A 72,089-nucleotide genomic window follows, 5' to 3' on the forward strand; every position below is an offset into this window, starting at 1 on the left:
AACGAACGAAGAAAAAGGAGGCTGCTCGCAAGTATGAGGATATCTTCTGTAGATCTTGAGAATTTGTAACCTCTTTGGGTTAGGTGGGTCTCGAAGCGGAAATGTTTATCGTAGTTTATTTCATAGTTTTCAACATTCTGTCTAAAGTGTGTTTGGTCAACTTGAACTCCTCATCCTGCACAACGTTTATGGAACGCCCAATGTCCTGCAGATGGCGGTTTATTGTTAATGGATATTTTTAGTGTGTTTTATGGTAATAACAGCTTAGAGCGTCCATCATAAAAAATGATTTGTTTGATTCTTTCGGTTTTGACTCACAGAAGAATTTTGTTGGCGAATTCATCAGTTTTTACTTCTTCAAAATCTATTTGGTTACTGAAACCCCCCACATGCCAATATTTTTTTTTTTATTTTCAATTTTTTAGGGATTGAAGAGGGATTTTTTTTTATTTTTTAAACTTTAAATGTTTTCATTTTTCCCTACGAAAATTTAATTTTTTTCGCATTGATTTTTTTTTATTTAGCATTCTTTAGGTTTCTCTCACCTGATATATTTACAGTATTATAGTTGAAAATTGACATTCTTTTCATACAGCCTTCGGCTTTCGGAGTATCGATAGTATATTTCTTGACTAATAACATGCGGGCTTGCTATTCAAAGAAAAACAAAACCCATGTGACATCACCAGTATAAATACCGACCGCCATGCTTGAATCACTCATATTTTTCTTGGCGCACGTTGTGCGGGCTTCAATATATACTTCGAAATTTTTTGATTAAATTGGAGTTTTGACGAAGTCTTAACTTTACGTTTGTATACACAGTTATTTATTTTGTATGTTATTGTTTCTCAGACGTGGTCTGGGCTTTCACGTGGTTCACGTGAATTTCATGATTTGTTGTGAAATATACATACATGTCCGCGCCAGAAAATTCTGACGTACTCTCGATAATGACAGAGTCGGACGATGAATCTATTGATGGGTTTATTAGCGAGGATATTAGAAAGGCAGAGAAAAAAAACTCGCTTCTAAACTAAGAACAATAGAAACTAGGGCATCTGCAGGTTCTGCAGTGCAAAATGCACCAAATGATGATGAACAAGGGCCTTCAACATCGACGGCGAAGCCGTCTTCGGCAAGTAAAAAAGGTAGCAAACGTAAAAGGCCAGGCAGTCATGTCACAAAAGCGAAGAAAAATAAACAAGTTGAAATTTCTGGTAATGATATTACTAGTGCAATGTTAAACATGGACACTGAGAGTGTTGACAAATTCAAGGAAACGATGGGTATAAATGATATTATTTGGTGCATTTATAACCTTCAACAAGATAAAATGAATCAATGAGAACAAGAGTCCAGTGTGGACCTTGATGTCAATAATGATGAGCATGAAGGCTCAAGTCTGAACGAGGGAAATGAGCTTGATTTTTTCATGGATGTCAAAGAATCTGAGAAACAAGGTCAAGGTGAAGAGTTAGATAATAACTGGGATATTCCAGATTGGTTTACAACAGATAAAAAAGGGAAGAACATTGATGATAAGCTAGCCAACATGGTTAACACTCTATGCATTAAAGAGGGCGATACAGAAAAAAAATAATAGAGAACTAGAGCCGAGCTTGTTGCAAAGCAACGAGTAGGTCATCCGTCCGGTTTTGGCCAGATGTGCCGGAAATCCGTGAACAATAGAAAGCAATGAGCTAAGTGGTCTCCAGTGACTTTATAATTTCAATTTTGCATTAAAACCTTCAAAATAAGCTATTTTTGGCTAGTTCCGGTTTGACCGGAAGTGACGTCCACGAACGGAAAGTTAAAATTTAAGCTTCCAGTAACATAAGTTGCCCATAAACCTGTCAAGAACAGCAAAAATATGCAATTTTTGACTACTTCCGGTTTGACCGGAAGTGACGTCGTCGGACGTATTTTGACGACTTCATTAGATAAAGCTTGAAATTTTGAACAACTTTGCTTCTTTGACGTATTACAAATTCTCAATACTTTTTGAGATATTAAGGAAAAACTGTTGGCCCCTTTTGGCCCTTTATTAAAGGGGCCAGCCCCTTATTGTTGATATGTTTCGAAAGATCGTGACATTCTCTACAACTTTTGTTCTATATATCTTTACAAATTGTTAACATGTAAGAAGATATTGCAGAAAAAGTGTTAAAAATTTCTGAGTCCCAGGTAGAACTTTTTTCGAGCCATAGCGAGCGCCAACGTGCGGCGCTTCCGGATAAAGAGAATGGTGTGTGACAAAAGAGCACACCTTGCTCTATCATCGCTGAAAATCTCATGTTTCTGTCTTGGGGCATTTTCAAAAAAATGATGGACAATGAGACCCCCTGAAAATCACTAAATCGCGGAAATCTCAAAACCGGAAGTGACGTCATCAAAACAAAAAAATTACTTTCAGGTTTGCTTGATGTTCTATCAGTCCTGAAAGTTTCATGAAAATCTATCCAGCCGTTTTCGAGAAATCGCGTGCACAAAATCTGTAAGAAACAAAAACCAATAATAATAATAACTAGAGCCGAGCTCGTTGCAAAGCAACGAGTAGGTCTTCCGTCCGGTTTTGGCCAGATGTGCCGGAAACGTGAACAAAAGAAAGCAATGAGCTAAGTAGTCTCCAGTGACTTTATAATTTCAATTTTGCATTAAAACCTTCAAAATAAGCTATTTTTGGCTACTTCCGGTTTGACCGGAAGTGACGTCGACGGACGGAAAATTTATGATTTAAGCTTCCAGTGACATATGTTACCCAAAAACCTGTCAAGAACAACAAAAATATGCAATTTTTGACTACTTCCGGTTTGACCGGAAGTGACGTCGCCGGACGTATTTTGACGACCCCATTAGATAAAGCTTGACATTTTGAACAACTTTGCTTCTTTGACGTATTACAAATTCTCAATACTTTTTGAGATATAAAGGAAAAACTTTCGGCCCCTTTTAGCCCTTTATTCTAGGGGCAAGCCCCTTATCATTGATATCTTTTGAAAAGACCGTGACATTCCCACAACTTTTGTTCTATATGTCTTTACAAATATTAACATGTAAAAAGATATTGCAAAAAATGTGTCAAAAATTTCTAAATTCCCGATAGGTCTTTTTTCGAGCCATAGCGAGCGCCGACGTGCGGCACTTCCGGAGAAAAAGAGTGGTGTGTGACAAAAGAGCACACGTTGCTCTATCATCGCTGAAAATCTCATGTTTCTGTCTTAAGGCATTTTTGAGAAAAATGATGGACAATGAAGCCCCCTGAAAATCACTAAAATCGCGGAAATCTCAAAACCGGAAGTGACGTCTTCAAAACAAAAAATTATATATCAGGTTTGTTTGATGTTCTATCAGTCCTGAAAGTTTCATGAAAATCGAACGAGCCGTTTCCGAGAAATCGTGTACACAAAATCGGTAAGAAAAAAAAACAACAATGATAATAATAATAATAACTAGAGCAAAGCTCGTTGCAAAGCAACGAGTAGGTCTTCCGTCCAGTTTTGACCGGAAGTGACGTCAACATAAGAAAGCAATGAGCTAAGTCATCTCCAATGACTTTATAATTTCAATTTTGCATCAAAAGCCTTCAAAATAAGCTATTTTTGGCTACTTCCGGTTTGACCGGAAGTGACGCCGACGGACGAAAAAATTAATTTTTATGCTCTCAGAAACATATGTTATCCAAAAACTTGTCAAGAACGGCAAAAATACGCATTTTCCAACTACTTCCGGTTTGGCCGGAAGTGACGACGTCGGACGTATTTTGACGACTCCAGTAGATAAAGCTTGACATTTTGAACAACTTTGCTTCTTTGACGTATTACAAATTCTCAATACTTTTTGAGATTTTAAGGAAAAACTTTCGGCCCCGCTCAGCCCTTTATTATAGGGGCCAGCCCCTTATCGTTGATATCCTTTGAAAGATCGTCACATTCTCTACAACTTTTGTTCTATATGTCTTAACAAAATATTTGTAGATGAAAAGATATCGAAAAAAAAGTGTTATAAATCTTAAAATTCTCGATATGCCCTTTTTCGGACCATAGCGAGCATCGACGTGCAGCACTTCCGGTGAAAATGAAATACGTGTGTCACATCTACATATATTGCTCTATCTTTGCTGAAAAACTCAAGTTTCTATCCAAAGCCGTTTTTGAGAAAACTCGCGGACAAACTGACCCCTTGAATATCACTAAATCGCGAAAATCTCAAAACCGGAAGTGACGTCATCAAAACAAAAAATCATATATCAGCTTTGTTTGATGTTCTATCAGTCCTGAAAGTTTCATAAAAATCGAGCGAGTCGTTTCGGAGAAATCGTGTACACAAAATCGGTAAGAAAAAAAACAATAATAATAACTAGAGCATCCGTTGCAAAGCAAGTCTTCCGTCCGGTTTTTACTGGAAATGCCGGCAGTGACGGAACAAAGGAAAGCATTAAGCTTAGTAGTCTCCAGTGACTTTGTAATTTCAATTTTGCATCAATAACTTCAAAATGAGCAATTTTTTGCGACTTCTGGTTTGACAGGAAGATACGACGACGGACGGAAAAATTACTTTTTATGCTCTCAGAGACACATATAACCAAAAAACTTGTTAAGAACGGCAAAAAACATGATTTTCCACTACTTCCTGTTTGGCCGGAAGTCAGACGTATTTTGATTAGATTAAGTTGACATTTTGAACAACTTTGCTTCCGTATTAAAGTCAATCATAAAGGAAAAATCGGCCCCTCTATCCCTTATTTTAGGGGCCAGCCCCGTCATTTCAAAGAGAAAATCTTTTGCTATGTGCACAAAATATGTGGAGGTAAAAAGTTAGAGTAAAAAGTTAAAAATATTTGAAAAATGTGATAGACTATTTTTGGGCCAAAGCGCCGCCCCGTGCGGCACTTGATAAAAATTTTTAAGATAGAAAAAAAAAACAATAATAACTAGAAAGTCTGCTATTGCAAGCAATAGCATATGTCGCCCCGTATTAGACAAGACTTTCATTTTTATCATCACTAAAACAAAAGTCCATAAGCTAAGTTTGAACAACCATTGAGTTATATCAGTCCTTTCCATTGCAAACGGAAGACCTTAATTCGGTACATCCCACTCATTATTTTTAGAATCGGTAGGAGAAGAAAGTAGTGCAGGAAAAATACAAGTTCATCAATTTGCAGACTTGCATAAAAGAAATCTGGCAGATGTACTGAACTGAGCCTCATACTTGTTAATTGGCAGTATCTTTCCTATGATAAAAGCTTGGGAAATGTAATTTATGAAGAAGATCAGCCGAATTATTTTGTGTATTGTAACGCCAGTGAGAACTCTGAAATTTCCCTCTTTCACTTTCATTTTAGAGGTTCTACCGAAAAACGAATCTGACATGCCACCATCAATTCGAGCATTTCTGCATTGCAGAGAGCTGATGTGTGTTATGAGATGATAAATCATGTGTGAACTTTCTCAGTTTAGCGGAATCATGAACATTTTCGGCGAGATGAATGTTTTGTATACAGTGGTGATCAAGGCTTTGCGAACCATCAGGAGCGGATCAAAGAATTTATGAATGAATAAAAACTATGGAAATGACGTACCAATTTTTTAATTTATACTTGCACTATCTAATGAAATGAATAATATACAAGTGATAGATATACAAGAAAACGCGAAATGATAATAAATGCAGCTGACAATCGTTATTTTTTTTTATATAGATAAAATAAAATATTTATAAATTCAAGAGACAAAACAGAAGGAGAATGAATGATGGCAAAATATCACATGACGGGAACTGAATTTTATGAATGAAGATTTTAAAAAGTTACTTGTAAGTTGTATATGTTATATCTGTGTATTCTACTTGGCTGTGTGCTTCAAAAAAAAAGGGGGGGGGGTCGTCTTGAACATAGTAAATAGCCATAACGTTTGAACGGTAAGTACTAGGGCTTTCGTATTTCAAATATGTAATCCTTGTGAAAAGAACTTTTATTGGATACGACGAACTTTGACCCTTTGACCTAGACCTTGGAGAACACATGTGTGCATCTGAATCTTTTTTTCTGTTTCGTTTCTATGGCAACCGTGAGCGACTCATTACAATTATTTTGAAAGTAGAAATCACTTTGACACATTGCAAGGAATAAACATTGAAAGTTTCAAAACGATTGCCTGAGTAGTTATTGAGAAAATCGAAATTAAAGAATTTTAACTTTCACCTGGTTTCCATGGCAATAATCGATTATATGAAAATTTTAAATACGAGTTGCAGAACTACAGATACTAATCATTAAAATAAGAAAAGTTTCATGACGAACGTTTAAGGGACCAGAGAGAACACTCTCGGACAAAATTTGTCGCTTTTTACAGGTTTCCATGGCAACGGTAGACATATTGGAACTGAACGACCTCACTGCACAACTACAACCAGTGATCGTCCTTTAAGGAAAGTTTTCAGGAAGATTGTCCCAGCCATCTCCGAGAAACAGCCTGGATAAAAAAAACATGCGTACAATATCAATATGTCGTCCCCGACTTCGTTCGGGGCGACATAATAACTCCTGAATTTTTCTCATCAATAACTCCTGAATTTTCCCCTTCAATTCGAGCATTTCTGCATTGCAGAGAGCTGATGTGTGTTATGAGATGATAAATCATGTGTGAACTTTCTCAGTTTAGCGGAATCATGAACATTTTCGGCGAGATGAATGTTTTGTATACAGTGGTGATCAAGGCTTTGCGAACCATCAGGAGCGGATCAAAGAATTTATGAATGAATAAAAACTATGGAAATGACGTACCAATTTTTTAATTTATACTTGCACTATCTAATGAAATGAATAATATACAAGTGATAGATATACAAGAAAACGCGAAATGATAATAAATGCAGCTGACAATCGTTATTTTTTTTTTATATAGATAAAATAAAATATTTATAAATTCAAGAGACAAAACAGAAGGAGAATGAATGATGGCAAAATATCACATGACGGGAACTGAATTTTATGAATGAAGATTTTAAAAAGTTACTTGTAAGTTGTATATGTTATATCTGTGTATTCTACTTGGCTGTGTGCTTCAAAAAAAGGGGGGGGTCGTCTTGAACATAGTAAATAGCCATAACGTTTGAACGGTAAGTACTAGGGCTTTCGTATTTCAAATATGTAATCCTTGTGAAAAGAACTTTTATTGGATACGACGAACTTTGACCCTTTGACCTAGACCTTGGAGAACACATGTGTGCATCTGAATCTTTTTTTCTGTTTCGTTTCTATGGCAACCGTGAGCGACTCATTACAATTATTTTGAAAGTAGAAATCACTTTGACACATTGCAAGGAATAAACATTGAAAGTTTCAAAACGATTGCCTGAGTAGTTATTGAGAAAATCGAAATTAAAGAATTTTAACTTTCACCTGGTTTCCATGGCAATAATCGATTATATGAAAATTTTAAATACGAGTTGCAGAACTACAGATACTAATCATTAAAATAAGAAAAGTTTCATGACGAACGTTTAAGGGACCAGAGAGAACACTCTCGGACAAAATTTGTCGCTTTTTACAGGTTTCCATGGCAACGGTAGACATATTGGAACTGAACGACCTCACTGCACAACTACAACCAGTGATCGTCCTTTAAGGAAAGTTTCAGGAAGATTGTCCCAGCCATCTCCGAGAAACAGCCTGGATAAAAAAAACATGCGTACAATATCAATATGTCGTCCCCGACTTCGTTCGGGGCGACATAATAACTCCTGAATTTTTCTCATCAATAACTCCTGAATTTTCCCCTTCAATTCGAGCATTTCTGCATTGCAGAGAGCTGATGTGTGTTATGAGATGATAAATCATGTGTGAACTTTCTCAGTTTAGCGGAATCATGAACATTTTCGGCGAGATGAATGTTTTGTATACAGTGGTGATCAAGGCTTTGCGAACCATCAGGAGCGGATCAAAGAATTTATGAATGAATAAAAACTATGGAAATGACGTACCAATTTTTTAATTTATACTTGCACTATCTAATGAAATGAATAATATACAAGTGATAGATATACAAGAAAACGCGAAATGATAATAAATGCAGCTGACAATCGTTATTTTTTTTTTATATAGATAAAATAAAATATTTATAAATTCAAGAGACAAAACAGAAGGAGAATGAATGATGGCAAAATATCACATGACGGGAACTGAATTTTATGAATGAAGATTTTAAAAAGTTACTTGTAAGTTGTATATGTTATATCTGTGTATTCTACTTGGCTGTGTGCTTCAAAAAAAGGGGGGGGGGGGTCGTCTTGAACATAGTAAATAGCCATAACGTTTGAACGGTAAGTACTAGGGCTTTCGTATTTCAAATATGTAATCCTTGTGAAAAGAACTTTTATTGGATACGACGAACTTTGACCCTTTGACCTAGACCTTGGAGAACACATGTGTGCATCTGAATCTTTTTTTCTGTTTCGTTTCTATGGCAACCGTGAGCGACTCATTACAATTATTTTGAAAGTAGAAATCACTTTGACACATTGCAAGGAATAAACATTGAAAGTTTCAAAACGATTGCCTGAGTAGTTATTGAGAAAATCGAAATTAAAGAATTTTAACTTTCACCTGGTTTCCATGGCAATAATCGATTATATGAAAATTTTAAATACGAGTTGCAGAACTACAGATACTAATCATTAAAATAAGAAAAGTTTCATGACGAACGTTTAAGGGACCAGAGAGAACACTCTCGGACAAAATTTGTCGCTTTTTACAGGTTTCCATGGCAACGGTAGACATATTGGAACTGAACGACCTCACTGCACAACTACAACCAGTGATCGTCCTTTAAGGAAAGTTTCAGGAAGATTGTCCCAGCCATCTCCGAGAAACAGCCTGGATAAAAAAAACATGCGTACAATATCAATATGTCGTCCCCGACTTCGTTCGGGGCGACATAATAACTCCTGAATTTTTCTCATCAATAACTCCTGAATTTTCCCCTTCAATTCGAGCATTTCTGCATTGCAGAGAGCTGATGTGTGTTATGAGATGATAAATCATGTGTGAACTTTCTCAGTTTAGCGGAATCATGAACATTTTCGGCGAGATGAATGTTTTGTATACAGTGGTGATCAAGGCTTTGCGAACCATCAGGAGCGGATCAAAGAATTTATGAATGAATAAAAACTATGGAAATGACGTACCAATTTTTTAATTTATACTTGCACTATCTAATGAAATGAATAATATACAAGTGATAGATATACAAGAAAACGCGAAATGATAATAAATGCAGCTGACAATCGTTATTTTTTTTTATATAGATAAAATAAAATATTTATAAATTCAAGAGACAAAACAGAAGGAGAATGAATGATGGCAAAATATCACAAGACGGGAACTGAATTTTATGAATGAAGATTTTAAAAAGTTACTTGTAAGTTGTATATGTTATATCTGTGTATTCTACTTGGCTGTGTGCTTCAAAAAAAGGGGGGGGGGGGGGTCGTCTTGAACATAGTAAATAGCCATAACGTTTGAACGGTAAGTACTAGGGCTTTCGTATTTCAAATATGTAATCCTTGTGAAAAGAACTTTTATTGGATACGACGAACTTTGACCCTTTGACCTAGACCTTGGAGAACACATGTGTGCATCTGAATCTTTTTTTCTGTTTCGTTTCTATGGCAACCGTGAGCGACTCATTACAATTATTTTGAAAGTAGAAATCACTTTGACACATTGCAAGGAATAAACATTGAAAGTTTCAAAACGATTGCCTGAGTAGTTATTGAGAAAATCGAAATTAAAGAATTTTAACTTTCACCTGGTTTCCATGGCAATAATCGATTATATGAAAATTTTAAATACGAGTTGCAGAACTACAGATACTAATCATTAAAATAAGAAAAGTTTCATGACGAACGTTTAAGGGACCAGAGAGAACACTCTCGGACAAAATTTGTCGCTTTTTACAGGTTTCCATGGCAACGGTAGACATATTGGAACTGAACGACCTCACTGCACAACTACAACCAGTGATCGTCCTTTAAGGAAAGTTTCAGGAAGATTGTCCCAGCCATCTCCGAGAAACAGCCTGGATAAAAAAAACATGCGTACAATATCAATATGTCGTCCCCGACTTCGTTCGGGGCGACATAATAACTCCTGAATTTTTCTCATCAATAACTCCTGAATTTTCCCCTTCAATTCGAGCATTTCTGCATTGCAGAGAGCTGATGTGTGTTATGAGATGATAAATCATGTGTGAACTTTCTCAGTTTAGCGGAATCATGAACATTTTCGGCGAGATGAATGTTTTGTATACAGTGGTGATCAAGGCTTTGCGAACCATCAGGAGCGGATCAAAGAATTTATGAATGAATAAAAACTATGGAAATGACGTACCAATTTTTTAATTTATACTTGCACTATCTAATGAAATGAATAATATACAAGTGATAGATATACAAGAAAACGCGAAATGATAATAAATGCAGCTGACAATCGTTATTTTTTTTTTATATAGATAAAATAAAATATTTATAAATTCAAGAGACAAAACAGAAGGAGAATGAATGATGGCAAAATATCACATGACGGGAACTGAATTTTATGAATGAAGATTTTAAAAAGTTACTTGTAAGTTGTATATGTTATATCTGTGTATTCTACTTGGCTGTGTGCTTCAAAAAAAAGGGGGGGGGGTCGTCTTGAACATAGTAAATAGCCATAACGTTTGAACGGTAAGTACTAGGGCTTTCGTATTTCAAATATGTAATCCTTGTGAAAAGAACTTTTATTGGATACGACGAACTTTGACCCTTTGACCTAGACCTTGGAGAACACATGTGTGCATCTGAATCTTTTTTTCTGTTTCGTTTCTATGGCAACCGTGAGCGACTCATTACAATTATTTTGAAAGTAGAAATCACTTTGACACATTGCAAGGAATAAACATTGAAAGTTTCAAAACGATTGCCTGAGTAGTTATTGAGAAAATCGAAATTAAAGAATTTTAACTTTCACCTGGTTTCCATGGCAATAATCGATTATATGAAAATTTTAAATACGAGTTGCAGAACTACAGATACTAATCATTAAAATAAGAAAAGTTTCATGACGAACGTTTAAGGGACCAGAGAGAACACTCTCGGACAAAATTTGTCGCTTTTTACAGGTTTCCATGGCAACGGTAGACATATTGGAACTGAACGACCTCACTGCACAACTACAACCAGTGATCGTCCTTTAAGGAAAGTTTCAGGAAGATTGTCCCAGCCATCTCCGAGAAACAGCCTGGATAAAAAAAACATGCGTACAATATCAATATGTCGTCCCCGACTTCGTTCGGGGCGACATAATAACTCCTGAATTTTTCTCATCAATAACTCCTGAATTTTCCCCTTCAATTCGAGCATTTCTGCATTGCAGAGAGCTGATGTGTGTTATGAGATGATAAATCATGTGTGAACTTTCTCAGTTTAGCGGAATCATGAACATTTTCGGCGAGATGAATGTTTTGTATACAGTGGTGATCAAGGCTTTGCGAACCATCAGGAGCGGATCAAAGAATTTATGAATGAATAAAAACTATGGAAATGACGTACCAATTTTTTAATTTATACTTGCACTATCTAATGAAATGAATAATATACAAGTGATAGATATACAAGAAAACGCGAAATGATAATAAATGCAGCTGACAATCGTTATTTTTTTTTTATATAGATAAAATAAAATATTTATAAATTCAAGAGACAAAACAGAAGGAGAATGAATGATGGCAAAATATCACATGACGGGAACTGAATTTTATGAATGAAGATTTTAAAAAGTTACTTGTAAGTTGTATATGTTATATCTGTGTATTCTACTTGGCTGTGTGCTTCAAAAAAAGGGGGGGGTCGTCTTGAACATAGTAAATAGCCATAACGTTTGAACGGTAAGTACTAGGGCTTTCGTATTTCAAATATGTAATCCTTGTGAAAAGAACTTTTATTGGATACGACGAACTTTGACCCTTTGACCTAGACCTTGGAGAACACATGTGTGCATCTGAATCTTTTTTTCTGTTTCGTTTCTATGGCAACCGTGAGCGACTCATTACAATTATTTTGAAAGTAGAAATCACTTTGACACATTGCAAGGAATAAACATTGAAAGTTTCAAAACGATTGCCTGAGTAGTTATTGAGAAAATCGAAATTAAAGAATTTTAACTTTCACCTGGTTTCCATGGCAATAATCGATTATATGAAAATTTTAAATACGAGTTGCAGAACTACAGATACTAATCATTAAAATAAGAAAAGTTTCATGACGAACGTTTAAGGGACCAGAGAGAACACTCTCGGACAAAATTTGTCGCTTTTTACAGGTTTCCATGGCAACGGTAGACATATTGGAACTGAACGACCTCACTGCACAACTACAACCAGTGATCGTCCTTTAAGGAAAGTTTCAGGAAGATTGTCCCAGCCATCTCCGAGAAACAGCCTGGATAAAAAAAACATGCGTACAATATCAATATGTCGTCCCCGACTTCGTTCGGGGCGACATAATAACTCCTGAATTTTTCTCATCAATAACTCCTGAATTTTCCCCTTCAATTCGAGCATTTCTGCATTGCAGAGAGCTGATGTGTGTTATGAGATGATAAATCATGTGTGAACTTTCTCAGTTTAGCGGAATCATGAACATTTTCGGCGAGATGAATGTTTTGTATACAGTGGTGATCAAGGCTTTGCGAACCATCAGGAGCGGATCAAAGAATTTATGAATGAATAAAAACTATGGAAATGACGTACCAATTTTTTAATTTATACTTGCACTATCTAATGAAATGAATAATATACAAGTGATAGATATACAAGAAAACGCGAAATGATAATAAATGCAGCTGACAATCGTTATTTTTTTTTATATAGATAAAATAAAATATTTATAAATTCAAGAGACAAAACAGAAGGAGAATGAATGATGGCAAAATATCACATGACGGGAACTGAATTTTATGAATGAAGATTTTAAAAAGTTACTTGTAAGTTGTATATGTTATATCTGTGTATTCTACTTGGCTGTGTGCTTCAAAAAAAGGGGGGGGTCGTCTTGAACATAGTAAATAGCCATAACGTTTGAACGGTAAGTACTAGGGCTTTCGTATTTCAAATATGTAATCCTTGTGAAAAGAACTTTTATTGGATACGACGAACTTTGACCCTTTGACCTAGACCTTGGAGAACACATGTGTGCATCTGAATCTTTTTTTCTGTTTCGTTTCTATGGCAACCGTGAGCGACTCATTACAATTATTTTGAAAGTAGAAATCACTTTGACACATTGCAAGGAATAAACATTGAAAGTTTCAAAACGATTGCCTGAGTAGTTATTGAGAAAATCGAAATTAAAGAATTTTAACTTTCACCTGGTTTCCATGGCAATAATCGATTATATGAAAATTTTAAATACGAGTTGCAGAACTACAGATACTAATCATTAAAATAAGAAAAGTTTCATGACGAACGTTTAAGGGACCAGAGAGAACACTCTCGGACAAAATTTGTCGCTTTTTACAGGTTTCCATGGCAACGGTAGACATATTGGAACTGAACGACCTCACTGCACAACTACAACCAGTGATCGTCCTTTAAGGAAAGTTTCAGGAAGATTGTCCCAGCCATCTCCGAGAAACAGCCTGGATAAAAAAAACATGCGTACAATATCAATATGTCGTCCCCGACTTCGTTCGGGGCGACATAATAACTCCTGAATTTTTCTCATCAATAACTCCTGAATTTTCCCCTTCAATTCGAGCATTTCTGCATTGCAGAGAGCTGATGTGTGTTATGAGATGATAAATCATGTGTGAACTTTCTCAGTTTAGCGGAATCATGAACATTTTCGGCGAGATGAATGTTTTGTATACAGTGGTGATCAAGGCTTTGCGAACCATCAGGAGCGGATCAAAGAATTTATGAATGAATAAAAACTATGGAAATGACGTACCAATTTTTTAATTTATACTTGCACTATCTAATGAAATGAATAATATACAAGTGATAGATATACAAGAAAACGCGAAATGATAATAAATGCAGCTGACAATCGTTATTTTTTTTTTATATAGATAAAATAAAATATTTATAAATTCAAGAGACAAAACAGAAGGAGAATGAATGATGGCAAAATATCACATGACGGGAACTGAATTTTATGAATGAAGATTTTAAAAAGTTACTTGTAAGTTGTATATGTTATATCTGTGTATTCTACTTGGCTGTGTGCTTCAAAAAAAGGGGGGGGGGTCGTCTTGAACATAGTAAATAGCCATAACGTTTGAACGGTAAGTACTAGGGCTTTCGTATTTCAAATATGTAATCCTTGTGAAAAGAACTTTTATTGGATACGACGAACTTTGACCCTTTGACCTAGACCTTGGAGAACACATGTGTGCATCTGAATCTTTTTTTCTGTTTCGTTTCTATGGCAACCGTGAGCGACTCATTACAATTATTTTGAAAGTAGAAATCACTTTGACACATTGCAAGGAATAAACATTGAAAGTTTCAAAACGATTGCCTGAGTAGTTATTGAGAAAATCGAAATTAAAGAATTTTAACTTTCACCTGGTTTCCATGGCAATAATCGATTATATGAAAATTTTAAATACGAGTTGCAGAACTACAGATACTAATCATTAAAATAAGAAAAGTTTCATGACGAACGTTTAAGGGACCAGAGAGAACACTCTCGGACAAAATTTGTCGCTTTTTACAGGTTTCCATGGCAACGGTAGACATATTGGAACTGAACGACCTCACTGCACAACTACAACCAGTGATCGTCCTTTAAGGAAAGTTTCAGGAAGATTGTCCCAGCCATCTCCGAGAAACAGCCTGGATAAAAAAAACATGCGTACAATATCAATATGTCGTCCCCGACTTCGTTCGGGGCGACATAATAACTCCTGAATTTTTCTCATCAATAACTCCTGAATTTTCCCCTTCAATTCGAGCATTTCTGCATTGCAGAGAGCTGATGTGTGTTATGAGATGATAAATCATGTGTGAACTTTCTCAGTTTAGCGGAATCATGAACATTTTCGGCGAGATGAATGTTTTGTATACAGTGGTGATCAAGGCTTTGCGAACCATCAGGAGCGGATCAAAGAATTTATGAATGAATAAAAACTATGGAAATGACGTACCAATTTTTTAATTTATACTTGCACTATCTAATGAAATGAATAATATACAAGTGATAGATATACAAGAAAACGCGAAATGATAATAAATGCAGCTGACAATCGTTATTTTTTTTTTATATAGATAAAATAAAATATTTATAAATTCAAGAGACAAAACAGAAGGAGAATGAATGATGGCAAAATATCACATGACGGGAACTGAATTTTATGAATGAAGATTTTAAAAAGTTACTTGTAAGTTGTATATGTTATATCTGTGTATTCTACTTGGCTGTGTGCTTCAAAAAAAGGGGGGGGGGGGTCGTCTTGAACATAGTAAATAGCCATAACGTTTGAACGGTAAGTACTAGGGCTTTCGTATTTCAAATATGTAATCCTTGTGAAAAGAACTTTTATTGGATACGACGAACTTTGACCCTTTGACCTAGACCTTGGAGAACACATGTGTGCATCTGAATCTTTTTTTCTGTTTCGTTTCTATGGCAACCGTGAGCGACTCATTACAATTATTTTGAAAGTAGAAATCACTTTGACACATTGCAAGGAATAAACATTGAAAGTTTCAAAACGATTGCCTGAGTAGTTATTGAGAAAATCGAAATTAAAGAATTTTAACTTTCACCTGGTTTCCATGGCAATAATCGATTATATGAAAATTTTAAATACGAGTTGCAGAACTACAGATACTAATCATTAAAATAAGAAAAGTTTCATGACGAACGTTTAAGGGACCAGAGAGAACACTCTCGGACAAAATTTGTCGCTTTTTACAGGTTTCCATGGCAACGGTAGACATATTGGAACTGAACGACCTCACTGCACAACTACAACCAGTGATCGTCCTTTAAGGAAAGTTTCAGGAAGATTGTCCCAGCCATCTCCGAGAAACAGCCTGGATAAAAAAAACATGCGTACAATATCAATATGTCGTCCCCGACTTCGTTCGGGGCGACATAATAACTCCTGAATTTTTCTCATCAATAACTCCTGAATTTTCCCCTTCAATTCGAGCATTTCTGCATTGCAGAGAGCTGATGTGTGTTATGAGATGATAAATCATGTGTGAACTTTCTCAGTTTAGCGGAATCATGAACATTTTCGGCGAGATGAATGTTTTGTATACAGTGGTGATCAAGGCTTTGCGAACCATCAGGAGCGGATCAAAGAATTTATGAATGAATAAAAACTATGGAAATGACGTACCAATTTTTTAATTTATACTTGCACTATCTAATGAAATGAATAATATACAAGTGATAGATATACAAGAAAACGCGAAATGATAATAAATGCAGCTGACAATCGTTATTTTTTTTTTATATAGATAAAATAAAATATTTATAAATTCAAGAGACAAAACAGAAGGAGAATGAATGATGGCAAAATATCACATGACGGGAACTGAATTTTATGAATGAAGATTTTAAAAAGTTACTTGTAAGTTGTATATGTTATATCTGTGTATTCTACTTGGCTGTGTGCTTCAAAAAAAAGGGGGGGGGGGGGTCGTCTTGAACATAGTAAATAGCCATAACGTTTGAACGGTAAGTACTAGGGCTTTCGTATTTCAAATATGTAATCCTTGTGAAAAGAACTTTTATTGGATACGACGAACTTTGACCCTTTGACCTAGACCTTGGAGAACACATGTGTGCATCTGAATCTTTTTTTCTGTTTCGTTTCTATGGCAACCGTGAGCGACTCATTACAATTATTTTGAAAGTAGAAATCACTTTGACACATTGCAAGGAATAAACATTGAAAGTTTCAAAACGATTGCCTGAGTAGTTATTGAGAAAATCGAAATTAAAGAATTTTAACTTTCACCTGGTTTCCATGGCAATAATCGATTATATGAAAATTTTAAATACGAGTTGCAGAACTACAGATACTAATCATTAAAATAAGAAAAGTTTCATGACGAACGTTTAAGGGACCAGAGAGAACACTCTCGGACAAAATTTGTCGCTTTTTACAGGTTTCCATGGCAACGGTAGACATATTGGAACTGAACGACCTCACTGCACAACTACAACCAGTGATCGTCCTTTAAGGAAAGTTTCAGGATTAAACAGTCAATTATCCTGTTGTGCAACTCAGTGTATCAATTGTCTCAGAAAAGAAGATTTCTTTTGAGAAAGGTCTTGCCAAATAGGTTCTCGGACTTATGCAATGCCTCACAGCCCGTTACGGAGTTTCCATTTGGATCAGATGTCCAAAAGAAAATTAAAGAGTTATCAGATTTTGACAAGTACAAAAGAGTTGATAAATTTAGAGGTGCTTATAACAACTCGGGCAACAGGGGAAGAAGAAACTTTCCATACAACTATTACTATGGCAGAGGTAGAGGATCAAACAGGCCTTTTTTAGGAACACATATGGTCGATATTCGAGACAGGAAAAAAGAGGAAGACGAGATAAATACTGAGTCAGACAAACACGGTAAGTGTTGGTCAAATTAAACATCATGTAACACAATGGGAAAAGATCATTAAGGATTCATGGGTTCTGAAGACAATCCAGGGCTATGAGATTGAGTTTGATGAGACTCCTTATCAATCAAAAAAGCCATCGCAAATTGCTTTCAATGACCAAGAATCATAAACCAAAAGATTATTAATGAGTTGCTTAGAAAAGGTGCAATAGTAGAAATAAACGAAAATGATGCTTTATTTATTTCTAATATATTTGTTGTTCCTAAGAAAAATGTGAAATTTAGACCTGTGATAAATTTACGAAGTTTAAATGATTTTGTCTCGTATGAAAAATTTAAACAAGAAAATTTAAGTCAAATTTTGAGTATTTTACAGAAAGAAGATTTTTTCTGTAGTGTTGATCTTAAAGATGCTTATTTTAGCGTTCCAGTTGCAAAGGAATTTCAGAAATATTTGAGTTTTAAATGGAACAGAAGGGTTTATTGTTTTGTGGTTTTACCATTCGAATTGTCTTCAGCGCCCAGAATTTTCACAAAGATTTTAAAACCCGTTTATGCTTACTTTAGATCCATTGGTATCAGATGTCCATATTATCTTGATGATTCTTTAATCATGAATAAAAGCATGGCTTATTGTATGAAGAATACTCAATTCATAATAGATACCTTACATTCATTAGGTTTCTATGTTAACTTTGAGAAAACTGTGACAAAACCAACTCAAGTAATCAATTTTTTGGGTTGATAATTGATTCGAAAAAATTCATGGTATTTTTACCAAGGGAGAAAATAGATAGGATAAAAAGTACTGCTCAAAATTTATTGCAGGAAAACTGTATTAGTATTAGAGAAGTGGCAACTTTCATAGGGCTTATTGTACATGCATTTAATGCAGTTTCCATAGGACCCCTTTATTACAGATCTTTAGAAAGGGACAAAGTTAAAGCATTGAATGAAAATGGTTGTATAAAAGTATCTAGTCAAAGTCAGAATGAAGTAGTTTGGTGGATAGAAAATATCGAAATAAAAATGGTTACCGTATATACTCGCCTATAAGTCGGTCCGCCTATAAGTCGGTTGTACTTTTTGAGGTTATTTTACAGGGATTTGCCATTGACCCGCTTATAAGTCGGTGCAATTTTTTGGCAGAATCAGATGACAATTTCTAATAAATGCTTTACTCTGATTTCAATTAATATTTTAAGATACATATATGACGTCGATATTAAACTTTAAATAATAAAAAAAATAAATACTGCCCTGTCAAGATTAAAAATAAAATAAAATTATTAAATACGTGCTTATAAAATACATATATTTTATGTATAATCTTATATTATATAAATGATATAATGTATCCATACTTAGTTCAACGATAGCTATTGAAAATATTTATAGTATACTACGATTCGCCATCCAGTAAAAATACCAATCTTTTTATGAATCGCCTATAAGTCGGACATAGACTTTTGGACTAAAATTCAACTCCCAAAATACCGACTTATAGGCGAGTATATACGGTAACTTATTCGATTACTGCCCATATATTTTTGGATAGAATCTGATGCCTCTTGTGTAGGAATGGGTGCTGTTTTTAGAACAGATTACTTTAGCAGACAGTTGTCAGAAACAGAGAAGAAGTTCCATATAAATTATTTGGAGTTATTGGCCATATTCTTTGCTTTAAAGATCAAACAAATGTTCATGTCGGCATAAAATGCGATAATAAGACAGCCATTTCTTATGTAAATAATATGGGTGGAATGGTTTCAAAAGACATGGATTATTTAGCGAAGGATATTTGGCAGTGGTGTTGTACAAAAAATATATTGATAACTTGTCAGTATCTCCCTGGAAAATTCAATGAGGTAGCAGATAATGTCGACAAAATAGATTAAGAATGATTGGCAGTTTTTGTCATGGCTTTATTGATTAATAGTCAAATTAATCATCAATACAATCAATAGTCAAAATCAATCATCAATCAATCAATAGTCAAATCAATCATCAATACAATGAATACAATGATGTACACAAGGTATCTCTACAATGACGTACATAAAGTATCAATTCAATGATGTACACAAAGTGTGTATTGAATAATTAATACACAATGGGTACAATGATATTCAATGGTAAACAATGATATTCAATCAATGATGTACACAAAGTGTATACATGTATTTACACAATGGGTTCTATGATATTCAATGATATGCAATGTTATGCAATAAGATGCAATGATATTCAATGATATTCAATGATAAATGAATTGCAATGAGCAGGTAGCAATGTATTACAAAGACAATGGTCTACGTCGACTTTATCAATAGTATATGACGTAGAATCAATAGCAATGGCACAATGACGGAAGCTCAATTATTGGCCACTGGCCCTGGAAGATAACAGGATCAGCAGCGAGCTTCTAGCAAAATTCGATTCAGCATTAAAAAACAGCCTGTAAGAAGACATACTTTGCATTTTAATGAGACGTAAAAAAGCCATGACGCTAAAGGGTTCTTTTGGTAGCCAAGGGAATGGAAGTTATGGGTCCTATCGCTGGTAGCCAAGGATGGCCGAAATGGATTCTTCTGCTTCAGGACAAGGGAATGGATGTAATGGATTCTTCTACCTGTAGCAAAAGGAATGGATATAATGGATCCTTCTGCTGGTGGCCAAAGGAATGGATGTAATGGATTCTTCTGCTGGTAGCCAAGAGAATGGATGTTAACTGAAAAAGGAAATCAAAGACAGCAGCAACATTTTGTTGACACAAGAGAACAATTCATCAAAATCTTGTAAATTGGGAGAGGTGGGTGGGATGCTGAGCTTCAATGGATGACGGAAGATGGAAAGGAAGAGCAAATGCACATGCGTAATGGATGTGGCTAAATGAAGTGCATTTGAGTGAGAGTTATCTCCCCTGAACTTTTTATCTCTATTTGTCTCCATAACGGGACTTAACTCATATTGAGTTTAGTCGGATTATGTCGACAAAATAGATTAAGAATGATTGGCAGTTTTTGTCATGGCTTTATTGATTAATAGTCAAATTAATCATCAATACAATCAATAGTCAAAATCAATCATCATTCAATCAATAGTCAAATCAATAATCAATACAATGAATACAATGATGAACACAAGGTATCTCTACAATGATGTACATAAAGTATCAATTCAATGATGTACACAAAGTGTATATTGAATAATTAATACACAATGGGTACAATGATATTCAATGGTAAACAATGATATTCAATCAATGATGTACACAAAGTGTATACAGTGGACCCTCAGATATCCGGACGCCAGATATCCGGATGCTTCAGTATCCGGACGATCTTTCAACGGAACGAAATTTTTAATTGTTATTTTGTCTTATTTAAGTGTTGATTCAGATATCCGGATGCTTCACATATCCGGACACATTGACTGGGAACCAAAGCGTCCGGATAAATGAGGGTCCACTGTACATGTATTTACACAATGGGTACAATGATATTCAATGATGTGCAATGTTATGCAATAATATGCAATGATATTCAATGATATTCTATGATAAATGAATTGCAATGAGCAGGTAGCAATGTATTACAAAGACAATGGTCTACGTCGACTTTATCAATAGTATATGACGTAGAATCAATAGCAATGGCACAATGACGGAAGCTCAATTATTGGCCACTGGCCCTGGAAGATAACAGGATCAGCAGCGAGCTTCTAGCAAAATTCGGCCATATGTCTTCACATGAGAGCTAATAAAGCGCGGCATTTGAAGACATCCGCCACATGCGGCAAATTTTGCCAATGCCATGACAAAACTGCTATTTATTACAATTATGTAAAATTAATTACTGCTTGATATATATGCAGCATAGTGTAGAACTAGGGAAATTTATATGAAGATCAATAATATATGTAATGATCAATAACTTTTCAATAGATCAATAGTTGCAAAGATCAATAATATATGTAATGATCAATAACTGTTCAATAGTTCAATAGAACAATAGTTGCAAAGATCAATAATATATTAATGATCAATAACTAAATGGAAATGGTAGGTAGCTGCTAGCACTGCAAATTTTGACAAATTATTTTGATTATGTCACAGTGAATGGTATAGAGAATAATGGTAGACTGTGCTGTATGGGAAAGGTGAACACCCTCTGGATACAATTTTGATGAGCCCTGTTGAATATTGGGGTAGTGACTATACCCCATCCCTTGTGGCAATGAACCAATATAATGAGCTATTTATCCTAATGCAAGCCTTGTGTGACAACATGGGCCTGAAATAATTTCTTAGCAGTATTTGTGACCCAATAAATTTTAACCTAGGTATTAAACATGATTGAAAAAAAGACATTCAATTTCATGAACTTTTGTAGATGGCAAAGGGACATGGAACCCATACTATTACCCACAATGAATCATTATGACATGTGGGTTGATGTATTATGACATCAGAGTTCGAATATTTGAATGGAGGGACCTTTTTCCAGGTCATTCCTCGTTGACCAAACCATCTGATATGGAGGTTGTATTGTTCCAAGTCCAATTCGCATAATCTAAATTGATAACTGTGTGATTTTTTGGATAATACTATTAAAGATGATGCAACAATCCATACCATGAGAGAAGTGCCTGCAAACTTAGGATAAATTTAAAAACAGTAAAAAGGTGTTGTCAAGTGTCTGACTGACTAAAATTGAATGTAAGTTTGATTTGCATGGACTTACCCTTAAATGTTTTAGTGTCAAAGCTAAGAAATGAAATAAATTTCTGTAGCATTAAAATAATGAAATGACGAGAAGGCTTGACACAAAATTAAGCAAAAAAAAAAAAAACTGAACGTGGAATGGGTGTCTAATTGACAAGTAGCTGTGAAGTATTTTAAATAATGAAAATGGTTCTTGAATGAAGATGTTTCTTGGTTTGACAAAATGTGGAAGATATATATACACATATAATTATGCTTTTGCAATTAATTAACTTAATTATATTTATTTGTCTATCTATTTATTTATCTATATTTATTTATTTTATTTATTTACCTATTTATCTATTTTTTATAATATCTATTTAATCTATTAATTAATTAATTATTTATTTATTTATAATTGTCTATTTATTTATTATTATATTCAAAACATAATTTTTTAAATTATGGGCTAAATCTGCATTGTGAACTCTTCAGCTACATGCCACACTTCCTGATAAAACTTTACTGTTTAAGGAAAATTGAATGACAAATGCCACAGCATTGAACAATACTGCATTTGAAAGGTGGGTTTAAATTGACAATAATCAGCCAAACAAACTCTTTATATGAAAATTATTTCTGCCATTTCATGTGTATCTTGTATATTATTTTTTGTATATATTGTACATATATTGTTGAACCTCATGTGCCATTTATACGGTTTGAGTGAATAACTTGAACTTCAACTTTGCTTGTGGAATTTTTCACTTGAACAAGAAATGTTAAATTAGTGGTTGGGCCTTCGATTTTAACCTGAATTAATTGAAATTTCTATTTCCTGACAAGTTTGTTAGTGTTTAGGTACATGTAGTTTCTAACACACTAAGGAATCCTTGAAACTTATTTATTCGTTTATTTATTTTATGTTAAATACAATGTGTGGCCTACAATTTCAAACTGATTTAATTGGAGTTTTTTTTTATTTCCTGAATTTATTTTTGTTTCTGTCCTGGTTAAATGTATTATAATATATTATTATTTTTGTCTATCTGCAGATGTTATTTACTATTTAGAAAAAATATTTAAATGTATTGTGACATCTGAAAAATGACAAAAGAGCGAAGTTTTGTAAACAAATGCCAAACGATCCCTTTATCCAATTATGGCGTGTGCGTCAGTCCCGTGCATCTAAATCCTCCCTATTTGTTTCCATTTGTATGTGTATCAAATTATTGGTAATCTAAAACAAGGGATTGAAAAGTGGATTAATTAAAGTTTTTATTTCTTGACAAGTTTGTTAGTGTTTAGGTATATGTAGTTTCTAACACACCAAGGAATCCTTGAAACTTATTTATTCGTTTATCTATTTTATGTTATTACCTGCATAATACAATGTGTGGCCTACAATCTTAAACTGATTTAATTGGAATTTTTTTATTTCCTGACAATTTTGATGAAATGTTTAGGTAGTTTCTAAGACTCTAAGGAATCCTTGGAATTTATTTATTTAATTTATTTTGAATAAGAGGTTGGGCTTTGAATCTTAATCTGCATTAATTGGAATTCCTATTTCCTGACAAGTGTATTGAAATGTTGTAGTTTCCCACACTATTTATTTCTTATTTTTTATTATTATTAATTCATTTATTTTATTTCATTTATTATTTTATCTATTTAGTTATTTATTTATTTTTGTTACCTACTGACTGTCAATCCAATGGTGTTTAGACGAAAAAATTTTCCTAAAGTAAGACATCGTCATTGAACACCCAAGGAGCATATACTTACACATGTTGGACACTGAATATTTTGCTCAAGGAAATCATTCCATTTCCCTCGTAACTTTTAAGGATCGTAAAATAACATTTTATGCATTATATTATGCAAATTCATCATTATAAAATACTTTACTTTGCACTATAAACATTTCAATTCATAGTTTCCAAATGAAATTCTATTTAAAACACAAATAGACATCACAATATACACAGACTTCACTGAACATAAATCTTACCAAATCTATGGTATATGAACGTGATCTGTAGATGGTTCCCTTCTCAATCAGTCATAGCTTACCCTCAACTCTAACACTCCCTGTCAGATCTGTGACTCTTTTTTCAAAGATATTTCTCAACCAGTGTAAAACATGGAGGCACAAACAATGGTGGTGATGATCGAGGTGATGTCAATGCAAAAATAAATAAATAAATAAACATTGAATAAATAGCATATATCAAGACAAGCACAAGTGTTACAACAAGACTGACAAGAGATCAGCTGATTGATGCACAAAATAATTCAATCAAAATAAATGGCAAGTAAATATTGACAGTTAAATTAACAAAGTGATAAATGCCACTATGGTTGAATTCGCAGAAAATATCTTTCTTAAGGTTCATTCACAGCCAAGTTCCTCGCTGCACTTAAAACTTTAAACAATTTTACCGACATATGTTTATATGGAAGCCATGATGGATGGAATATTTTGCAGTCCGAACCCGATGATATGTGGCACCGATCTATGTCGTGGCGGATCCAAAAGGCACGTGATCACTGCATGGTGGCTATTGGTAATGTCCAATGTATGTGGGCACCATTTTTACATGTATAACAACGAAAAGTTGGTTTCGATTTCACCAATGGATTAATACAATGAGGTCATGCTCGCAAACAAGAGTTCATCTACTGGTTGCTGCACACATGGTTAATATCGTCGTTGGGAATGTTGATACTTTAGATGCAATGATAATATTTTCACATCGGGTAATATGGATGGGCCCTTAGTCCAGGATCTATTTGCCCTGATTATGTTCATATTTCCGACGTTGGATGGTCAAAGGAACACCAGATGAAGATGAATATTGTTGAGACTAAACTCAATGCTGAGCTTCAATGGATGACGGAAGATGGAAAGGAAGAGCAAATGCACATGCGTAATGGATGTGGCTAAATAAAGTCAGTGCATTTGAGTGAGAGTTATCTCCCCTGAACTTTTTATCTCTATTTGTCTCTATAACGGGACTTAACTCATATTGAGTTAAGTCGGATTATTATTCTAGGGAAACTACTTCATCAGGTGAATGGAGTCTAAAATCAGAAATTTTTGATAGAATTACTAAACACGCAGTACAGTTAAGGCAACACATGAAAAAAATATGGTAATGAAGTCATAATGAGGTCTGACGTCATAACAGTTGCTCCGCCCTGATTGATCCATATAAGGAAATGGTGCTCAAAATAACTTTTTACCGATATTGGCAACAATTTGTAATAAACAACAATATCTTCATGTTTAAATAGAAAATAATTAGTGATTTTCTTGTATATAAAATAGCATGTCTTTAAAATAATTCTCTTTTTAATGTGTCGTTTGTCTGCATTCGGCTTCAGCCAAGCGCTTGCACTCGGTGACACGGAATGTTGTTTACATCTAAAAACGTGGCGACAGCAGCTGAGATTTGCATTGGATTTAAATGCAATAACCACACAATCTTTAAAGAAAATAGGGATAAAATAAGAGACAAGGCATTGCTTCTCCATTTTACAAGAATATGAGGACAATATTTCGGAAAATAGCAGAAAACTGAGACGATTTGAAACAGTTCAAGCTCCGTAGATCAATCACTGCACTGTAATTCCAGACCAGGTATGTATACGCATATGTAGGTACATGTGTAGATCTACAATACGTAGACATGCTTTTGTTAACATAAAAAAACCCGAGTGTGTTCATGTTTATTAAAATGTATTAGCACAGTCAGTGAAAAACTAATTATGCAGTGCCTTGTGTGTAACAACCCCCCCCCCCCCCCCCCCCTCCTATACTATATACTAGTAAGTACGTTGCACACTTTTTAGAATTATTAAAAATTAACTGCACTAAATATATACTGAGTTCCTGTCAATTAGCTCATTTTCTTTGAGACAATATGTGTAATAATGGAGATCATCTGTAACACAAATTTAAATTGAATGAGATGTTTTCATTGTTTCAGTCAATGATTCACTAGTGACTAGGCCTAAACAAAGAATAATGTATTTTGACATACAAATATGCTACACAATTAAAAAAAAATATCCGTAACATTGTGTTGAAAACATAAAAGCCCAACTTCAGATCAATGGCTGTTATTTTCTAGAATTTCTAAATTAATGAAAAAAAACATTCATTTTTTGTTTAGATTACATGTACATTAAAAATATTTGTATAATACTTTTATCATTGTAGCTGTCCAGAGTTTCAGGCGTAAAGAGTGAATAAATAAAAAATGCATCATTTCTCCAAAGGGTATGTATGCTTCTAAAGCATTTCACATTTTCAAAGTTTGCATGTGCTTTACATATTTTTTTTTTTAATTTTGGTAAAGGGGAAACTTAGATATTTTTTTATAGAAAATATTCTATCAATAACTATTGTAAATGTCAGAGGTTTCACTTTCCCAGAGAAGTTTTGTAATTTATTTATTTTTTTTTCATTTATATCAATAACATAAATTCACTACAATATACAATGTAGCATAATTTGTTATGTCAAATGTAATGCCATTTTATCCTACAATGTATATTTAGTAATCTCATAGCATATAACTGCATATATATTGTGTTGTAGGCCTAGCTATTCCCAGATGTTGGAAAATGGATTCATTCAGGCAGCAAGTTAATCCATCATTTAAGGAAAATGGTATGCTCAATATAAGCTATAAACCATACAAAGTTTTGATAATAAAACTAACAGAAGAATTGAAAACATGTGTAGCGGATAGTATATAGGGAACTTATACGGCCTCGCCAGTGAGCTAGCTTTTCTGGTGATGCGGTAGAGTCTCCCTCTATTTCAGGCAAGTTAAGCAACGGCGAGCCTGTTTAACCCTTGGATGGGTGACCGCTTGACGTTACACATGTATGTAAATTCTATGTTAAATCTTTCCATGCATTTTTTTTATTAAATTTTTTAAATACAAATTACTTTCAATAATGGTATTTCCTGATTTTCTCCTATTTTCAGAATTCATTTTATCCACAAGAACATGAGGTGATGGAAATAATTTGCACCTGCCCAGCATTCCTACAGTCTGTCATTGGATTTGAAAAGAAATGTTTATTAAATAAATTTTCTAGATAAATAATAATTTGACTTTTTCATATATTAACTGTACAGGTGTTGAAAAGGCCATTAAGATATGAAAATCTTAACTTTCTTACTATTTTGTAAGGAGGATACTAATGATCATCAAGATCTTATTTCCAGCATGTGCATTGTGTTCATTTATCTTTCAAAAATATTACCAAAAACAGGAGACTAGAGATCCCCCTAATTGTTTCAAAATAGGATAGGGGACCACCATTTGTTCTGAGGGAAGGGGGGGGGGGGGGGGCAGGCGAGTTTTTCCAAGTCAGATTTTTTTTTTTTCATTTTCATGTCAATGAAGGACAGATTAATATTTATTTCCGATCAATAAGATGAAGGACAGATTATTTATTTATTTTCCTCTTCATTGAAAATCCTACATGCAAAAAAAAAAATGTAAAAAAAAAAACTCTGATTCGGGGGAGGGGGAGATCACTGATCTGCAAGTATTTATTTTTAAAATCTGCCAGTCCCTCACCCTCAAAATAAAATAGCTGTCCCCTTAACAAATACAGGAGTATACCCCAATTCTTTCTAATTAGTACCTTAAACTTATAACTTAGTTTATATCCCTTAATTAACCGTAAGCAGTCTGATTGAAAGCGATCGTAGAACATGACCTCGTATGCAGAAAGAAAAAAAAAATATTAACACAAGTGTGTGTACCATAGGCGTCGGAAGCAAAATGAAAGGGGGGGGGGGGGGTTAAGCCAAAAGAAAAACGCAAATTCCAATGCCTACATTATGTATATAATTTGCAAATATTAAGTAGGGAGGCTAAGCCCCCCCCCCCTCCTCCCCGGTTTCGACGCCTATGCGTACAGTAGTGAGAGAGGGGAATAGTTATCTAATTAATTATTAATGAAGGCTATATTTTAATTAACCATTTGTGTTCTACATAAATATATCGGCAATATTTATACCTACTTGTGTGAAATACTACGTGTATATACACATCGTTGAAGAAATGCGGGAGGTTTGAAAGACATTAAATGTATACAACGTATGGAGAACGAATACACAGAAAAGAAAGAAATGTCAAGGATTTTTATGCATACCGTTTGATTTAGTAAAGAAAAAGAGTCAAGTCCTGCCCGCATGTATATTCATTTTAAAATTACGAGGTAAACAAGCTATATCAAGTACTCCAGAGTTATCTCCCATGCTGGGTCAGTGATGCGTTTGAAAACTATAATTAGATTGACTCTTCCAAGATTTCATTTTTTAATCAAAAAGTGCAAGGGCAAGGCGACAATCTAAAAAGTAGGTTTTTATTTTAAATTATTTATTTTATTGTATAGTTTTCAAAAAGTGATGCTCATTACTTTGTAATTCTTTAGTTAATTTATAATTCGTGATGAAATTAGGAAAATATCCTATTTTTCATACATTACTGTCTGTTTTAGCTGAATAACTTAATTATATCGGAAAACTAACTGAATGAGCATCACTTTTGAGAAAGTATAGATATATAGAGACAACATAAAACATTGTGCAGTTTATTTTTTGTTTGTCTTGCCCTTGCACTTTTTGGTTAAATTTGACATTTCATTTTTTGACCTAAAATCGGAGCCCACGTGACCTCAGGGGGTCACATGATGTCAAAAAATACCGATGTGAAAAGCGATGGACATACTCTTCAAGATCACAAATAGCTGTTTTAACTAGAGTGTCTTGCTAAAAAATAAAACTGTTAAACATTATATGTATCGGATTCCGTGAGTTTTTATAGAAAATGTTGCCTTAACTGTACTGCGCAGTTCTTTAGTCCAGATTTAGATCTTTTTGCATCAGAAAACAATTTTAAAATTCGAAGGTATGTTTCTTGGTCTTTTAGTCCAAACGCATGGAAAGTTGATGCCTTTCCTTTTCTATGGACAGAATTGATACCTTATATATTTCCACCTTTTCATCTATTAGGAAGAATTTTCAATAAGATCAAGGATGATAAGGTAGATAGTGCTATTGTGGTTTTTCCTGTATGGCGATCTCAAACTTGGTTTCCCCTTTTACTATCAATGATTGTTTCAATTCCAGTTAGACTGCCAAGACATGCAGATCTTCTGACCGATGGAAACAGAGACCACCCCATGAACAAGAAAATCATCCTAGCCGCCGCAGTTTTCTCTGGAAAACGTTGGAGATAAAGAATTTCCAAAGGACATTAGGCTCATCATCCTGTCCTCATGGAGAGGATCGACCCAAAAGCAATACGACCTTGCATGGCGAAAATTCATTTTTTGGTGTAATAAACGAAATAAAAATGTATATGAAATTTCTGACAAGGATCTGATGTCTTATTTGTTTTCATTATTTAAAGAAGGGAAATCTTACTCTTGTGTTAATACTCATAAAGTAGCTGTAACTCAGACTTTATCTTTCTTGGATCATAAATGGAATAAAAATTCAGCATTACTATCAAAATTTATGAAAGGGTTGTTTAATTTAAGACCAAACTTGCCAAGATATGAATTTACATGGGATGTGAATAAAGTTCTTACATTTTTAAAGTCTCTTTTTCCTTTGAATTCATTAGATATGAAACATCTTACTTGGAAGATATGTACACTTTTAGCTTTAACAACAACAGCTAGGGCACAAACTCTTGTTAATTTGAATATTAAGAATATGAAGCTAAGTCAAGCTAAGTCAAGAGAGAGTTATTTTTTTTATTTAAAGTCAATACTGAAGACTTCTAGACCAGGAAGGTCATTTTCTATCACCCTTGATAGATACAAGGATGAAAAACTTTGTGTTGTGTGTACGCTACAGGAATATATTAAAAGAAGAAGTGACTTTCACAAGTGTGATCAACTTCTTGTATCAATTAAGACATTCGATAAAGTTTCCACAAGCACTATAGCTAGATGGATTAAGTGCGCTATGGAGAGTTTTGGAATAGACATTAAGACTATAAGGCGCATTCAATTCGTCCAGCATCTTCTTCTGCAGCTCTGAAAAGTGGTGTTTCCTTTCTGAAGACTGGAGACTGGTCATCATCAAAGAATTTCAAAAAAATTATTTTAGAGACATTCAGAATAATGATTCCAATACTTATATGAATGGTGTGTTAAACTGTGATTGATGTTTTTTTCCAAATAAATGTTTGATTCAATTTATTGTCAATTCTTTAAACATGCTATTGATACTCTGAAAGCCGAAGGCTGTATGAAAAGAATGGGCCCCTCATCCAAGCATACCCTGGATGTGATGGATGAGGGACATTCTTTGAGTACAGCCTGAGGCTGAAGAGTATCAACTTTCCCACCCATGTGAGAATATATGGAGTAATACATCACTTAATTATTCCCGCCTCTTTATTATTGCATACATTGACAATAAATTTGCTTTAAATTATGAGTGATTCAAGCATGGCGGTCGGTATTTATACTGGTGATGTCACATGGGTTTTTATTTCTTTGAATAGCAAGCCCGCATGTTATTAGTCAAGAAATATGCTATTGATACTCTTCAGCCTCAGGCTGTACTCAAAGAATGTCCCTCATCCATCACATCCAGGGTATGCTTGGATGAGGGGCCCATTTTTCTAATCATGTTCATAATTATAGTATTTATAATATAATTCATTTTTCGGGGCTCTTTTTAATCTCTTATTTGTTTTACCTTGAGACAGTTGAATTCCCAACCTTGTATTTCTTATAGTAGATTTAGAATGTCTAGCATCCGGAAACTGCTTTAGGGAAGGTCACATATTCTTTAACAGTTTACAAGACAAAACATTCCTTATAATGGTTTTAAAACCTGTCTGACCCTGAAGTTTAGATCATTAAAATTGTTGCCTATTTTTAAAATATTTATACGGCCATTTCGATTTGTAAGATTCGGTTCAATGCACTTCATGCAAGGTGTAAACTATAAGAGGGGAGTAAGGGATTTATTGAAATAAAGCATTTTTTGAAATTGAGGTGAGATTTTGGAGAATTAATCGTGCACACTTAAAAGGTGTGCAATAAATATTTTTTTTTTCAGTATTTGCAATGTAGCTCTCCGGTCTAGCAATATATATATTTCTTTCAGAGGGCTACAGTTTTGCAGCTAATTGATAGTTAGCTTGTGATACTCAGGCCTAAAAACCATATGTGTCTTGGACGGAAACTTTGTAGCTCAGTTTTTAAAATGTTTAATATACGTATTAAATAAAAAAATAGTTATTTTTTAACATGTTCAACCGTCTAACACATTAAAGAAATAAAATAGAATTTTTAGATTTTCATCAAGATATGACAATCACATGATGTTAATCATTTGATCAAACTCAATATAGCTAAGAGCATTACAGTAGATTTGAATACATATTGACTTCATTGTGTCATATCCAAATGAAATTCTAAAAGAATTTTTATGCATGTATTTTACTCTTTTATACTTGTTACAAAGAAATGTAGGCACTATTTATACTGTGCAATGGAAATATAGGATATTTTAAATTTTTCTTGGGAACCATGCAGATTTCACGTACCAGTAGGGTAATCCCAATTCAATACTCACAGAATGCTTGTTTACTTATTGTTCTATAATATCTTTATTTATTTTTTATACCTATTATAAGTTAATCATTATACATGATTATAATTTTACATGATATAAAAGATGCATTCATGAATGTATTATAATTTGATTCAATTTCTACATCAGCATGATCAGTGTTGCTGTATTTTCTTTTCCTACAATTGGCGCAGTCCTACATGTACATAGAGCAGTGGTTGAAGTCTACCTCTACAGTCAAGAAGTAAAGATTTTATTGATCCTTATGTCGCGGGTTTGGTCCTTCATATGAGACCATATAACCGGAGGTCCTGTGTCAGAGTAGGTGGTGAAAAAGATTCCTCCCTGCTTAACGACCCAAGTGCCATGTATTGGACAAAATGTGTAGCTCTTCACTGGCAAGTGATGGCGTCTCCATATAAATGAAACATTATTGAGAGGGACCTTAAATAATTAACAATCAATCAATCCTAAAGTTAGCCTTGACCTAAAGTCTTAATATGTGATGTTTATTAATGATTGCGAGAATGCACATTTCTCAAGATATACATGGTATATGATTATGCATTATTTTTCGCAATGTATATAAATTATATGCAAGCATACCATCTGGTCATGTACAATAATTGCGTATTCTATTAATTATTATACCCCCTCAAAGTTGGGGGTTGTTTTAAGAAATCACCTTGTTAGTCTGTGCGAACATGTTAAGTTCATATCTTTCTTATGGAGGAGCATTAGATCTTCTTCTTCATATATAGACTGCTCATGATTTACCACTGTGTTATGACCTTGAGTGCTTGACCCAATGTCATTAGGGCAAGTTGAAGAGCACTTAACGACGTTCGATCCTGATATTTAAAGTCTTAAACTTTTTTCGCCAAGTATATTTTTAGTTTCTGAATACATAGCTTAATTAAGAACATTAAAAGTTGGGGTATATGATGTAAATTTTCAGATATAACTAAAAAAGTGTAAATTTTACGTTAAAATTGACTCAATTTTTCCCCGGAGTTTCAAAAATAAATTTACTATATTTGTCACACTTTGTTGATAGAATTCATAAGAATTATTTAATGGATATTTTAGAACCAGTTTAACACATTTCACTGCAAAATATAGCTTTGTGTGCAACCAGGATGGGAAAATAGGTATCCAAGATTAACAGTACTGTTATAGTTCAAAATGGAAAAAAAAAACTTATTTTCGTCTAAAAAACCTTCCGCCACAAAATAAAGTACCTAGCTTAATTCTACTTGAAGGAAATTTAATCGTTTTTTTTTTTTCATTGAATATAGTTAAAGCTACACTATAGAATTAAGATTTAATGTTAGAACTTAAAACTGATGCAGAATTTTATAAATAAAGGACCTGATCAAAATATGCTCAAAATCTCAGGATCGAACGTCCTTAAGAAAAAGTTCTTAATATCCTTGTTCGGACTATATCTATCTCATGCAAAAACTTGAACCTACGACTTCACACAAAGGTTTCTTTAGACCCGAGGGTATGACATGACCTTCACCCCATGTCATTAATGAATGTTTCAAGGTCACTGAAAGAAAAAGTTCATATTTCATTTCCAATCCATATCTTTCTTATTGATAAACTGAATGAGTCTCCATTTAACTCAAAGATTACTTAATATGATTTAGTATTTGTCAGGATTTGTGCAAGATCAGGGTGACTGAATGGAAATATTCACAATTTGTGTACGGTCAATATCATTAGTAACGATCCTAGAATTAGGTTACAAACATCTTAGTTTCAATTATTAACAATTTAAAATGACCAATAATCAGAAAAAAATAAACGGATGAACATTAATACTAGTATAATAAGTGACTTGGCACCTTCTCTGAAAGAAACTAACGAGCTGCAGAAGATGCAGTTTAGCTGCAGACGATACTTAAATCAAAATATCAGAATGATGAATTTGTGCATTTGTGACAGATGACAGGACTTCAAACTTTCACATCAAATAACCGACAGCCTCCTGATGGCCGAAAACAACTGTTTTATACAGTATACTGCGGTTAAACATAATTGAAATTAATTCTTCTTATATTTTTTATCTGTAACTGGGGGGATCTGGAATAGTACGGCTGGGCAAAAATATGATATAATTATTGGTATATTGCAATAAAATGACAAAAATTTCGTATTGAAGTACATTTTTGTGTTATCGATGTATCGGCAAAATGTTTAAAATAAGAAATTTTAACATAAAATATAAAAAAAAAATATAAAAAGAGTTGTTAAAAGGCCAAACAGTAAGAAAGATACTATTTTATTGGTGTATTTCAGAGCATACATTTAATAAAATCAACAAACATTTTTGTCTTTGCTAAAGCTTCATAGTTATGTATGTTCTGCATAGAAATTGAAATTAATTTCATAAGAAAATGCCATTTTAAGAACGGTGAGAAGATTGCAATACATAATGCAAAACAGTTAAAAATATAGCAATGTATTGTAAACCTATAGGGTTTAGCACAGACATGTTGTTTGAACATTTTAAACTTAGACAATACTGATATCATAATCATTTTTAGTTTTTAGCAGTTAAAATAAAATGATATAACGGTTTATTAAATTAGAATGTTTATAATAAGGGACACAGATTCGGTGACTTTATAATTGGAAAAAGGACTTTAATTTTGTAAACAATTATTATCTTGTCAAAACAAATTGGATTTTGTTGTTGTTCAAATGCACTATAATTTGGTAGATCATTTTGTAATGAAATTGATCCGAATAGACCAATCAAGCCCATCGATAGTAAGTAATAAAATTTGAACGGAAATACAAGGGTATTATTAAGAGTTTTGACTAAGAGCAATAAAATTGGGAACTTTGAAGTAAATAAGTAAAAGAGCTTAAGGCTAGAACTCCTGTAGTGCAGAGATGGGGACTGAGCCCATTAATATTAGTAACATGTATTTACCTACATTTGAGGGTGATGCCATGTTGGGGTTCATAGGTCAACGGACAGACCTACGGACAAAGCGTAGGTGGTTGGTGATGGTAAATTATCCAATAAAATGCATTTTTACATCCGGGACCATGGATACTCACTGAGCACAAAATACCCTATTTTAGTCAGAAAAGAGTATTCCCGTTTTTATTCCCGTTCTTACTCCCGCTTTTATTCCCGATTTTATTCTCAAATTATTACACCTCTTTGGCATTTTATTATTTTGGGAATCATTCTTTTGGACTTTTGTTTATTTATTTATTTGGAGTTCGGTCTGAAAAGTACTTACCACAAACAAAAAATGGATGCGCGGGTTGATATATATTTTTTGACAGATTTTGATTTGTATTGTTATAAATAATAAATACCTGAAATATAAAGACATCGTAGGTTTTCCTTGGTGCTTAGATTTGAGATTTTATTTTGTATTCTATATAATTCCATACAAATGTTTGCACAATTTTTTTTTAATTTTATGACATAATCTTATAAAATTCTCCTATTCTGCTTGGTAAACATTATTTAGGTTGTCAATTTAAAAGTAAATATATGAGAAAGTATGCTGATTTCTGAAAAAAAAGTTTGTTTGTGTTATTTATCCTTAAACTCTTTATATTTTGGACGGACCCTTTGGACAGTTATATAAAAAGTGTATTGGTCTCTTCTGCTTCTGATCATATTTCAGGAACGAATATTTGTAAAACTATACGATCCTGGAAAAATTGTAAATTGGATTTATTTAATAAACTTTGAAAACGAAGAGAAGTTTTCGTCATTGGCTTACAGTATCTCAATTCGAAATCTCTGGCCAATACCCATCTCTATGGATTAGGCAGTATGGGGTTAAATATGCAAAAAAAGAAAAAAAATGAGGTTTGTCATTTCCATAAATAAAGGTCATGACTCTCCCCATGTAACATTCATTAAATAACAAAATTTAAAGCTTTTTACACGAATTCAAAATAATGATTTTATTTGCTTGGATTTCCCTACAAAATACATGTAAATGGCATACACAGCAGTAAATGAAACTTAATTATACTGTAAATCTTTAAAGTCAATTTAATATTTACATGTATATAAATGAATTTTTATAATATGTGAGAATATGAATATTATTTTTCACAATACACAAAAAAGGTGATGATTAAAATCAAAAGGATATTAATTGTCGAAAATATTGTCTCTTGTATCAAAATAATGAGTAAACGTCGTTTTTTTATTTTTATATAATGTGAAATCAAACAATTTCGTGAAAGTTTAATTTTCGTTGTTTTCGAGGTTTGAAGAGACCCACGAATTTTACAACCCCCACGAAATGTAAAATGTGACATACAAAACTCCAAGAACATTTGACCCACGAAAGTATGTGATTTAACAGTATATATTTTGAACACAAATCAGTGTGAAATGAACTACTGTACAATGGTTTCATTCAAGTACTCAGTAAAATAGAGAGCACGTCTCACTTAGAGAGTATAATTGTGAACTTAATTCACACTTGTGCATTTTATTAAACAGATAATTGATAACAAGAATTTTAGATACAGGAAGAATATATTACAACGACAATTGACAACATAATAAGTGATACAAGAAAAATTAGGATTTTTATAACATAATTTACATTTTATTAAAATGAATTTTAGAAAAATTTCTTTTCAACATGATATAAATGATAAGACACTTAGTATTGGAGACTTAATAACACGGTCCGAATTTATCAGGATCAGTATTATCCTGGAACCGCCGAATGTACGGTTAAACACCAAGCCAGTCTGGTTGTCTCCTCTTGTTCTTCCTTAAGAACCAGGCTTCACTGACAATGACCGTAAAAATCCCAAACGGAAATGAATTGTGTTGTTGAACTTCAGAGTGAAGATTTTAAAAGCTGTTACCATACATACGAAGTAACTTATGTTTATTCGTACGTATAGATAAAACGTGAATTTTTTTTTCTTTAATTGAGCAATTTTATTATCTCAAAAATGCTGTGAGTAAAATTATATTATGGTGATTAATTTGGTGATTACGGAATCAACATCATTCCCCGAACAAGCAGATAATAGACAGTATTTGCTCTTTGAGTAATAATCCCGGCTAAAATTGAACTAAATATAATATCAAATATATATATATATATTTAATTTTATTCAATATTTGACGATTATGAATAGACGTTTCTTCAATTCAAATGATATTAACAAATTGAAATATTATACATTTATTGACTCGAAGGCAACATGTATTTTGTCGTTTCCAAGAACCAAACTGTCTGCCTCAGGCCTTTGGCAGACTGTTTGGTTCGAGGGTCGACAAAAAGCATTTTGCCTGAAAACAGTCAATATGTTTTGTTATACCTTTTATATTATTTTTTTCTTGACATAAATAAACATTGTACTGTCTTCTTTGATTAAACCACAAAGTTCTTCACTTTTGAAAACCAACGAATGAAAATGTGATTAAGCTCCGGCTATTCTGTGACGTAAGCAGGCAAACGTCTCATCGAAAAGTCAAAAATCTCCTCAACGGTCCAACATTAATTTGATTATGCCCGCTCAGAAAACAGAATTATTAGAATTTTTTTGTAAAGATTAATATAGGTACAAATATTGAAAGGTATAACAAAATTGATATAGTTTTTCATAAATTTTACGATACTTTATGTTTTTTTCATATGATTTAAATACATTTAAATCATACAATGCAATTTGTTTTTCCTATTCATTACTTACTTGAACAATCACTTTATGACAACGATTCTGCAGGATTAACGCACAATTAAACTTGATACACGAAAGATCATTCAAGCACACGATTCTACGTGTTAAACGATCCTATACAAGTCATGGTGCTTGTTCCAGATTTAAGACTGTTATTATTTTACCTCCTGAGAAATAGAACTAAATAGTCTTAAAATGAAATAATCATTGTTTATTTTAGATAACAAATGAATATTAAAGTATTTTATTCGAATAAAAAACATTTCTTTTTTCGTTCTATTAGAAGATGTACATGTAGGCGGACCATTTGTTTTGGTCAAATCTTGCACGTCACACTAACAATCTTGCACGTAATACGAACGATCTTGCACGTCACACGAACGATCCTGCACGTTACACAAGTGATCACAAACGTCACACGAACGATTTAACTTGATTGGTTTGGTAACAATAATGTTGCAGCCGCATCGCCTATCATATCACGGGACCTACGTCTTTAAAGTAATATCCGAAAGACCCGTGACTGACTTTCACTTCGGGTGCCGAGGACTTCGGGAAGGAAACTGACCAGATTTAATTCCACTTTGAGCCATGGGATGGAGTTTTTTTTCTTGAGATTTTAGCAATGCGCAGCGACATTATATTTTCGTGCATCGCTCAATGTTCTTTTGTTCTTTCGTCATGTCCGTTTTGTGCAGCAATTTTTAAAAATAAATTAATAAAAAGGCTGATGATACTCTTTCTGATACATTTGAATTTCGTCGCATTATAAGGCTTTGTTTATCTTTTGTATACAAATCGGTTATCTACAATTGAATTCCCTTTTTTATTTAGTGAACACCAGGTGTGAATCTCTCGATCGAATGCACGCAAACCCGGTAGTGAACATTTTCGGAATCGCGTACACCTGACACCGTACTGCGGACTGCGGACTATCGAACAAAAGACCGCTTTCAGGGAACGTATAGAAATACGTTTTCAGTCTTTCTTAACTTTACTGTACATTCTTTCATTTTTCTGGGATTGTTTTCATGCATGTGACACAATTTAAACATGGAAACAGATTTAAAAGAAAAATTATAATTATAATTTTTCTTTTAAATCTGTTTCCATGTTTAAATTGTGTATTGAGTAAATAAAATGTATATTTATATGTATATCAGATTATATACACAAACGTGTAGGTATTGTACAAGCATCTTCAATGTAGTGATGTGTATAAATCAAAGATTGTGTTGTCTACAGACAAGTCCTGTAACAATGTCTATAACAATGGGTAACTTCCTCCTCGGATGACGCCATATCCCACTCAGAATTTTATATTTCTTTAATTTTCCGATCGAGCGTTCGATGAGGGATCTATACATCGACACAAGTCTATTAAATTTCCGTCTTTTTCTTTGCTCTTGAGGATTCCTGTTAATTATTTGTTGATTGGAATATGGAGTGATGATTGGATACCCATTAGGATATATTTTGTCCCCTAAAATAAAACAATCTACTGGGAAAGGGAGCTCTGCCCCGATTTTATTTGACATTAAAGAATATTGTTGAGCATCATTTTGATGACCAAGGAAGCCGCTTTCTATGTGACGTATCAATCCAGAGTTGTCAATTATGACCTGTGCATGTAATGCATGATATTTCCTGTGACCAGAATAATACAATCGTTGTGGCTCAGTTCTTGGGCAATATATCTCTACTGAGGTACCGTCGATTGCACCGATTGCGTATGGTAATTTTGGCCACACATGCATCATATTACGCCATTCATCAATAAAAGGCCAGGTGATGAAGGATTTTGCAACAAGATGGAATACGTGCATTAACTGACTGATTTCCTCATGAATTGTTGTAATGCTTACATCAAAAAGTTGAGACAAGAAATAGTACGATGGGTAACATCTCAACCATATCATAAATAATATTGTACGGTTTCTTGGTGATAAACTATGTCCATTCATGTTTGCACCTAACACATTAGTAATTTTTTGCATGAGGTCTAAAAATGTTTCAATACTTTCTCCTGTTATTTCAAAAAAACCATAAGGGTGCTCTGAGAAGATGCCAAAAACATTTCTTCCTTGCCATACACCTATTTCTCCATTACATAACCGATGTCGAGCATCTACCAATGGATCCGGTGGGGGCTTTGTGATCAACATCAGTATCGATATTAATTCTTTTATAAACAGAATATCAGGGGGACTTGAGGCAAAAGCTGGGATCACTGTCGCCACAATATCTAAATCCATGTTTTCCTGCAATAATGAATTATTATATAGTATTTATAAATATATATATTTAACGAAAACTAAGGAAAAAAGCAGGAAAACCCTTCTTAGTTTTTGTTCTACACTGATTTAAGACCAAAGAACTCAATATAGGAGTTGTATTTTATTTATATCTTGATTATACATTTTTCCTAAATCATTTAACGTAAGATACATACATATCTATCAATTATAAAATAATAAACTTAAATGCTAACAATTTATTTTCTTCGACCCCCCCCCCAAAAAAAAAAAACAGAAACACACTCACCCTCACACACAGCCCCCCCCCCCCTAATATTATTGAACTTATAAAAAGATGTGAAGACACTAAACTCTGTTTTCTATTGATAGTCTTTTAAGAATATTTTAATTTCAACATTTTTAACATCAATTAATTTTTTTTTATGCAATTAGGTGTGCTTGTTCATATTGTTATCAAGATAAAAGTACGTATTTGCAAAATGGTTTAATTTCTTGGATCTTTGTGTGGGGATGGGGTTCCTAACCATATTGTATGAAAATATGAGTGGAATAGTGTGCTTTTCATGAATTTTATATCAATGCACTGTATGTGTTGTTTAATTTAATAGTCCTAAATTACGGAGTTTCTTTACGTGATAGTATACGAGGGTTGATCCAAAATTTCGTGGAATTTCTTCATATTTTATTTATTTTTAAGTGGAATTGTTTGAAAATTACAAAGGAAAATATAGACACTTGATGAATATTTTAATTTAAAAAACATTTTAAATATCTCTGATAATAACTATATGGCAGTTGCCATAGAAACGGTTGTTTGGAAATGCGGGGGAGACATTAACGCGTTTATTATCATTTATATTCTTAATACGTGAAATAAGAATTAAACCGCGCTATGTGGTATATAAATCGAAAAGTTTGTCAATATTACAATTGCTTGATCTTTTATAAACATTTATGTGTAAGTTTTACTGATTTTACTGGATATTTTATTTATAAGTTGATGATTTTTGTTCATCTTTAAGTTGTTAGACAACGTCAAAGTTCAGTCAAGTCATCCTTTTTGTGAAAACCCCGGGATCACTCTATCTTAAACGCGTATATTATTGACATAGGCTTGGGAAAAATGCATTAAGTTACTGGTTTTCAGGTGGCACAAGAAATTTAAGAAAATAGAACTTCCATGGACGATGCATTAAACATTTCGGGGGTGGGGTGGGGTTAAAATCACTTTATATCAACTTCTGTACCAAATTTCCTCAATTTGTTTTAAAAAAAAGTTGAATGGAAATTAATTTGAGATATTTATAGTACACTAACACACGCACAAAAAAATAACGCTTTGATAAAAACAAGATTCTTTGATTAGTTTTGGATTAATATGAATCGTTGTCTAAAACAGTAAAATGCTTCTTTTTATTAATTTTAGTCCAACTGGTTAAATAAAAGAGGGTGCATTTTTAAATACGTGTTTTTTCTGTAAATAAATATCTAGTGATCTTAGTCTAACCCCCCTCCCACCCCACACACATGCATACACACCATATTCAGGTGATATTCACTGTCTACCTTAATTCACTTTAAAAAATTATGATTTTTTTTTTCATTTTTTTAATGATTTTTTTGTTTTACAGAATATTGTGAACATCAAGCTTTTGTCAAAAGATAGCGTGTTATAAAGTTCTGCGACCAGGAGATCATACTAATGCTGAGGAGCTACCAGGTACATCCGTGTGCCTGGATTCAAATTCGTAAATCTATGCTGGAAAATATCCACCAACTCCCATCTGAAACTCAAAATATGTACAAATCATCATCAGTAAAACAAATTAAAGACAGGCTGTCTGCGAAACTTTCAAAACTGCTTTCTATGTCAGATGGCGACATAGAAAATATTACAATAAGGTGAGACACTTGCATATACATGTACCATTACCTTATAATTAATTAAAATATAAAATTGAGAAACATTATTAAAAAAAACGCGTGAATACTGAGTAATAAAAAAAAAAAACAATGAAATAAATAAAAGACAACAGAATAATATTAAGATATTTTTTTCAGGAATGAGTTAAAAAAGTTTAGAAGTATCGAAATGCAGCTAGCACGACCTACGTGCTATCAAGGGAAACAGGCGGGATCACTGGATCCGAGATCACAAATTACAGGAGAGCTGTCGTCTGACGAAGATGAGACACTGTCTGTGGGTCCATCAAAGTCTGTACCTTGTACTTCTAAATCAGCCAATGCGAATGCCCAATCTGCGTCTGCACCTATTCCCTCTAGTCCTGGTCCTTCAGCATCTTTCCGATCTTTGCCTGTGTCTTCTGTTGGTTCTTCAACTCGACCATCTACTACCATGTCTCGCCCTGCATCTCTTCCATCTAGCTCTTCCACCAACCATCCAACATCCAATTCTTCAACCAAGACCAAGACCAAAGCTACCAAAAGGCCACTTCTTAGTGTAATGCGTGAAAATCAGGAAGCTTACAATAAGTTCATTACCACAAAAATCCCAAAACTTCTCAAGGCCCTTGGTGTTAGCTCAGATGAGACAGAATCTGATTGATTAAAATAAAATATATTTAACCTTTATCTGGGTCATTACATGAGAATAAAAGTAGAGGAGCTTTGTTCGCCTTAACTTGATTAAACCTCACAAGTGTCTCTCATTTAAATAATTACGATTTTCAATTATGAATGAGTTAAATAACTTATTGGTTACATACTCATTATCAATTGAAAATAGAATTCTGTGAAAGACATAATCATTAATTTATCATGTTAATCATATTTTTAAGTTAAGTTATTGAGAAGTTTCGAAAATAAACATAATATTTTTGGATTTATATAAACAATTAGCAGTATGCATGTTTATCTAAAAAAAATATTGTTCAGAAGACTTAAATACTCTACTGTAGGTTTGCAAGAGGTTTCATAAAAATAAAATTATATAAACCTATTCGAACATATAGTAGAATTGCGATTATCAATTTTAAAAAGAAATGCAATACGTAGTTCTTCGTATATTCTTTAAGTTACGCTTTTGACATGTTCCCTCACCTGTAAAGTCCGCAGCCCGTAGTATGTTGTCAGGTGTACGCGATTCCGAAAATGTTCATTATAAACAGGTAAAGAGCATATGGTTAGGGGATAAACAATTTAAGACCGGGATAACGAAAGACTAACATTTAAATAAACAGAATGTCAAAGAATTAATGAATTAATAACATTTTAATTTTATATTTCGATAAAAGTAAAGAACAAATATTCAGTGCTAATTCAATATTTACGGAATTATATTTCTCTGTTTAAATGATATAACACGTGTTGATATTTCACCAAGTCAAGGCTCAAACACGGCTCCCATTCCATTAGAAAGAATAAAAACTGTAATAAGGGATTGTTTTTGTTTCGTGGGCGAGATAGTTTGAACAAAAAATTCCGTTAATTTTTTTAAGTTGAAATTTTTCTCAAATTACAGAATTATTTGTCTTTGTTTTTACAAAAAAGTTATGTTTTACATGCATAGGTCTAAAGAGAGAGGCGGGTCCGAACCACCCCTTTTGGAATCTTTCAAGTTACATGTACATGTTTTTAATGTATAAACTAAACCAACTTAAAGTGACGTTGCCCCCCTCCCCAAATTACAGATACGTGTAAATCTAGTATGAAAAATGTCATACAAATACAAATATTTTATTGGCAAAAACACAATTTACAGTTATTGGTAAAGGCGCACAGAAAACATATTGATCAACATAAAAATACGGTAAAACACAACTAGAATGCAAAGAATTGGTGTAACATTGAAATTATGTACTTATTATTTGATTAGTACAGTACATACGTCTATATGTATTGTACTCAGCAAATACTAACTACATACAAACACTGCAGTACTATGTAATTGCATTAAATTTTGAACCAACTCAACGCACTTTGAAAAAAAATTCAGAGTGCGTTAAGAGTCTACATCAATATATTGTACCATCGAGATAGTTAACGCACTTTGAAAAAAATCATAGTTTAGTCATGGAAAGATTTTATTTGTTATTTATCTTTCAAAAAACTTAGCCTAACCCTAACCTCAACAAGAAGCCAAAGGGCCACATCGCTCACCTGAGCACAACTACTAGGAAAAAGCACATATCGGATCAAAACTGGGGGGGGGGGGCTTGAATTTCAACCCTCCTGGGTGTCATGATTTGAACAATGTAGAATCTACACTACCTGAGGATGATTCCATATAAATAGAAAAATATCACTAATCATGGCTTCGAAGTACTCGAAAACAAGATTTTAAAAGGTTTTTCTATACATGTATATCCTTATGTACAACTTTGGTCAGCCATTTTGGGCCCAAAACTAGCCCCAGAGGTCATGATTTGAACAAGCTTGAATCTTCACTAACTGAGGATGATTCCACATAAGTTTCGTCTTTCCTGGCCCAAAGGTTCTTGAGAAGAAGATTTTTAAAGTTTTTCCTAAATATTCCTATGTAAAACTTTGGTCAGCCATTTTGACCCCATCCTAGCCCCGGGGGTCATGATTTTAACAAACTCGAATCTACAATACCAGAGGATATTTCCACATGTGTTTCATCTTTTCTGGCATAGTGGTTCTTGAGAAGAAGATTTTAAAGAATTTTTCTATATATTCCTATGTTAAACTTCGGTCGGCCATTTTGGCCCCACCCTAGCCCCGGGGGTCATGATTTGAACAAACTTGAATCTACACTACCTGAGGATGATTCCACATGAGTTTCATCTTTCCAATTCCAGTGGTTCTTGAGAAAAAGATTTTTAAAAGATTTTTCCTATATATTCCTCTGTAAAATTTTGGTCGGCCATTTTGGCCCCACCTTAGCCCTGGGAGTCACGATTTGCACAAACTTGAATCTAAACTACCTGAGGATGATTCTACATGAGTTTCATGTTTCCTAGTCCAGTGGTTCTTGAGAAGAAGATTTTTAAAGATTTTTCCTATATTTTCCTATGTAAAACTTTGGTCGGCCATTTTGGCCCAACCCTAGCTCCGGAGGTCATGATTTAAACAAACTTCTACACTACCTGAGGATGATTCCACATGAGTTTCATCTTTCCTGGCCCAGTGGTTCTTGAAAAGAAGATTTTTTAAAAATGCTATTAATTTTTCACTAATTCATCAATATCTCCCCTTGGAAGAGGGCGTGGCCCTTCATTTGAACAATCTTGAATCCCCTTTACCCAAGGATACTTTTTGCCAAGTTTGGTTAAAATTGGCCCAGTGGTTCTTGAAAAGAAGATTTTTTTTAAAAATGCTATTAATTTTTCACTAATTCATCAATATCTCCCCTTGGAAGAGGGCGTGGCCCTTCATTTGAACAATCTTGAATCCCCTTTACCCAAGGATACTTTTTGCCAAGTTTGGTTAAAATTGGCCCAGTGGTTCTTGAAAAGAAGATTTTTTTTGAAAATGCTATTAATTTTTCACTTATTCATAATTATCTCCCCTTGGAAGAAGGCGTGGCCCTTCTTTTGAACAATCTTGAATCCCCTTTACTTACGGATACTTTTTGCCAAGTTTGGTTAAAATTGGCCCAGTGGTTCTTGAGAAGAAGATGAAAATGTGAAAAGTTTACGACAACGACAACGCCAACAACGACAACAACAGGCAAGGGACAAATTTTGGTCAGAAAAGCTCACTTGAGCCTTCGGCTCAGGTGAGCTAAAAATGAATTGATTTCCTCCCGTCGAAAAGAAGAGAAGACGGGTATAAGATCCCTCAGTCCTTATTTCTATCTTTCGAATACATAGGTGTCTGTAACAAACGGGGGAGTGGAGCAATAAACCTAAAAAGGGTACAGTGGCTAGAATGTTAATGTTGACAAACAAATCGTGTAGAATCGTTCGTGCATCGTGCGTGATCGTTCGTGTAACGTGCGATATCGTGCGTGTAACAGACTCAATCGTTTGCGGTTTTAAACGTGCGTGAACGTGCGTTTAGAAACGTGTAAATTTCGTTTTGTAAGTTTTTATTGGAATGTTATCTGTGAAACAAGTATTTCGTTTATATTTTATTTTTTAATCCAAATAAAAGGAATGAAGCGCAGTTTACTTAATTGAATGCGGAACGAACTAACTATCGCTTGTAAACAAACAATAGAGTAAGTCGTACAATATTATGCTCTCATCAAATAGCGTTACTTAATGTGATAAACCGTAATAAAATGTTTTACTATATTTTTCTGAAGTTCATTCTTGTTTGCTGCTAATTGTGGTAAGATTTTTTTTAATTTTCAAATAATCAAAAAGAAATATTTAATATTTTTACAAATAAATATTTTTTTTTTCAAAGCTTACATAAATGTTTAGTCAGCAGATGATTCTCGGGGTTTTCTTTAACAGTGTTTATCTCTGTAGCTTACTTTTAATTAATTTTTTAAGTAAAACAATAATTTGCAATGTCGTTTTTCAGGTTTAAGAGATTCATAAACGTTTCTACGGTCCACCTACTATTATCTTCTGATAGAACAAAATAATCCTATTTCTTATGTCGGAGAATTATCTAAATAATTATATATTATCTATAGAAAGGTTGAGATTTTAAACGTGTACGGATACGTGTAGTAGGGGAATAACCGAAATTCTGTGTGTATTACGTCATCAATTTTAGTGACGTCAAGATTGCTACACGTTCGTAAAACTTGTAGAATGGAATCTACACGTAAGTGAAAACGTGTAGCTTAAATATTAATAAAAATTAGCCAATTTAAGTGTGAAAATGTGATTGTTATACATTATATGTAGGATGTTTACTTTAGCGAGCACTTATTTTCATCAAGTTTTGTTTACTAACTGACGACAAAAAACCTTCCAAGTAGTTGAAACAGAGACACCGATTGCGGTGTACACGTACATGTTACACGTCATAAAAATCTCAACAGACAAACTTAAAAAAAAAACGTGTACGTGTACGTCAAAATATATACAAGTACACGTATGCGTACAAGTTTAAAATCTCAACCTCTCTAATAATAAAAAAAACCTTACAAGTATTTAGTACCAGAAATAGCCATTTCCGTTTTTTTTTTTTCAAAATCGATGATATAATACATTGTATATTTAAGGATAATTCTTTGAATTTTAATTCAATATAAAGCCGTATTTCGTTTTAGAAATATCGATTCCTAAATAATTTGAACTATTTTGCGTGAAGAATCGTGCGTTTGCGTTAGCAATCATGTAAGATCGTGTAACGTGTAGAATCGTGAACGTGAAGGATCGTTCGTGTATCTTGCGTTAATCGTGCGGAATCGTGCTTGTAACGTGATTGTTCGTGTAAGTTGTCAACAATAACGTTCCAGCCACTGTACGCTGCATTTTCAATGCTTATACGATGGATATATCTTTCCAAAATAAGTGGGAGACTTAGCCCCCCATCCTCTTCCCTGGACCTTCGCCCAGTCTCGATGTCTATGCTATACTCAAAACATTCATATAATTATGTACTTATCTAACTGGTATGACGTTGAAAACTTTCAATAATGAATAAGTTATTTAAAACAGACTAAAACTAGAAATTTTTAAGTACAGTAAAACGTTTGAAATAGAAAGAATTTTCGTAGTTTTGAACAATTAAATTGGCCCCTTTTTATTTTCATAAATGCTAAGTTGCTTGAAGCTGTCCTCTGGTGCCCCCTATACACCTTTACATCTACTTATCAAAGATAAGAATTAACATAAAAAGAATAAATGAACTTAAACAATAGTCACTCGTTTTTTCAAAACCCTTTGATTTTCCTTTTTATTTTATCAAAACCTTAAATATTTAAAACGTCAATATCTCAGGTCCTACAGTGACTTTATCATAAAAAAGTTATCAAACCAGGATCTGTTATTTATCATACCGATTATTTGATGTTTCCATCGCGATTGAAATCAACAATTGACATCAACATTATACAGGAATTATTTCCTTTACTTCGATTGCAAATTGGATATTGAAAGGTAGCGATAAATGTTTATCATCCGACTATGCTTTATTTGCATTGGTCAATATTCTAATGAGCTACGAAGAATTCTCGCCTCGTTCAACCACGGCCAGAATGGGAGGGGATCGTACATTTTGGTGGTGGTTTGCGACGATATTATTAGTTATCCAGGTTCAATCAAGGGTGTACGGGGATTTACCCCGGGTTTTATTCCATACACCCTGAGGCCGTAGGCCGTATGGAATACAACCGGGGATAAATCCCGTACATCCTTGATTAGACCTGGATAACGAATTTATTTCCATAAAAATGCTTTGTAAACATCAAAGTGTGTCTCAATCTATCGATTAGATAACTACGTTCTACAATGCATCGTGACGTCACGTTGTTTGTTTTTTTTTTATCATAGAGAATGTATGCATTGTGACGTCACGTTTTATTTACACCCGGCTCAAGTCGGGTGCACGGATATTTACACCCGACTTTGTAACCAATCAAAGCTCGTGTTACAAGCTAGATAGGAAATAATTATTTATATCCCCCTACTTTGTTATGGGGGGTTTCAATTATAAAAGTCGCAAAAAAGTAATTTTTTTAAATTTTTTATCTTTTAATTATTTATTTGCCAAAAAATGGAATAGAATTCTTTTTATTTTTTTCTGGAGCAACAATGTTGTAGAAAAGAACAAAAATTAAAAGGATCCTGGCATATTGTAGATGCTAGTCTGCGCAAACCATGGAATTTGAAGGCACTTTAAGACAGGACCATAATTCAAAGGGAATAAAATTGTAAATTTGAGACAAAACGATAAATTCTATTTTTTAAAATATTTTTTCACACACTCTTTCTGAACAGGAACGATCTACATGTATCAATAAATACGGGACTTTCATTGGGCAAATTAATTTTCAGATCATGATCGAGAGGTGGCCTGGTTTCATTTCAAATTTTATAGATTTTACATTTCCGCCAAATTTTCATTTGACATCAAGAACGTTTGACCCTTTGACCTTGACCTTGGAGTTTAACCTACTTTAAACAAAGTTTTACCTGGCCATAAGTTCTGAACGGTTAGGTCTAGAGCTTCAATACTCTACATAAGTATTCTATGTGGCAAGACCTTTCATTGGATATCAATTAGCTTGACCTTTTGACCTTGAACTTGGAGAATTTTGCACTTAATGAAAAAACTTAGGAATTGGCCTACTTTCAAATTTCACTTTTTTTTCCAATAAGAATACCCTACTTTTGGTACCAATAAATTAAATTTGCATATAAGAAAAAATAATCTTTGCTATGTTGACATACGGGGGCATCGATGTTTCTCAAACACATCTTGTTTTAATATAATTCTCCCACTGATATGTCTTATCACACCTTTTACATCCTTCATCCACATGTTTCCTATTATGTTCATGTACTCTGTTTTATTTCCTACTATTTTGGACATGTAATTTGGCTTCACAAAAACACAATGGCTGTTTAGAAAATCAAAATATTACCAAATGATTTTTTTAATTCGTAAATACAATTTATCTATGATAATTATAAGTTGATTAGGGTATTCTTTGCCTTAAATTCTTTTACAATTGGAAAATACATGTGTGCTTACTGCGATTCGCTTGACTGCATATTTGGATCGATAGAAGGGGGTCGTAAGACAACATGATGGGGTTTATCAATGTAAACAATTTTCACACCTTCTTTTCTCCACACAGGATCAAAATAATCATAGGGAATCATGGATTATGTTTTAGTTCAAGTTATCTGTATGTCTAACGTCTATAAATACTTTTATATCATAATTATATAACCTTTGAAAGAAAGAGAAAGAAAAAAAATCGAGATATTAATTTTAAATACAGTTTTTAGGGTATGTTAGGATACCCAGAACGTTTATTATGACCGGCACCAAACTTACGCGGGCCGGAACGTATATTATAGCCCGGAACCAACATTATAGGTATTTAGCGTTCCAGAGATTTTTTTTTCACTGGAAATGAGTCTCTTCTTCATAATGTTCATCATGTTGATGAAAAAAAGACTGTAAATACTAGATCCTCAGTTGGTATATCAAGACGTCCATTTTATACATAAAGTGAAATTACCTCTTCATAAATTTTAATATAAAAGTACCTTGCGTTATTCATATAAAAATGGATATAGAAATGGACACAGTAAATACACAGTTTATAGGATAAGGTGACTGTACTATCCTAGTAGTGAGTTAGTTAAATGAAAAAAAAAATATTCATGTAAAAATCAGACAATGAAACAATTAATCAAAACCCTTTACAAAAAGGATATATTTCCTAATCAAAGTTAACTGAGAAAATAAATATGCATCTTAAATAACTCTTACCGTAAGCACTTGTAATTGCTCAAAATTGATGTTTTACGACGGACGACAGATGATTAAAAAAGGAGACTTGAACGTTTGATTCAGGGGAGCCCTAAGCATAGTCTCTATATGAATAGACGTGGCGCAGTGGTTAGATTGACTGATGGAGTGTTTATTGTTTAATGTCCTTCTCGAAATATTTACTCATATGGAGACGCAGTGTTTGAAGCATCTGTTCTAGAGTCGTAAAGTAAGGAGACGATCCTGATTTGGCGGATTCAAATCGAGTTTGTGAGACGTGGAGACCAGTTCTTTATCAGCTCTCCAGTTGCAAATTGGTGGGTATTCATATTGAAAAATACTCTCAAAAGGGCGATAAACAACATACAAACATACAAAATAAATATGAATATATAAAACATCACATTTTAGACAAATGAGTACAGGTAATTTGAAACAGACAACTTAAAATAATAAGTATCATATTTACCAAAAGTAATAAAAAAAAACAATTACAATCCTACATATAGCACAGTAATTTTAGTTCCAGATGGACGGCTAAGTATGCCACTGCAGTGCATGTACGATCAAACCAAACTGCAATGTACAACTAATAGCTTGATGATATGATTTTTTTTTCAATTGTTCACAAAAATGTCTAAAATGCAATGTTTAAACAATTTATACATTATGATTTTTTAATACATGAATACATAAATTCTTGATTTGCAATGTCATCTTTTTAAAATTGACAAATTCAACAAAAACTCTATGAAAGTTAAATTGCGTTGTTCCTGGAAATCAAGTGTATTGTTATATATTGATATTTGTAATAAAGACATTGTCATACGTGCTTGAGGTCATGGAAATTATTCACTTGTTATATCAAAGTATAAGGGGTATCCCAACAAATATTCTTTCTCAGAGCTGTTTTAAATATCATTTAGTTCCCTGCAATAATTTACATCTCCAATTTCCAATACCTTGTCAATTCATTTGTATTGATATAATGCTTATCAATAAGGGAATGCAAAGGACAAATGATTTTTTCGACATCTTTTGAAATTCTGTCCTGGGACAGGAAATGATCTGTGATATCCATGGCAATGGCTTTAGTATTATCCATCCGGCACCTAAAGCCTTTTACAAACCATGGTTGCCGGAGGCGTTTTAAAGCACAATCATTTAATATATTTTCTACTTTTTCTTGAATCCTCTCTGTTTTATGTCTCTCAAGGATACAGCCTTCATTTGGATGAAAGACTTGAAGCTGTATAGATTCTTCTGTGACGGATAGAATTACATGATAGTCAAGAACTGAGAACAATGCTACGTTTCTGTAAAGGCTTGAGGTTCCATCCGTTTCAAGTACCATCCAACCATCTTGTACACAAGCGACAATAAGGCGGTAAAACAAGAAGAAAGGCAAAAAAGGAAACTGATAAATGAGAACAGATGTTTTACTCTCTGAACTTTGAATCAAATCTGTAATAGATGCCTCCATTTCTTTCCGGTTCATACATGGAACATAGTGCGACTTCTCTCCAACTGCCAGCAAGCCAAGTCTTTGCATGAAATTAAGAAGTGATTTTTCATGATGCTCTAGATATCTTTCATCCCTCTTGAATGAACCATATCTAATTTCGTATATTTTGTTTTCCTTCTTTAACCTTTCAAACAACTCTCTGTCCTTATGTTTCCATATCTCTATGAGTAACTCGTTTTTCAAATTTCCAGTTTTATAATATTCCTCCCAGTCCTTCCCGGTCACAGGGATACCTTCAAAATGTAACTTGTCTGTGATGATATGTTTGAAGGAATCAACAAACCACTGAACATCGATAATTACACTTTCAGTCAGACCCTTTTCCTCAAAATGAAGAACTTTACCAGCATCATGAAAGTATCTAAGCATATCTTTATTTTCATCCAATTCTCTGGTTGCACTTCTGTTTAATTCAGAAGAATTATTTGGTGTTTTAGTCAAAATATCAGAAATTTTAATAATTCGTTTTGAATGTTTTGTCTGACTTATTTCTATTTCAAAGAAAGACCATTCTTTTGGAATAGTTTCTTTCCATTGCTGTTGAGAGGCTATGTCGAATAAGCGTCTTTCTAAATCTTCAAGCGATACAGACAGCTGAGTACAAAAACAGTTATCTTTTATGATGTACTGTGGTAAATATGAGGATTTTGGAAACTGAAGTCGCAGGCTCTCCATGAGGACATCTTTGTCCTGTAATAAATATAACTTATTGTTAAATTAATCCCAGTTCGTTATTGTTCACTTTGTTTAGTCTGTCACGGCATCAACGACAGTGGGGAACGCGACATTATTTGCATTACGGCCTAGGCACCTGTTTTGCATTAATTATCCCACGTTTTCAATTATTGTTTTGATCCCTAATATACTGTACTTACTAGTCAGTGATGCCTTATATTCCCATGTCATTGAGAAATAAAATTGTAGATTAAGATTATAATAATGTAAACTGATAAATTTAAATCACATAGGCCCACAATGTCAATTTCAATAGTCCTCGCCCACTGACGTCAAACACAGTGACAGCCGGAAGAGATTTACATGCATATTTGGCATCCTTGACTCATGAGGAACCGATTTGCTAAAGAGGTAAAGTCTAAAAGTACAGAAACTGGCCTGATTTCAAAAAAAAGATACCCTTGACACTGGATATATCTATAGACTATATATTGTATTCAAGCAAACTTTCTTTTTTCATTATCTCTTACATATTTTCTGTAAGAGGTCTTCAAAATAGCATATGTGTATATGAATGAATTTCGTATGTTTTATGGAACGTCATAATGACGTTGCAAATTTTAACACTTCAGAGTTTTCATAAATAAAGTGGTATTAATTAATTAATTGAGTATTTCACAAAATATGCATATAATAATATTTTACAGATAGTACTTCGATATTTTGTTAATGAAATAATAATATTTTGTTTAAAAATATAACATCAGATATAAACAAGCTTAGGTACATGTACATGTACAAGTGAAAATGACAGCGTGTCCGTTCAGCTTGTGCAAATCGAGATACACGTATTCACTAGTTATTAAATAACCATTAACAATAACTTTTTCAGTAAGTAACACAAACTTGATGTTTTTGATACATTTATCAACCTGTATGAAACCTTTAACTGAATAAAACCTGAAAATGATAGCATTGATTCAGTTACAGTTAACACAAAGGTATGTTTAAGCATCTACATGTACTTTCACATTGCCAGAAAGATGTGTCCATCAGGATTCTGAGAAAGTGAACTCAACCAGCAGTTTTCATTAACTCGTATCAGCTTCCGATTGAATTATAAGTTATTTCATAGTAAATAATCAAAAACAAACGCAGTTTAGTATAATTTTGATCATATTTTTCATTCAAGAAGTGTTCCATACATGTTAACTTAATTGTGACGAAAATTGGGGAAATTCATACCTCGATCTAAAGAGGTATCGCGTACGTGATATTTGACGCACGGATTTGTTAGGATATAATTTTTTTTTAAGTAATCATTTTCATGTATTAGCAAAATGTTTTCAGGACCAAAAAAGCTTTTAGAAGAAAATCATTTAATAAAACGATTTATTTTAAACACTCTATTCAGTGCCACTATTAACAATCAGTGGACAGGGTTATGAAATTTCATTTTTTCCTTGCCATCTTTCTGCTTTTCAAAATTTTCAACATTTGTGTATTTTCGAGCAATACGTATACTTCGCTGAACGAATACTTTCGCCTTTCTCAATTTTTTTGCAAATATATTAAACCACAGTAAATCTTTGACCTTTATTTAAACAAACTTGAATCATAATCCTCTTCACCTAAGGATACCTTGTGGCAAGTTTGGTTAAAATTGGCTCGGTGGTTCTTGAAAAGAAGTCGAAAATGTGAAAAGTTATCGACAACAACGACGACAACGACAAACAAAGGACAGATTTTGATCAGAAAAACTACAAGGCCTAACAATCTTTTTATGACCATGGATGAACAGTGTGAAAGGCATGCAGAGAAATAAAACGTTTTTGACCTTTGCACAAAATTGAATGACTATCACAAAGGTTTCACTTTTAATTTTAAGCACCTGTAATTCAACAAATAGAAACCCGCATTCTTGTAAAGTTTATGAATGCATGTACTAAGTCATACATTTATATCTTTCTGAAAAATTACTACATGTACCTTAAACTGTTTGTTTCCTTCTTCCCAGTGAGTTGCTACAATGAGAACTACAGGCTTTGCGTCATTTTCATTGTCAGGTCCACAGTAGGTGTGTATAGACTTTATCCAGAAAACAAAATAGTCTGAAATAAAGAAAGGGAGTTGTTTTATTTTAAAGACTAGAAATACTTTGAGCATTGAAGCACCATTCTCCTATGTATATAATGGTCAGTCAATGTTTTGCTAATGGCATCCTAAAATATGTGTCAGACCAAAACATAGAAGATGCACATAAAGAGTATTTAATAAAAAATACACTCTATGTTATAATAAATATTAAATTTTTGTCTATATTTTGAAATAGAAAAATCAACACCTGTTTCTGATCAAAAGACTAGGTGAGGAACAAAGATTAATCTAAAAATCTCATAAAATTCATTGAATAAATAATTTAATAAGGAAAGAATGAAGAGCTGAAGCATCTCAACAATACAAGTATACATTTCATACTTTTCAAAAGTTTAAGTTAAATATTTTATCAATGGATTTAAAGAACATCGAACAAGATTCATAAAAAATATATGAAGATACATGTTGTAAGAAGTCCCTGACACGCACTATAATGTGTCGAATATGGCTATATATGCTTAAGGAAAGATGCTCCTTCCCTAAAAAGTACATGTATGTTCCGATGAACTTTTTTAAAAATGTATATATGTTTGATTTTATTTGCATGATTAAGTACCCTCCCTAACCCCATATCTGACAACGTCTACCCCTCCCCTTTTCGCTTGATAGCAAATGATATTGCTTTCTAAGGGCCTGTGCATATTACTTAAACTGAACTTTTGAGATGGAGTGTTATGTTCCTGCAAATCTGTTAATGAGTGGAACGAAATATGAATTGTGTACGCCTGTTTTTATCGATGCAAGCTTCGGCATCAAAGTGTGACGCAAATTGTTTTAATACATGTACCAAACTATTTGACAATACTTCCATTTCTAATTTTTCTCTTTGTGATATCTCTTTGAAAGTTAGCAGAGTTAATTTCTTTATAATTCTGCCTGAATGTAAATGAGGCAGGTCAATAGGTCAGGAACTAAGAAGGCCTAATATGCAAGCAAATCTCGTGTGCATCTGTCTGAGAGCCTGACGCTTAGGTGGCCAAATGTGCATGACAATCTCGTGCGACTGCCGTTGTATTTGTTGTCAGTGGGCGAGGACTATTGAAATTGGTATGGGAATCCTCGTGTAATTTTAATCTATGTCTATATTTTTAAAGTCTAAATCTACAATTTTATTTCACAATGAAACGGAAATATAAGGAATCACTGTCTAGTTAGTATAGTATGCCAGGGACATCAACAATAGTGGGAAACATGGGAAAATTTATGAATAACGGGCTTCTCCTCTGATGCAAATTATTATATGTTTCCCACTATTGTTGATGCCCTGGCATACTATACTAACAAGACAGTGATTCCTTAAATAAACGCTTCGTAATACAATTACAGAAAAAAATATATGCGTTTTTTAAAACATTTATACCTCCATATGTCCATTCAGAGAACACACTTCCATCTTGATCACACACTTCCTTATCCACCTTCTGGTCAAGACGTTTAGAGGCGTCCACCACCACAACATAGAAAGCTCTCTTGGTCAGGTAAATCTGGTGACAGGCGTAGTACGCACACTGTCCTCCAAAGTCAAAGAATGTCAAGGTCTTTGAGTCCATATGGGTAGCAGATCTTTCCTCATATAAATCGCCTTTGTTGATACTTCTTGCTAGAAAAAATATAGAAAGTTTAATACCCTCAGGATAATTTTATTTTATTTGATTCACATTTTTATCATTGACGAATTACCGACATGTAATTTTACCATATCTACTCATAACAGGCACGTAGCAGCGGGAGGGGGGAGCTCTGGGGCCTGCCCTCCACTTTTTCCCAATTATTACTTTTACTATCGGAAATGTTCATTTCAAAGCTTTGATAAATACCCCCCCCCCCCCCCCCCAGTTTATGCTAGAGGAAATTGATATCAGGGAAATGTGTCAGGCAAAACAATTGGTACTGAAAGAAGCTGGTATCGAAAAAGTAACCTGAAGCCTCCTCCATCCCCCTTCGAAATAGGATTTTCGAGTTTGGCCAATCGTCCTTTTTTTTTTTTTTTGCTTGACAATTTTTTCGTATAAGTCAAAAATATTTTTTTCTCTAGCTGCCCATCTCTCAAAAACGATGTTACATGTATGTGGCTGCATAATAGTCAGTATTTGATACGCATTATTAGAGACTTGAGATTAAAATGAGCCTGAGTATTTTTTTTAATCTAATGATGTAGGATCAAAATAAAATAAGCAGGATAATGAACTTTCCAACTATACCTTTAAATGATTTTGTTTCATTACATATATCGAATATCTCCTCATGCACCTCCAATCCCTCAGTAGACTTTACTTTCTTAATCTCTTCTTCACTACAACCAAGCAGACGTTTAAGTAGCGTGGTTTTGCCCGCCCCAGCACATCCTACAATCATCCCCCGGGCGTGGTGGACTGTCTGTGTTCCTCTCCTAGCGTACTCCACATACCTCTCTCTGGCCTTCTGGTCCCATTTTAGTACTTCAGTAGGGACTTCTACTGTATCATAAAACATTCAACACTATCATATAGAGATAAACAGAAAACAAATAACATATATATTTTTTTTTTCTTTTCACCTTTATTGGAGACTTTTGTATTTAAGGATACATATCACTCTTTTCCCTAAAATCCAAACAGATTTGCCTAAATTAAAGGTTTTGGTATACTTTTTCAAATAGTTAAATATTTTGCAAAGTCACATAATTAAAAAAAAATGTCAATATTTGTTTGTTTTTTAAATCAAAGAAATGTGTGGCTTTTTGATTTATTTAATTGTGAAATCCATAAACCCTGGGATTAAGCTCAATTTATCTAAGTATCTTCACCCTACAATTTGAAATATCACAAAAATTGTATTTAAGTGTATCCAAATTTTCATATTGATTATGTTGTTGGGTCATTTTCAACAAAGCATTTTAACTATTTACACCATTTGAATGACGTGATTATTATGCACCCGGATTGGTAGATCCGGGGCATATATTGTTTTAGTCCTGTCTGTCTGTTTGTCTGTTTGTTTGTCTGAAAACTAACTTTCATCATAACTTTTGAACCATGAAAGATACAAATTTAGAGACTTCATATTTAGTATTCGTACTCAACTAATTAAGCTATTTCAAATGACAGAAAAGGACCTTGACTGTGACCTATATGCAAAAAATTCCTTTTATCTGCAAGTTTTAACCTTCACCATAACTTTTGAACAATGCAAGATAGAGACTTCATATTAAGTATGCATTTTCCACTAATTAAGCACTTTCAAATGATACCAAGGTTAATGACCTTGTGACATTGACTGTGACCTATATGCAAAAAATAGCTTTTTATCTGCAAACTTTAACCTTCGCCATACATTTTGAACCATAAAAGATAGAGACTTCATATTTAATAAGCATACTCCACTAATAAAGCTCTTTCATCTTTCAAATTACACCAAGGTTATTGACCTTGAAAAAAAAACCTTGACTCTGACCTGTATGCGCAAATTATTTTTTTCATGTCATTGCCCATAACTTTAGAACCATAGAAGATGGAAGCATTTGCAAATGACACCAAGGAGCTTGACTGTGACCTATATGCAAAAAATACCCTTTATCTGCAAATTTTTACCTTCACCATAACTTTTGAAACATGAAAGATAGAGACTTCATTTGAAGTATGCATTTTTCACTAATTAAGCTCTTTCAAATGAAACCAAAGTTAATGACTTTGTGACATTGACTGTGACCTTATGCAAAAAATAGTTTTTCGTACCTTTGCCATAATTTTTCAACCACAAGAGATAGAGACTTAAGCTTCATATTTAGTATCCATACTTTACCAATCAAGTTCTTTCAAATGACTCAATGTTCAATGGCCTTGTGACCTTGACTGTGGCGTAAATACTAAACAAAGCATTTTTAAAATTTTGTTGCCGCCGGGTGCATAGTGTTTCACAAACACATCTAGTGTTTCCATTGAATGAAATATGCACTAATAAAACTATATTTTTTCTGTGTAAGAAATATGAAATTTCTGTCTAATATGTATCTCTAAGAAATATATCAATCTATCAATCTAAAATATGCTCGAGCTCTAAGCTGAAGTAATTATAACATTCATATCTTAAATGATTACTTTAAGTATTATATTTTACTTTTGATTAAAACACTCAAAGCCTTCCAACTTCGAGGGGAAAATATATACTTACAAGAAAAGACCGTGAACATTATAAATATTGGTATCAGTTTGTCTTAACGGGCTAAATTGTCCAAGCAAGGATTCGTCTTATTAAATATATAAATTATTTTTTACATAATTTACAGGACACTTGCTCTGAAAGCGCATTGTATGCTATACCGCGATTATCGCCCTGACGTCGTTCCATACAACCATGTCAATTTGCTTTTTTTTTTGGTCGACTTTAGCGAGATGAGCTCGAAAAAATAATGAATTATATTGATTAAACGCAAGTTGACAACTGAGAAACGCCATTACATATTCTTAGACAAAAAATCAGCATGCGTTACCAGGGATTTTCAAAAGATATAAAATTATTAAAAATTTTGCGTTATTCAAAGAAAAATGTATAAAAATTACAAACAAATTCCAGATTTTTGTTCATCAAAATTTGTATTAGAAGAGGTGTCAAAATCCATAAAAAGACATTTAAAGTATTGCACACTGGTCCTTCATTTGGTGGAACTCTTCAACTCCAGGGAAGAACCCAGGCAATAAAGTCCAAACTACGTTGCGTATGACCTTAACGTTACATTACCTACTGTGCTCCGTGGTGAAATATAAATATTTAGCTTTTGAAAATCATTTGTTCTATATAATCAAACAGAATAAATTTCAACCATCGACAAAAGTAATATTTTTTTAAAATATGAAATTCACAACCTCTTTATGTTTCATCTTGTAAAAAAATAATTTGATGAGAAACTTTGACATTGTATTGTTTGAATGACCCTCAAAAATGTAAATTCCTTAAAAGTTCTTTTAATTTTCTTTTTTGATAAATTTGGGATTTAGTCACGCGTGTTTCTTTTCACCTTGATGATTTCAATAACTAGAACAACATGTACATTTGTAACTAGTCATTTATTTGTAACAGTTTTACATGTACGGTCAATTATCGAATTATCGCCATTTGATTCATCGCCATTTTAGCAATACCGCCATGATTTCTCAAGAACGTTTTTCCTTCTATATAAATTTCTCTTTATAGCGCCAAATTCGCATACCGCCATCCGCCATCCTGTTTTCACAACAAACGTCCATTTGTAAGTGTCAATTATCTCGATATACCGCTACAGGTGGTCAGTGAAGCGCGGCTAATTGGTTGACGCTATCCCTGTTGTAAAACATGCAAAGCCAGTCAAGGTACATGCAATTAAGTAATCAATAATTTTAACATGAACTGTTAGAATAATTCTGTTTTCTGTTTAATAAAATCACTTAGTTGTAAACTACGCCGATAGCGATATTAATTTGATGATCTCTGCTTTTAAGAACAATGCCAAAGTTTGCTTAAAAAATAACTATAAGTCAAAAATTGTGAACGTTTTATTAACAATGATGTCATAAACAACTAATTTATTCAAGAACTCATTTTATGTACTATAGGCAATATACGACGATCGACCCAGCATTATTTTTTTTTTCAATTTAAGACGTGCAGATTTACATGTATACACAAGAATTTGTCCTTACTTCATAACTGAATATTCTTTTTTAGCGAAATTGTACTGTAACATAAAAAATACTTGATGTATTATCAAATTTAGAAATATGTTTATATATACCTGTATATGTAATAATAAGAATGGAAACGCTAAACGGTATTTCTAAGAACGATAACTCTACGTCTTACTTCCTAAAAGATGGGGAAATTCAATTCATCGCCAAATTCGTTATACCGCCATGATTTTTTAATTACAAAAAGTGGCGGTTTATCGAGAATTAACTGTACTTTGAAATGCAGATCATACAAATATTTTAAACATCCTGCTATGCTTCGTCATTCCTTTTTTTTAACACTCCTTGGAAATTGGATCAAAAATGGAATGATTAAGACATCTAAAGAACTTGATTTATACTTGTATGTTACGGTCTCGGTTTTGTGCCAGCTAGGATACAAATTACACTATTAAATGCATAAACATTACTCATTAGTTGCTAAGCATCTAAAAAATATTTACGATCAAAATAGTAATTAAAACGATACTTTCATATCTCCTTGCAATTGTCATAAACCAGTAAACCACATAATCAGTGACATATCTTTGAGACGTTATACTTACAACATTTACTGATCCTGTAATGAATCCACCTGTCAGACATTGTACAGTGTGTGATGATATCCAGCTGTAGTTTGTCTATGAAGAGGTCGTACATCTCCCCCGGCCAGTCCGGTATATACAGACATCTCTCTCCCTCATCTCTCTTATAATCCCAGTGTCTGCAATATTCATATATCACGTCACGTGACGCCGTGGTCAGGAAAAACTCCAGATCACTGTCCTTCACCAGACACTCCGTAACAAAGGCGTACATGACGTCATGTCGGTCCTCCTCTGATATAAAGGTTCTCACCCTGTCACGTGTTTCTGTGATTTCATCAGGAAAATCTTCCAAGCCGTCATCACTAATACAAGGGAAATACCTCTGTCTGATTTTGTCCTTTGTAATTTTATGTGATTGTTCAATGACACTTATCCGATAATTATCAGATATAAGTAAACAATACAGTAGACATCTCAATTCCGGCTCATAGCTATGGATTTTATCTGAAATGACAAACAAATAAATAAATTATAAATCACCAAACAAACAAATTAGTAAAATAAAATAAATAAATTGTTAACATTCAGTTGAACTACAAGAACTGCACTTCAATCTTTTTCTGTACACTGTATGTACATGTATGTATTAAGTCCTATTGAACAGAGATGTTTTAGGATGTGAACCACCCCACCCCCACCACATTTTTCTTAATCTCTACTTTAACCATCGCTGAATAAATTATATTAAAAAGATGAGGAGATTGGTCGTTCATTAATTTAATGATAATCCTGAAATACGAAATTCAATGCAAATCTGTAAAAATTGATCTTTTATTCTTAATAATAGCTATAAATTGAAATAACGTTTTGCTTTCGTCGCCCGCGAGACACAGTGATTCGAGCATCTGCTTTAGAGTCCAGGAGTAGGGTTTTCATTCTTTTAATAGCAACACCACATTTTCTTGTTTGTCGGACATCTGATGACAAAAGTAGGCAACCAATTTAGTAATAATTTTTTTAAAAACTTTTTTGAAGGAAATATTTTTTGGATGAACTTGAACATATATTCCCCCTACCTTATTTTTTTCTTTTTTTTTTTACATATAGCGGATTGACGAGGAGTACGAAAAATGGAGAGGAAATAAAAGGGAAAAAATATCAATAAGACATTGTAATTAAGCGATCTTGCATGGGGAGCATAAAAACACAATCATGTTTAGCAGGATACACAGAAATTGCAGGAAAAGACGGGGGGGGGGGGGGAGTAATTGTAACATTTGATATAATGAAATTAAATAGGCTTTCAACGGAGCTGCCCCATCCCCTTCTTAAAAAGTCTACAGAATTTTTTTTTCCATCAACTTTCATATATTTCTTTTAATTATCTAAAGGAATTTTGTATTTTTGTGCTCAAGCAATTAAAAAATCAACTTCTTGGACACCACATTCCTGTCTTGGTCAGTGAAAAAATGCAATTCTCAAATCAATATATTCATGTTTCTGCATCCCCCTCACGACCCCAACCCCCTCCTCCCTACACATAGAGACACACATGAAGACATACATCCGATCCACAAAAAACGCACTTTTGGAAAGGAAGGAGGGCAGCCAGAAAGAAAAAAAATAACTAACCTAAAAATAGAATAAAAAAATATTGACTTAATATTATTCTACATTTCTATATATTAACGATGAATAATGCTTGTAAACGTCCAAAATACAGCAATGATGAGTTTGTTTGTTGATTAAAACGTCTCACTGCGAAAACCTCACTGAAACACTGTTACATTGACACCATTCTTCGCCGCGGAGAGCCTCAATTTGACCTTGGCACTGCATGAAGGCCATTGAGTGAGGGATCATTTTCGTGCCAACAACTTCCACAACAAGGGACCCCATTTTAATCGGTCTGATTTAATAACACGTGTTTACGTCTCTCAGTGGGATTAGATCCCGTGAAATATATAAGGATCGGACGAGAACTATTCATTTCATTCCCACATCCATTCAAACTTTTATATATTTCAGTCAGAAGTCCGTATTTTTTTTGCTGTGATTTTATGATGAAACTGATTTTTTTTAAATAGTTCAAAATGCTTCCTGATTAAATTAAGTTGATCTAACTTTTGCACTAAAAAATGAAACAAATGTTTTAAGGCATAACAACAATCAACTCTTCTTGCATTCAACAGTTCCATGGAAGGATAAAGGTAAAACTTTTAAAATGAGGTTACAATGTATGAGCTTTGTAACGCCACATAACTCGTACGTATTATGGAGAGATAACTCTAGTCTACCACCCCGTCAGCGGTACCAGATAGCAAATTTATACGACCAGAAACTTTTATACAAAGTTGATCTAATATATTTTGCACTAAAAAATGAAACTATTGTTTTAAGGCATAACAGCAATATCAAATCTACTTGTATTCAACAGGTCATGGAAGGATAAAGGTGACACTTTTAAAACGAGGGAAGGGATTCATGTATATCCCCTTTGTAACGCGACATAACTCGTACGTATTATGGGGAGATAACTCCTGTCAGTGGTATCAGATAGCAAATTTATACGACCTGAAACATGTTCACCACCTTTCACAATAAATAATGCGGCAAATGAAAATCCTGTTAAAGAGAATACTTTTATTTTGAATTAATATTGAAAGAATTTTAATTTTACAAAATTTAAGGTAGTTCTATACTCTGCACTAAATGGGCTCATCTTAATAAATCTGCTTTTAAAAGATAGACATACATCCCAGCAATGGACAGACACAAGAAAAATCATATGTCAGCATGTTCACTTTTCCGCTATTACCTATCGGAGTATATACCCCGAAATGTAAAATACTGAGATTTACCTATCCAAGATTTTGTTGTATATAAATGAATTAAAGTCTAAATATTCGACTTTAATACCTTAAAGAGGGTAGAAATATGTTAGTCAACAACATATAATCATTGTTTTGCATGAATTATTATAAATAGATGCACTTTCTTAGACTAACGTATCAAAATATGAGAAAATATGCTTCACAGGCCAATCTCCGTCATTCAAAAAAAAAAAAATTGGACTCAAACTTCGTATATTTGCATTATTTTTACTCAATAATATTTAAGAAAAAGATTAAGCTGTAAAAAATTATATGTTGACGCATTACTTTTCGTGGTATGAGCTCTACACTAAAGGTACCCCCCTAATTTCCTTCTTCCAGAAAAAAAAAATATTGCAACATTTTCCTGTAATACTGTTAATGTTTGAGTGTATATTTGTACTAACAAAGTTGTACATACTTAAAACAATAATTATACACACCCAATACCTATTGTTTCTAAAATGTATCTTATTTTACTTAAAAAAATTAAAACACATTAATTAGTCTTGTCTGTATATTGGAGACAATGAAAATGAAAGTGATTGACGGATTCTCACAAACTGGATAATTTTGTAACAGAAAGTAAGTATGCTGCAAGTGAATCAACTTTTGTCATATACTTATATTCATAAGATAATATTATAATTTTGTGGATAAGCAGTTTGAAGGGGGGGGGGGGCGTCTTAAACAATACTTATTGTTCAAAGTAAATTTTATAATGTTTGATTAGTAAAATTCATAAATGTCTAAGTCAAATCGTAGTCACTACTTTTCTTCCAGATTATTACTATTAGCTTCAACTTGGCCGCCGACAATAGTCGCGAGAGTTTTATACAAATCATGCATGTTCTGATGTAGCAAGTTATTACCTACTTATTTCTGTCAACCAAAAGTTGTTCCCAGCCTTCTCTTTTTAATTACTTGTTTTGCAAGCATCACTGCATATTTATAATAGTTATGTATAATAAATTGTATAATAAATTGTGTAGATCGTCATGGCAGACTAATGATAAGATGCGATTTAAAAGCCTGACAGTTATAACGGTGAACATTGGGGTTGGCTTAAACCAAACAATTCTATAAATTTATAATCGATTGCAACTGAAGCAATCTCTTAATTTCTTTAGCACACTCTAATTATAAAATACACACAAGGAATGAAATGAACAAGTTTTTTTTTCTCAATTTCTTCTCTTTTCACAAATATTGTCATAAAATGTAGGCCTAGTTACACGAACAATGTGCCATTTAACAAATGTTTACGGAAAATGGGTTTTGAGATCAATTTGTAATAATTAGATTTCGTTTCATACAATGTAGAAATATTGTTTTACTTTAATTGCCTTTTGATATCTTTTGCTAATTGTTTTGATACTTGTGATAACTGTATTGTGAAGTCACTTTAAGTCAGCTAGGGTACATGTACTTTATAAACTACTCATTGAATAAGATTTATGAAAATACTAAAAGAACTTAAATGGGTGATCTATAAAAATTTTGATTATTTCAACTGTAGCATAACAGTGTTTAAACTCACTGTAAAATATTAAGACAAGCATGGCTGATTGCTAGTGAAAGTTGTCCGCCCTGCAAAAATTGTACATAATTTTTTTTCAGTGGTAGTGAAGTGATCGACTTGCATGAACAGCTTTCTATTATCTTGCTATAAATTATAATGCAACTACCCCTGGAAAAAAACAACTCTTGTTCCCCAGTAAATTTACTTATCAAAGAAGAAATATTTATTATTTTTTTTTTGTATTATGTAATAGCTAAAAAATTTCTTTTGAGAGAAAATCCGGATAATGTATATATCTCTCCTCAGACTCTTGTTTGGTTTTGTAAAAGTTGTTTATTTTTTTGTAGAACAGCTGTAGCCCAAGAGGGCTATAATAAAATACTCTGCCCCTGGGACAGTCAGGTTCAGTGACTATTTACTATTTTTAGAAACACACAAAGTATAACAAAGTTAACAAAGATTTTTTAGTTGTAATAATGAGTAAATATGAAAAACTGGTAGTTGAACAAAGTATAAATGAAAAAGAGACATGATTGATAATGAAATTTTAGGGGGTTTAATTAAATGATTTGGAAAACTTAGATATTTGTACTTTATTTAGAATTTTACTTGACTAATAAGTTGAATTTGGATCGGGCTCGAAATTTACACTGTATATTTCATATATCACCCTTTGTCTGATTTTTATGTGGACTGGTACTTAAGTCTGAAGAGGATAAATTTTGGAGATATAAAATAAGTAAGTTATTTAAATGTACCCTCAAAGTTAATACCGAAATCGGTATGTAGTATCCATAATCGGGAAGATGGGCTTACCCTTAGCTACTGTGCTCAGAACAGTGGACACAAGAACTCACAGTCCTAGAGGTCCAGCACAATCTCTTGATTAAGCTAGTCAAAATACTGTAGACGTACTTTTTTCCGCGGGGTCATAACTCCGCGGAATCTCAATTTCTGTTTAATCCGCGGGTAGAAAATTACACGGATTTTCTTGACTGTCACTATATGCCTTACATTTATATTAAGTACGCTTGGACAAATTTCCGCGGATTATCTGTGACCGCGTACATAGCGTTAATTAATACCACGCGGAAAAAAGTACTTCTACAGTAGCTTGATCAAGCTAAAAATACATGTATGCAGTTTTTCACAAAAACGGTTTTTTTGCAAGAAATAAACAAAAAGTCGCAAATATTTGACTATTCATATGTGTACTGTGGAGTATCAAAAATACAACCTAAATCATTTGCTGCTGTTGAATACTTGCTGTCACAATCAAAGTTGATTTTGTTACATGTTTATTTGTTTTTCTTTTATTAGTATTGCCCTGTGTTGAGCCTTATTTGTATTTAGTGTTTATCCTGCAAGGAAATTGTAACGCTCAGGTGATTTAAATATTTGGCCAGTCGCTATATAAGGTGATGTCAGGTTTGTCTTGGGTAGCGCACGTTTTCCTTGACCAGTGAAAGTAGTTTCACATGTCCATGGAGGGTTAGGTAGTTTTTCGTGGTAACTGAATCTCCAATCATAAGTGTAATTTACTTACATTTATTATATTAAAAAGTAATGCAGTATTATGTTAATTGAGCTTATTCTATTTTTATCCACGAGAAAGTGTTTGAATTGTATACGGGAATTTTACCACGTGCACATGCCGTGAGTTTAAGCGTAAAGTAATATTAGTTTATTACTCAAAGTGTAACGTTACATTGTATTATTATTTTGCTTTGCGAAGCGGTGTGATACATGTTAGTTAAAACTGTATGTTTAAACAAGTATATGTGTAAACATTTATGTTATGTTGTAAGGCAGCCCGTTCGGGGTCAAGCTTATTATGTCTACGCATATTTGTTGAAGGTCCCTATTGATACATGTACGCTAGTATGATTTGGTGCTGTCGGCGGAGGCAACCTAAGGGCGTGGTACGCTAGGCCGAGGCCGTGTGTGTGGAAACGTGGTTTCTTGGTATTGTCAGCACTGTGGACGCTTAAGACGCTTTGGATTGGCGTGGGACGTAGGACGTTTGGATTCAGTGCAATAACGTATAACATGGACCGTAACTTTGGACGTGGACGGCTTAGGAACGTGGTCCCAGATGAACGATAAATGACATTTTGAAATTGTTCTTTAATTTTCATTTTGTATATTTGTACATAACTGTTTTTATATAAAATTGTAAATAGAAAAATAGTTTTGTTATCACTGATCAGGCTTAGGGTGTCGTGACACTTGCAAAATATGAATTTCCATTGTTTGATTAATAACTGTCCACTACTTTGGGTGCCGTGAGGATTGCTTCACATTGTGCTGAACTGTGTTGGCCATAACTGGCCTCCTTTATAATTTCATTCAAAAAATAACTGTGTGGTCAATCATCAATTGCCTTGTATACAAAGTCTCTCAAGGAGACCCAATTTGGTGAATGATTTTTACATGCCTTGTATTCAGAAGAGTTCAAAGTTTAATATTCCAGTGCACCAATGCGACTTTTTACACATGTTGAAAAAATAACACATTTGAGAAAAAAGTCTGATAAGATAGCTTGTCAAGCTTTTCTGAATAGCTTAATAAAGCTATATAGCTAAATCAAGCTATATAACTTAATCAAGAGATTGTGCCGGACCTGTCCTATACAGTGTGAGTACACAAAAGAAATGACAGGGACGTATAATGGGATAGGCAACTCCTTCATTGCCATGTTTATTTACCCGAAATATCATAGACTAAAAACCAAATTAAGCGGGTTTCTGCCCATTTTAATCACACTGAAAATGACAATCGGCAATATATATCCTCGGAGGTCCATGAGTCGTTACCCTAATGTTATAAAGTCCGTTTTAAAAATAAATTTTATTTACCGTTTCATTTCGTAATTCATACCTTAGTTGTAAATATTTTTTCTTTCGATTGAATTTATAGTTTTCAAAAATTATGCCTTTATTGATTTACACATGTTAAACATGCCGTTTAGAGTACCGATGTTTACCCTGCACCACTTGTTTGGTTAATTTAATCTTAAAGCTTGTTATATATGGTCACTGCTATATTGCTAGAGTTTATTGTATTTGTTGTTGGTTGTGAATCTTGAACATATAATTTGTCTTTGAAAGGAAAAATATTATATATCACGGATATTCTTTTTATAGTATCTAATCTAAATGTCTCAGCCCATTTTCATGTAACAGAAAAGCTGTCTGATGGAGGAGAAAAGTTCCGGCATTTTTTAGCGCGATGGGTGTTAAAAATTAGCTTGTTTTTTGATATGTTTAATAATTCAATATGAATGCACAATGATTTTATTAGAATTACTTTGTTATACACAATGAAATCAAACAAAATACCCATTGCTACTATCTATCCAGTAAACCAAGGGTGTAAACAGGGACCACGCTACTATACTTAAGTGGAATACTCCTTTTTGAGTATTTTCAGTAAAAACCCGGTTTTCAGTTCAAAATTTTCAAAATTCTGGCCGGGCTTCGGTTTTACTACCCATTTTAGTTACACTTGTCAAGTCCACCTATACATAACTTTGGTGAGGGGTGTCAAGATTTTTTTTTTCTATTACATGTACTCTGGAAGTTAGGACATCATTAAAATTATTTTTGTTTGATGTAATCTGACCCAAATCTTTTTTGCTTTACAGAATTTGGCAAAATGATACCCGTCATATAAATCAGACACAGAAATTTATTGATGTTTTCATTATGTACACACTGGATAGCTATATTGATTTATAATTTATTGTTATAAAATTTTCAATTAAAAACATCTAGAGAAATTATAAGGCCAAGATAAATAACTAGCGTGTTTCCTATTCCAACCTGAGAAAAAATAGAGTAGGTATGTAGGGAAAACATTTTATTTTATTTTAAAAGAAGAAAGTACACTGGTACAGTTTTGGCTTAATTGTGCCCTAAAATTTCAATGTTCTTATAAAGTTATGAAATTGGATTTAACAAGAGTTGAGTAAATGAATATGATAAATTATTAAAGAATATGGCACGAAAGAGGACCATTCTGGAAATATGACGCCATTAATTTGGTACATTTCTAAGTTTCATGCAGAAAAACCTCAAAGGGCGTCTTTGATTCGTACCCGAGTATGTACTCGAGTTTGAGTTTCAATCGAACGACCATAGTTACTACTCAAAATACGTCATATGGCCTTATGAACTCTACCCAAGCTAACCCAGCCATACAGTAGGATTACTAAAGTTTCGATATGGCGGCGTCGAAAGAAAAACCTGAACGTAGGAATTATATTTTACTAAATATTATGTTTAACATCGCTTATCCTTAAAAGCAAACTTCGAAATGCACTTTCTACATAAACGCTTTATAATTTATATGAATATATGATTATTTGATTAGATTTTTCAGGCTTACTGCCCAATAACAGCAGAGACATAAATTCAAATTCGAAACCAAAAAAATTCAGAGCTGTAAAAGAAATACATTTCAACTGCAGCAAAAGCTATAGAAAAAATTAACTCAACAGATGATGTCAAAATGGACCTATTTGACAGCCTTTTGAAACTATTAGAGGAAATTTATTTTATTTTCGCTACCCTTCAAACTCAAATGAGTTCGCTTGGAAACCACATGTTTGTGTAAACATCCGGTCATGTGATGTCAACCAAGAGTTAATACTCGGGTATGAATCGAAGTCGCCCAAAATGTCTCATTTCTGTGCTTATTTTCCTTAAGAAAATAGTGTCTGCCACCGTCGCTCACTTCAACTTTTTGATATATTATGTAAAATGCTTTGAAAAATCATATATCTCAAAATCTTCCTGGGCGACGGTGGCAGAGTATGTTTTCTGAAAAAAATTTCACTGAAAATTGCTGACTTCTGCAACTTTTTAAGAAAATACGGGAAAATGACAAGTTAATGACGTCACAATTAGCATTTAGGAAGTCATATGAGAAAAATCATTTGTGTCTTCTCACTTCATGGAATTCCAATGATTCAGAAATAATTTTTCATTTATCACTTTCATATCTTAGAAAAATATTGGGCAAAATTTGTATTGAAACTGTACCTTCTTCTTTTATTAGAAAGCATGCTGCCATTGAACACCTTAGACTTCACTGTCAAAATATTTCTGCTGAATGTATAAAGGATATGCATTTTGTCATAGGCAGAAGTGATTGAAATTAAGATTTCTAACAGCAAAACTCAATTTGTTTACTTTTGAATAGATATTGGTGGATAAATTTAGAGTCGGCACACATATTTTAGGGTTGGTTGGTAAACCGGAAGCACACAATTAATTTATCTAGGCCTAAGTACTATGGAAACTGCAAAAAAAAAAATCAGTGCTTAAAAAATGATTGGGTAGGGGTATTTTGACAGGTCGGTCGGAGTACATCAAACAAAACATTTTCTATTGTTGGCCTTAGCAAGCAAAAATGTGAAAAGATTTCAGTAAATTTGATTGTTGACAGCATGATACATGTTGTATTGCAGGACCATATATTCAAAATTGATATGTAATGTATCATTGGATGTTTGTTGTTGAAACCATTAATTTACAGCATATTTTCCTTTCTTTGAGTGCATTTGAATTTGTACATGGCATAATGATGCATGCCTTAAAGCATTAAGGACAGATGATACAAACAATTTATTTCTTTTGAGGAGACCTAAAATCATGTCTAAAAATATCTGAGGGAAAATTCTTAGAATTGGAAAATGAAATAGACTTATTGCATTACTATTAGTATTATTTCAATAAAAAAACAAAACAAATATAGATTAATCACACTTATAGTAAGGGTTTCTAGGTGAAAACAAATTTCAGAACATGTTACCTTGGTGCTAAAAGTGTTTACAATATAAACTTTTTAAAATATATATATACCAAACCAGATGAATTTCATGAGGAAAAACAAAATGACAGAAAATCAGCAATATCATATAGCGGTAGTCTGACTTTTACCATTTCGCTTTTCCCAATAAACTGGAAACTGATGGAAAAAATCAAAGTTCATGTCTGGTCCATATCTTTCTTATGGATAAATGTTAATTAATAAATTTTACACAAAGATTGCTTATGACCTGAGGGTGTGTTATGACTTTGAACCAAAGTCATTAATGCAAGTTCAAGGTCACTGACAGAAAAAGTTCATAATCTGTGTCTGGTCTGTATCTTTTGTGTTCATTTTTTATTAGGCTACACCTTAGTTTCATTCATGAAAAATATAATGAGTAATTTTTTTGCACTCAAAATATTTCAGACAGCTATGGTTTGTTGTTTGAGCTCTTCAGCAAAATCATCGAGACGACGATTTTTCTTCCCATCTAAACCGATATATTTGAGAATTCTGAATCGGTTTTCTATTGTGCCTTGTGTTGTGCCACCAACTGTACTGAATTCGTCTGTGAGTAGAAGGCTTCCCCACAAAGGCAAAATAGGTATGTATCTGTTAAGAATGTGCTGAAGAAAGGTTTCAGAATGATAGGGATTTTTTGTCCCATTATCATTGTCATCTACAATACAAGACGCAGCAGTGTGTATTGACTATTGAATACCCCCAGGTTCTAAATGATGAAAAATTAGCTAGATTCAAAAAATCCTCCTCAGTGAATCTGCTGGTTGTCAAAGTATCAACTATATCTACAATGTCCCCACTTTCAGTACTGTCACCACTTCTTGATAAAGAAGTGTTAAATGTATTGACCTTAAGGATTAAACGATCAATATACTCCTTGTTTTTGTCAGATAATGTTTTTGACAGCAACGTTACAACAATATCGGATAGTATTTCCTTTGCTTCTGCGAGGGATTTGGAATTTAGAAGTAAACTTACCATATACATCACAAATTTCATATTCCGTTTGTA

The 72,089-nt window shown here is 33.4% G+C and overlaps 1 protein-coding gene, 1 long non-coding RNA gene and 1 pseudogene across 2 annotated transcripts; 2 read left to right on the forward strand and 1 right to left on the reverse strand.

Annotated features, from left to right (window-relative positions):
* The first annotated feature begins 917 nt into the window (after window positions 1-917).
* On the forward strand, window positions 918-1,614 carry LOC134253971 (uncharacterized; annotated as a pseudogene).
* A 23,860-nt stretch (window positions 1,615-25,474) lies between these two features.
* Window positions 25,475-27,464, forward strand: LOC134253970 (uncharacterized). The gene is made up of 4 exons (XR_009989212.1): window positions 25,475-25,981; window positions 26,564-26,623; window positions 26,945-27,016; window positions 27,341-27,464. It is a non-coding gene; the product is annotated as an uncharacterized LOC134253970 (long non-coding RNA).
* A 23,738-nt stretch (window positions 27,465-51,202) lies between these two features.
* Window positions 51,203-61,351, reverse strand: LOC134253969 (probable serine/threonine-protein kinase roco4). The gene is made up of 5 exons (XM_062736547.1): window positions 60,864-61,351; window positions 56,821-57,075; window positions 55,980-56,219; window positions 54,452-54,573; window positions 51,203-52,477 (listed from the first exon to the last, which is right to left on the reverse strand). Exons 1-5 carry the CDS (start codon window positions 61,114-61,116, stop codon window positions 51,203-51,205), a joined length of 2,145 nt encoding a protein of 714 aa, XP_062592531.1. The 5' UTR covers window positions 61,117-61,351.
* Window positions 61,352-72,089: the final 10,738 nt, after the last annotated feature.

Source organism: Saccostrea cucullata, unplaced genomic scaffold (assembly GCF_032062105.1).
Source record: "Saccostrea cucullata isolate Sc308-1 unplaced genomic scaffold, CSIRO_AGI_Scuc_v1 ctg5539, whole genome shotgun sequence".
Taxonomy (NCBI): Eukaryota; Metazoa; Mollusca; class Bivalvia; order Ostreida; family Ostreidae; genus Saccostrea; species Saccostrea cuccullata.

Bases quoted from the DNA above. Each gene is read 5' to 3' on its own strand.
- LOC134253969 (XM_062736547.1), bottom strand. From the start codon at position 61,116: ATGTACGCCTTTGTTACGGAGTGTCTGGTGAAGGACAGTGATCTGGAG. The intron at 56,220-56,820 runs GTATAGTTGGAA...TATTTTTTCTAG, and splicing joins TGAAACAAAATCATTTAAAG to CAAGAAGTATCAACAAAGGC. The intron at 52,478-54,451 runs GTACATGTAGTA...TATTTATTACAG, and splicing joins AAGGAAACAAACAGTTTAAG to GACAAAGATGTCCTCATGGA.